This window comes from Homo sapiens, chromosome 6 (genome assembly GCF_000001405.40).
Source record: "Homo sapiens chromosome 6, GRCh38.p14 Primary Assembly".
Taxonomy (NCBI): Eukaryota; Metazoa; Chordata; class Mammalia; order Primates; family Hominidae; genus Homo; species Homo sapiens.
Window position 1 is genome coordinate 24,098,007 of NC_000006.12, and position 62,361 is coordinate 24,160,367.

General features: G+C 40.8%; 1 protein-coding gene across 1 annotated transcript, besides 1 other annotated feature; it reads left to right on the forward strand.

The window, feature by feature from the left end:
* The first annotated feature begins 28,208 nt into the window (after positions 1–28,208).
* Positions 28,209–49,524, forward strand: NRSN1 (neurensin 1). The gene is made up of 4 exons (NM_080723.5): positions 28,209–28,334; positions 30,122–30,194; positions 36,313–36,510; positions 47,542–49,524. The coding sequence occupies exons 3-4, from the start codon at positions 36,322–36,324 to the stop codon at positions 47,938–47,940; spliced, it is 588 nt and encodes a 195-aa protein (NP_542454.3). The 5' UTR covers positions 28,209–28,334; positions 30,122–30,194; positions 36,313–36,321; the 3' UTR covers positions 47,941–49,524.
* Positions 28,842–29,042: a silencer, noted in NCBI's record as "peak5732 fragment used in MPRA reporter construct". NCBI's record gives its function as "represses an SCP1 promoter by STARR-seq MPRAs in K562 erythroleukemia cells {active_cell/tissue: K562}" and the evidence as "EXISTENCE:reporter gene assay evidence [ECO:0000049][PMID:32103011]".
* Positions 49,525–62,361: the final 12,837 nt, after the last annotated feature.

The window sequence follows — 62,361 nt, forward strand, 5'->3', positions numbered from 1 at the left end:
ACTTCTTTGTATAAGACCATATTAAGCACTGATATAGATAAAAGAAAATCCCAAAATAGATTCCACCTCCAAGGATCTTCCTGAAGGAAGGAGCTGACTAGGTTAGCTCCTCTCTTAGTCCTCAGTTCTTGCAATTTGTGTGTAGTTCTCCTTTCAGCCTGGCATGGAGAGCAGGTATAAAATAGAGCATTGCAATGGGCTGAATGTTTGTGTACTTCTAAACTGCTTATGTTTCAATCCCAACACCCAGGGACTTGTATTAGAAAGTAAGACCTTTGGGAGGTAATTAGATTGTAAAGGTAGAGCCTTCACCAATGGGATTAGTGCTCTTGTAAGAAGACTTATAAGCTCCTATAAGAGAACTTGCTTCCTTTTTCTCTCTTTCCACCATACGAGGAAACAAGGACAAATCTACAACTTAGAAGAAGTTCTTCACCAGAACCCAACCATGCTAGCACCCTGATCTCTGACTTCCAGACTCCAAAACTGTAAGAAATAAATGTTCGTTTTAAGTCACCCAGTCTATGGTAATTTGTTATAGCCGCTAGAACACACTAAAACAAACATAGTGCCTGTTACTCTAGGAGTGACTATCTGATATTCCATAATAAAGGTGACAAAAGATAGTATTATTTCCAGAAGAAGCAAAAATGTATTCAGTGCCCAAGAATGACAAATTTCAAAAAGAATTAGGACTCTAGTTTAATCTAGACAAGAAATATGAAATGTTGTCCAAAAATAAGTTGGAAGAGAGCAGGATATTTCCATAGATAGCATTTATCTCGAGAAAATTCTGAGCTGGAAATACGAAGAGGTAAGCTCATGGCATATGCAGGGTAGCAGAGTCAGAACTTGAATCCAGTTGAATTCAACAAGGCAAATGTCAGTAAGCCCTCTCCTTTGAACCTGGCAAACATGGTGAGAACCTCTCATTGGTTCTGGGAGAGAAGGAAAGTGACTGAAAACTCTAAGTTGTTATTAATGCTTCTTAAAACCTATTACATTTTTTATGATTTTGTGGAACAGCATAATTAAACCACATGCAGCATGCTTTACTTGCCTCAGGGAAAGCTCACTGGATAAACAAGGTATGGTTCCTCCCTTGCAGCTTCCACTGTCAAGGTTAATAGGAAAAAAATCTAAATAAGTATTACTGTTCCTAGCAACAACAATAATAATAACAGTGGCAAACAATGAAGGACTGCCTTTTATGTGCCAGGTGCTTTATCCTTGTTTTCCCTGATCCTTTCACATATTCTCTGAAGTAAGTATTACTATCCCCATTTTGCATGTAAGCTGACCAATACTCAGGGAAATTTAGAAACTTTCCCAAAATGACACAGCCAGGAAGTGGCACAGCTGGGACTCAAACCTAGATTAACCCCAACTCTACAGTAAAATAATGCTCAGTGTACATGAGAAGGAAGTAATATCAGACCTTGTAACGCTGGGCAAAATAGCAATACAGGAGACCTGAATTCAGATCTTGGTTGTACCACTTGCTAACTCTGTGAGCCTACAGCTAGTTGCTAAACACATGACCGTTAGGTACAAGATTACAGTTAATGAGAGAATTGTATAAGATTAGATGTTGTAAATGTGCCAAAACCAATACCTAGCACATAAGATTCTGATTTAAAGCTAGTCAAACCTAAATAACCAAGTATATTTCATTTTAAGGAAACCGAGAATAATATGCCAAAATCAGAATTTACCAAACATGCTTCCATTTCCATTTCCAAACAAAAGAATTCCTGTATTATACCATCAACAGAAAAATATTCCCGATGTGTGTAAAAGATCATTTGATTTACAAACATTAACTTTATACAGGTTCCCAGGCACATTGATTTCATCAAGCAAGGTACACCTGAGGTCTAGTGACTAAGACATTACATTCCTCCTGCATCTTCGATTCTTAAAAACTGCTTCCAAAACAAATTATTAGAAACTACCTACAATTTAATCACTCTATTCTTTACTCTTCAAGTCAATGGCGACTTACAAATGGTGAAGGGAACTAAAATGTACTGTGTGCCTATCATGTGCCAGTTTTCTTATGTGAATCTCACCAGGTAGGTTTACTTACAGGGTTCACAAACACTATACTCTTGATAATTTCAGACCCTGGAATGGAATTATCAAGATCTCATCAGTCATTCTAACTCCCAGAGGAGTGATTAATCTATCTGCAAGGCTTTCTCTCATCTGTAATTACAGTGGCCATATATCCTGGGCTTCTCAGTTCATTTTAAACATTCTCTCTTGTCGCCAGACCATGTCTCCCAATTTTGAGGTTGGTTGATAGACTCTTGGTATCTTTAATTTAGAGTGAATTTAAAGCATATATTTCTCAGAAAGAAAGAGGGAGGGAGGAAGGGAGGGAGGAAGGAAGAAAGTAATAGGAAGGAAGGAAAGAAGGAAGGTAGGAAGGGAGGGAGGGAGGGAGGGAGGGAGGAAAGGGGTAAGGGGGGGGCCAGAGAGAGAGAGACAGAGAGAGAGCAAGCCCTTCCTCCTCACCCACACATGGGCCACATGAAGCAGGGGCACATTTATCCAGGAAATTGATGTAGTAGCCACAAGGGATTCATTTACAAGGGGAAACTATAGCCCTCAAAGAGGCAAACAGTATGAATACATCAAGCTTAGCAGTAAAGCCTCATCCATTTGCAGGTCTATCTGCCCTACCCCCTCTCCTTTTATGTTATTCATGGTCATTTGTAGAACTAATCAACTGCCAGATGAGGTGTGAATTTGGTGGGCTTAAAAAAAAAATTTTTTTTTTTTTGCTGGTATTTGGCAAGACTGCCTCTCCTCTCCTGACAAATTAATTACCTGTGAATACCTCCCAGCAGCCCCAGACTTTCTTAGATGAAAGAACAGTGGGTATATGTGCTCACTCTTTCAAAATGTGAGCATAATAAATGAAGTGATCAAAACACAGGGCTCAGACCTGGAGCCAAGGACAGAGAGCCTGCTGTACGTTCTTCACAACACTGTTTTCATCAGCATCAACTTCCACAGATCACAGTTTCCAGGGCTGCCAGCAGAATGGATTTAATATTGCCACGTGGGAAGAAGAAAAAGCCACAGGGGTGAAGGAGCTATCAGAAAGAGAGAGGCCTTAAAAAGTTCTCCTAGAGAGCTTCTTAAAGGCAGGGGAGAAGGGACAGCATTGAAGCACTGGGGTCCTGCTGCCATGTGGAAACTCCCCTACCTTTGGAGGCAACAGGGCTGGAGGAAAATGGGTTGCTGGACCTGCACAGGGTGCTAGTGCTGGTTCTGGCTACGGCAACTTTCAGTGATCTATTAGCACTTAGGGCTACAATTTTCCTTACATTTGCAGGAGTTTGCTTCCAGGTTACCTTGCAATTTCTTCTTAATTGTTCCACCTGGATCTGAGCCTCCAGCTGGTTTTAAGTGTCTCAAGGGCAGGAACCAAGATTGCCATTTCATTTATAACTTTCTACAGTGCTGAGTAGCAAAATAACATTTGTATAATGCTCTACGGTTTGCAGATTGCTTCCTGGGCATTAGCTCATTTGTTCTTCACCATAACCCTGAGAAGTGGGAACTATTATTATCTTTATTTTGCATAATCAGAATTCGGTGCACATGTGAAGGCTGCTTTATCTCTGGATGATTAGTCCATTTCATTAAAAGGCTAACATGGTTTTCGTTATGTCCTGGGCACTTATAACACATAAAGAAGAAAGGAAAATATGCACAACTTTGTGAAAGGTGAACTCTATACAAGTTACTGGCTTGGAGAATTTTGACTATAGGTTTTAGTTTAGAAAACCTCCCAGGAATATATAAAGATGTGAGAAAAAATGGGACTACATGAGCCAAGCCTTCATCTTCAAGTCCGTCCATCTGAGAGGCTTGCAGAAAGCCCTGGGAGATGAGCTCCTTAACCGTTAGCACAAGTTTTCCAATCCTCGTAGACATCAAATAGTGCTGGGCAGGGTGTGAGAGCCCCAGCATCGGAAAGTGGTTGGCTTGCAGGTCGTAGGGTAGTAAGAATTTACTGACAACAGTATAGGTTTGAAAAGGTAAGTTTCATTGGATAGAAAGAATGCTGCAGAAGAATGCAGCAGGTGCCTCAGCAAGACAGAACTGAGTGCGCCATGGTGGATTTTTCCTTATGGGTATTCATGGACCTTAACGTGGGAGCTGAAGGGTAATTTGGACCGTATTAGCCATGTAGGTCATGATAAATGATTACATTTGAGAAATTTTGGTGCCTTGATGTTAGCAAGGGTTGCACAATGAGTTTTGCCATGCACGCATTCCAGAGATGTATAAAAAATCTAGTTACTTATAAATTTGGGAGAAAGAAGCCTGGTATCAGATGCTGTCTTTAGCTAAGAGGGAAGTCTAATTCCTTCTAAATTCCTCAGATAAGGAGTTTTTCCTCTGGATGGCCTGCTTGATGGTCGCCGGGTGATCTTTTCTCTCCTCAGTACTGTCTATAGCTGAATAAGTAACACATCTCATACATATATGCTCATGCTTTTGTGAATGATTAAATCTCATTTAAGCATGACTTTATTCACAGTAGACTTTTTTCTTCATTATATGTGTTCTCAAACAACAAGTGCCAGAAGAATAACTGCTTTCACGTGAGAACCATTACATTTGGAAGGGGTCCTCATATGGTAAGGTAGGTGGTCTTGCTGCCTGAGAGCCAGTGTGAGATCTGGAAACGAAGCCTGGGTTCCTGAGCTGGAGATGATCCTCAGGAAGTGTGTGAGTGGGTCAAATGTCACATTGAGCAGAGTAGGTACCACAGCATTGCTCTACTCCTAAGTGATGTTTAAATGCCTTACTCAAGTTTCTTCAGATCTCATCAATGCTGTGTTCTAAGGAGACTTAATCCAAGAAAAGGGGGTCACTTAAGGAGAGAAATAGTAAACAGGGAAGAGAGCTCATCACCATCACTATCATCTTCACTTGTTTCAACAGATCCAGTTTGGAACTCCAGAAAATACACTGGCAGAAATAAAAAATCTATTCTTGTCATCCTTATCAATAGCATCTTTATCATCACTTCTCCCATAATAAATCTATGCAGTCAATACAATTTCAATCAAAGTCTGATGAGTTTCTTCATGGAACATTCAAACTGATTCTAGAATGTATTTGGAAGAGCAAATGGGCAAGAATAGCTAAGAAAATTTTATGAAAGAACAGAATTGGGACCGGCCCTCCTAGGTGTCAAGATATATTAAAAGCTACAGCAATTATATGGCATCGGTGTAGGAGTAAATAGGTTATTTAAAAATAATCAAAAACTGAAACAGATCCATGTTGATGTAGGAACTTAATGTTCAATGAAGTTAACACTTTATGAGGAAAGAACAGATTAGTAAGTAAGTGATACTGGGAATAATAGACTTCCTTTTGAAACAAAAAAGAAAATTTGTTAATATAAAGATTCCATATAGATTAAACACAAAGTGTTAAAAGAAAATGTTGGAGAATGTATCTATGACTTTGGGGGTAGGAAAAGTTCTCCTTAAACGATGCAAAAACACAAAAAAAAATCTTTAAAAGAATAATAAATTTAGCTACCTCACAATTTAAAATTTCTGTTTGTCAAAAGATACCACAAGCAGAGTTAAAACACAAGCAAAAATAGAAAATATTTGCATCATATAGAACAAATAATTAGTATCCCATATCAATAAGAAAACATCAAACTGGCAGAAAAATAGGCAACATATATTTCCAGGCAATTCACAATAAAGGAAATATAAACAGCAAATAAACATGTAAACGTATACTCAACCTCACTGATCATTAGCATGTTAAAACCACAAATGATATATCTTTTCTTTTTTCACACACATGATTATTAGACATTTAAAAAGGGCTGACAAATTTGACAAGAGTATAAAGAAAATGTTACTGTCAACTGCTGTTGGTTGAAATGCAAATTGGCATTGCCACTTTGGTGGTCGTAGTGCAGAACAAGTTGAAGCTAAAAATACGTACCCCTTTTGATCCTGTGCATCTACTTCTTGATGGCTTCCCTCGAGAAATTTTTGCACAAGTGAGCTGTAAAGATGTTTGTTGCAGCATTGTTTGTGCAAGTAAAAAAGTAGGATTAACCAAAATGTCCATTGATAGAGAAATGGTTTTTAAAAATATAATGCATACACCCTAGGGGACTCTGCAGTAGTTAAAGATAGTAAGTTATCTACACCTATTAACTTGGGTTGATCTCAAAAACATAACAATTGAAGAAAAAAAGCTGTAGAATACTATATATTACCTCTAGGGCGAAAAAAATACATGTCTATGCCCAGCAAAAGATCAGGAAAGATATGCCAAAAAATGTCAAGAGTGATTACCTCTCAATAGAGGGGTAGGAAACTAAGAATGAAATTGAGGAGAATAAATGGCTGAGGGACACTTTGGCCTCATCTATCTGTAATATTTCCATTTTTAACAGGGATACTGTATTTTTGTTTAATTAAAATTTAATTTTAGCCAGGCATGGTGGCTGAGGTCTATAATCCCAGCACTTTGGGAGGCCAAGGCGGGTGGATCACCTGAGGTTGTGAGTTCAAGACCAGCCTGACCAACATGGAAAAACCCTATCTGTACTAAAAATACAAAAAATTAGCTAGGTGTGGTGGCACATGCCTGTAATCCCAGCTACTCAGGAGGCTGAGGAAGGAGAATCTCTTGAACCCGGGAGGCAGAGGTTGTAGTGAGCCGAGATCGTGCCATTGCACTCCAGCCTGGGCAACAAGAGCAAAACTCAGTCTCAAAAAAAAAAGAAAAAAAGTTAATTTTAAACCAAAACTGTTACTTGCTGTTCATTGAAAATGCATGTATCAGACACTATGCAAAGTGCTTTATAGGCATTTATTTCATCTGAAACTGAAAACAAGTCTCTATGTGTTTTTACTATTCCCATTTTATAGATAAGAAAGCTGAGCCCAAGAGATGATAAGTTATGAGTCTGCCCGGTTTCACTGTCTACAGTTTGCTGCCTTGCTTAGAGATGGCCTGTCTCCTTGACCATGTATGAATCTTTCTCTAGTGCAGATATCAGGAATCTGAATTTCCGGGGCATAACGTGTGCACAGATGCAGCTTCAACAGATTCATCATATCATCCCCTTCAGAGCTGCTGTGACAGTTTACACCAGATTAACTCTCAGTTTCCAGAAAAAGAGGAAACTCTGGCCTAGAAACTGGAAGCGCCAGAATCAGTCCCAGTTTCCCAGTTCACAGTCTCACCCACTTCCCTCCACATACTCTCCATAACGAGACTACATTCCAGTCCTACACTAAGGTTTCACAAATGCTGGAGTTGATGGGGCAATGGTTAACATTCATTAAGTGAGAGCCAAAGGCCAAGCAGTGCTAATCTTCCATTGAATGGGCCCTGCAGCTACTGGCAGTGGGTTTTAATTGGGTTTTCTATTAAAGCAATTTTCTCCTCAGTGATTTATCATAAAGAAATGACACAATTAAGTCTCATTTGGAAACACTAATGAATTATTTAGCATGGACCAGGCAAAAAGAAAACATGACCTCCATTAGCCTCATCTGAGGTGAAGGAAGAAAATCCTGAAGAAACGGACTAATAAGAATGTAGGAAATGGGAGCATGAAGAGTTACATATCAAAACAGCTTTCTACATCATCTCCCTCATTCTATTCAACCTCCCATCCCAATTTATTAAATAACAATTCACAAGACAAATCTTTGTAAAATTGTATCTTGATCTATTTTGTGCCTGTTTTTCACTAACCCAGCTAATAAGGATGGTCCCTTAGTCTGTTATTCAATCCTCATCTTCTCTGGTTCCTCCCTTTCTGGCTTTTATCTTTATTCTCCCTCAGAAACTGGATGTGGCTAAATCCCTAAGCTCACAAATATCTTCTTAAAGATCCTCTCCTCACTCATCCTGAGCACCCCATTATCTCTGCACAGATGGAGACTTAGAAGGAAAACTAGGCTTGGTTTGTCCTCACAACAACAACAGCCAAGATAATGTCCAGATCTAAAATTGCAGCACATTCTTGATAGATTTTAGCTAAGCTCAGCAGTAGCTTCCATCATAAACAAATTTTACTTCTGCCTGTGTGATGAAGATAAAAATGTCACAATTCACAGCAGCCATTTCTGACTCTAATAGTATGAAGGGATGTTTCTCCATACACTCAGCTTTCTGAAGTCTGCTGCTAAACTGGCTCTCCAAATAATGTGTGTGTGTGCATGCACACATGTGTATCTGCACAAACACACACACACATCAACTAATTTGCAGCATTTGCCAATTTCTGTGGTGTAAATACTCCCACTACGACTAACCTCAAACTCCAGTGGGCCGAAGATTCCTGAATATCTAACAACCAATTCTTCAGAGCCAGCACCAGCAGATTCCAGTCTTATAGAAGACTCCAGACTCTTATTGAAGACCCTGATTGGATTCTTTGCATATGGACTGCATATGGAAAGTAAGCCCCAAAGGCAGAAAAACAAACAGCAACAGAACTGTCTACGTGTTAACTGAAATTGGCTGTGAGCTCGAGGAACTAAAGCAGCCAATAGAAGAGTTTGGGGAGGGGAGAACAGCAATGAGAAATTCCTGTAACAGTCTCCTCTAAGGACTTTTAAAATCGGGGTATTTTAATTTGATTTAAATGATTTGCAATGTTGTAATATAAATTCCCCCTGTAAATTGGAGCCTTCAGGGAAAGTCAGGCCCCTCTCAACCCTGTGCAGATAAGTATTCTTGAGAGTAAGAACATATCAGGTGGTTTCTAGCATGGAATAATGTAATAAGGAAAAGAGCAACACACACCCAGTGCTGAGGCTGAGATAATCCCACTACACTGAACTTACTCAGTAGAAGCAGAGAAACAGAGCTAATGAAGGAAAACAGCACATCTCACCACCACATTTACCTAAAAGAGTTGCACAGAGACTTTTAGGTAAATGTCCCTCACTGCCAGAGGAATAAAGGTTCAAGTGAATTCCATTTGACTCTCTCAAGCCAGGGTGATCTCAGCAGAATCTGCATTACAGAGTCAAAGTATATTACTTTCTTCCATGTTCTATCTCTATGGTGACATGTCTTACACACCAAAAATAACGAGGCAGACTGGAAGAGTCAAAACTCCCATTGTCAGCCAGACATAAACCTAGCAGAGAATAAATTTGGATGTGAGCAAAGCATTTAGTTAACAGGTCAGCGGGCATAGTCACGCTAGATCTGGAATCTAGGAGGCAGGCACTAGTGAGCGAGGAATAGGGGATAAACACTTTCCAAATGGCCACGTTAAGGTGCTTTGTCCAGAAAGTCATTACAGTCAAGTTGGACAAAAGTTCAGTGAGCCAAAGACAGATAAGCTGCACTTCCATAACCAGGGGTTCAGCAGAAGCAGGAGAAAGAAAGAGAGAGGCAGTAAATCCAACAGATAATCCAACAGCCAGAAGGGCAGCTTTCTCCAGATGGCACTTGGGACCTTGATTGCTGATGATAAAGACAGCAGTGGAATGCTCTCTGCCCTGGTGTGGAGCCCCCACCCATGTGGGTGAGCAAATGTCAGCCTGTGGCTGCCAGCTGCTAGGAAGAGGAGACCCACTGCCCATGGCTGCAGCTGACAGCCTCCTCAGGTCTCTCATCTCTAGTCAGGTAGGTTTCAACACTGTAGGCTACCAACTTTCTTGATTAAACTATAGGTGGATAACAAGTAGTCATCTTTTGTCATTTTTTTCCATTCTGTGGGACACCAGCTCTCCAGGAGAAGCCCCTGCCAGTTGAATGGGTTGAATTCATCCCCATGTAATGAGTTCTAACTGTGTGACTACCTTTCAGCTTTGGAAACCATAGAGGAAAACACAGTACAACAACTCTGATTGAAGGCACAGTAATATTTTAATAGACAATTTGATGATCAGCAAAATAAAAATTAGGCAGCATTAGCAGACACAAATGTCCAAGGAGCCCAGTAACAGCAGCCATATTATAGACCAGGAATATCAAAGAATACCACCTATGACTCTATAGAGTCTTATTTGCCCCCTTTGCACAGAGAAGAATGAACTCATGGGCAAAAGACTTACGAGAGAACTGATGATCTTTAAACACTTGCACATTTTTTCATAGGAATAAATCCTTTTGGTTTTAAGCATCACGCTGCTCAGAAAAGAAGGAGCTTGGCAATTAGCATGCTGCCTGCACACTAAGAAAATCTCACACAGTCAGATACACCCTGGAATTCATCCTAGTGATTTTATTAAGTCTCACCCAGCTCTAAATTACTGATTCAGAGCTCAGAAACGGCACCACAGGAGGCTGAAAGAAGTCATTTAGATGCCCAACGTTTCTGCATCCTTCTGAGTCGTCTGGCCAACATGCCATTGCCGAGGAAGTTAGGCAAGAATCTAAAGTACCTCACCATCTCTCAAAGCCACCACTTTTCTCCATCCGGCTGGTGGTCCCTAGCTCTAGGCCCCCATTTCTTTCAGGGGGTCTTTCTAAATCCAGTCTCACCCCTTCCCAACTTCTACATAGCATCCCAGCGTGATCTTTCTAAAGAACAGGTCTGATTATGTTGTTGCTCTGTTTAAAACCACACAATAGTTACCCATTGCTCTTAAAATGAAGGATAAACTCGGTAATATAATTTAGAAGGCCCAGCATCGTTTGCCCCTCCCTTCCTTGTTGGCTTCCTCCCTCCCCACCATCCTCACCACAACTCCTTATGCCCTCCTGCTCCAGAAATACTGAACTCCAGAGTCTGGAGCGATGAACTCTCTCCCATTCCTGGACCTTCACATCTGCTGGTCCCTCTGGCTAGAACAGTGATCCCCTTGTGCCTTTGACTAATTAAGTCTGATTCACTCCTCCAGGTTGGATGAGGTTTATTCTGGAAAGTTTGTCTTGACTCCAAGCCCTGAGTGCAGGACTTACAGCTCTGGCCAACATCTGCCACCACCCTTATCACACCCTCATCTGTCACCACTACTGGTTCATCTAGCAGCCCCGCCACACTGCTCTGTGAGTTCTGTGAGGTCAGGCACCGTGCTTGTCTGGTTCACAGATCTATCTCCAGCCCCTAGCATAAAGCCTGCTAGATGGAAAAAGCATTAAGGGTTCATGCAAGTGTTATTGTCTGTATTTACCATAGTTGGGATAAAACACCATGAAGCATGTTCTACTTTCTCAATGACTCTTGCTTTGTTTTATACGTTTAGCAATATTGAGTGCATACTTTCTGACAATTCAATGAAGAAAAATATTAACAATCCATAGATAAATGGCTGAAAGATATGAAACAGTAATTTACGAAAGAAATTAAGAAGCCAAAAAACACACTGTCTTACCAACAATTAAAAAAAATACAAATTAAATAATAAAATATGAACTTTGTCTATAAGTTTGTCAAATGCTTTTAAAGATTATTAATAGCTGTGTTGGCAAGAATGTATGGTACTCACACAGTAAAGTAGTGTAAACTGTAACAATTTTTTAGAAGACAGTTTGACAGCATCTATCAAAATATAAAACATAAATGCCCTTTGTATTAGTCAGGGTTCCCTAGAGGGACAGAACTAATAGGATAGATGTATATAAATGAAAGGGAGTTTATTAAGGAGAATTGACTCACAGGATCACAAGGTGAAGAATCCCATGATAGGCCATCTACAAGCTGAGGAGCAAGGAAGCCAGTGGTGGACCAGTCCGAGTCCCAAAACCTCAAAAGTAGGGAAGCCAACAGTGCAGCCTTCAATCTGTGACCAAAGGCCAGAGAGCCCCTGGCAAACCACTGATGTAAGTCCAACAGTCCAAAAGCTGAAGAACTTGGAGTCTGATGTTCGAGGGCAGGAAGCATCCAGCACAGGAGAAAAATGAAGGCCGGAAGACTCAGCAGGTCTAGCCTTTCCACGTTTTTCTGCCTGCTTTATTCTAGCCATGCTGGCAGCTGATTAGATGGTGCCCACCTAGACTGGGGGTGGGTCGGCCTCTTCCAGTCCACTGACTTAAATGTTAATCTCCTTTGGCAACACCCTCACAGACACACCCAGGAACAACACTTTGCATCCTTGAATCCAATCAAATTGACACTCAATACTAACCATGATACCCTTCAACTTACAACTCCACTTTCAAGAGTCTCATCCTCTACCAACTGAACTAGCCAGGCACCTACAACCCCACTTTTATACCAAGGACAAACTAACACAAATTGACATGGATACATATGCAAGAATTTCCATTAAAGCATTGTTTACAGTAGTGAACAATTAGAAGCCATATAAATGCCCATGAATAGGAGACTGATTAAATATATGATGCTAAATCATATAATAAAATACAATGCAATTGTTAACAAGAACAATGTGGTCTTAAAGCGGCAAAGAAAGGGCTATATGTGGAAAGTTGTCCATGATTAGTAACTAAATGAAAAAAAAACAAGACAGAAAGAATATATATTAAATATTGCCATTTTTAGTTTAGAGCAAAGCAAGCAGGAGCAAATCTGTGCCCTGAGTAACAGTCCCTGATTCCCTAGACTTTCAGAGAGTAAATAGATGATGCATTGGAGCACAGTAAGAACTCCAATGCTGTTTGAATGTTAATTTCAGAAGGGCTAATGTAAACACCCAGCAAGGAGGACAGATTCTTAGCAGGAATCCTGGGTATTGAGGCAAGGCGCTATGCCAGTAACCCATTAAGATATAAATGACAGCAACAGTTATTTGCTTAGCACTTCAGAGTTTATAAAGTACTTTCATAGATATTCTCTCATTTAATTTAATACTCTCAACAATGTCTTGAGATTAGTATCCTTATATTGTGATCAGGAAATCTTCAGATAATTTAAAGGAATAAACTCTGCCACCTCTGCAAAGGCAGAGACCAAGTCTGATCAATTTCCCCATAATATTCCAGGCTCCAGTGCATTATCAAAGAAAAAAAAAAGTGCTCAAAATGTATTTGGTGAGTGAGTGAATGTAAGCAAATTTGCCCCAGCTCTTCCATTTCTAGATGGGGCCTGATTCCACTCAACACGACCACTGCCAGGAGATAGGCAGGCAGCAGGTGACCATATGAAACAAGGTGTCAAGAATAAAAACCACTATGTGCAGTGGCCTCAACCCCATCTCTTAGAGTAGTGAAAGCCAGACTCTTCAGGGCAGAAACAATGGCAGCTCTAACAGGTGCCTCTGCAGTGCAGACTAACCAGGGGCGACAGATGCCAGCAGTGCAGTCCGGGAGAGTACCTGGGGCACTGGGATTTCTGTGAGTTCCAGCTCCCCCACACTCCTGAGATGTCTCTTGCACCAGCATGTGGTGGAATGGTGCACAGACCTGACCTAATGTCTTTGTTCTGCCCCTTACTACTTTCATGGACTAGGGCAAATCCTATAACTTCTCTGAGCCTCTAGTTCCTTTCCTATAAAGTAGGGATGATCATAGTTGCTACCTAGCAGGGATATAAAGGATTAAATAAGATAATGTAGGTAAAGGACTTAGCAGAGCATCTGATACCTGGTGAGCACTCAATAATTTGCTATTCATTTCTAATTATGACATGGTAGGCTAATCATAAAAAGTATGGCTACAGAAAATCTTCAGAGAACATATTAAGCAAAGATGTATGTTTGTAAATGCATGCATATTCATATATGCATATCTGCATGTGTGTTTAAGAAGAGCAAGGAGTCTGGGTCCTGAGCAGGTGTGATTTAATATTTTGATAACAGAAAAGAGGTTGTTTTGAGAAGCTCTCTGGAGAGTGGAATTCTCCAACTGTGTTACTGTCCATTTGGAAAATCATTAAGACAATTAATCCTCAGGCCCAAACCAAAGGCTGAAGTCACCCTAGATATTTCTCCCCTGTCTGGGCAGCCTTTGTAACATCACTTCACACACCTGGGCACAATTGAGATCCTGTAAGAGGAAGGCATTCTAATTGGAAGCATGCTGTTTCAACATTCAGCCCCCCAAGTAGTGGTGTTTTGCTGCTTGATTATTGTTAAAACTGAAAGAGATGCCATAACTTGCTGTGCATTTGTGTCCCAATCACATTTATGTATCAAGAGTCTCTATTCCAACATGGTACCAAGGTGTTATTCCTGCAAATTGGAGATGCCTCCTTTAGCAATTTTGCTCAGAGTCTATAAACATTGAAGAAATAAAAAGAAATCGCTTTTCTATTAGCACTGATCTCCTACCTGAAATTGTTCACATCCCTGTTGTTAATAGAGCAGCACCAATCACTAGAACTCATCACTAGAACTCAGCTATGCTTTTCCCACTGACAATGTTGCCAAAATCCTCTGAACAGGCTACGCAGAGGGTCAGAGCCTGGGCTGGGCCATCTTTCTCACTAGAACCACCTGACACAGATCTTAAGAAATGTGATTGAGGGGCCCAGGAGACAAAGAGGAAGGCCCAACTCCACACCAGCCCCCACCCAAAAGAATAGGAAAATCGAGTATTTCCCCAAGCAAAATTGCTTGTGTACTTTGTGTCTTTCCAGAAGAGAGAAAAGAGCAGTGTGGTATACTCCGCACCCATGTGCCAAAATCCTGGTGAGCTGGCATAGGGGTGGCCTGCACTGCTCAGTGGAGGCTTATTCTCCCTTTCCAGGGATAGCACACCTTGGATGTGGGGTCAGGTGCTCATTGGCCTATTTTAAGGGCACCAGAGACCCAGAGTCAGAATGCACAGCAGGAATACAGAAAGCCTGATGGGTAGGATGCGAGAAGGGAGGGAAAATTGGCTTTGAGTATTACCTAGGTAAAAGGAAACGTGGGTAGTCCCTTCCAGTGGTCCCTAAATGAACTGTCTACTAAACAGGAGTGTCCCAGCAATATTTCTGAAGGCTCAACATGAACGTTTCTGTTCAGTTCCACCAATATATGTAGATCGTGGTCCTACATACTGAGTATATGAACATGACTATGAAAATGAATACAGCACAGTTCTGGCCCTTGAGGAGCTCACAAGCTAACATCAGAAGTAGAAAAATTAACACCTCCTCTTAATATGCTGTAGTAAATTCAAGATCAGTCAAGGCTCAAGTGTCACGAAAGCTCAGAAGGGCTCTTTAACCCATCCTGCGGTCCAGGGGGGGCATAGAGAAAGATAACCCTGCAGTTTCTTGTCCATCATTCCCAAAAGTTTAAACTCTGTGAAGGTCCACCTGCATACCTGCTGCTCACCTGATTCATGCTGGGTTCCAGAAGCTGTGTAAAAAGCAGCTGCCAATCTGGACTCTTAGGAACATGGAATGGGAGAGAAGGGGACACACAAGAGACTCTCCAGCAGCCCAGGGTGGCCAGTACCTACAAGAGGGATCCTGTTCTCAAGCCTGGGTTCTCTGAGGCTGGAGATGGAATGGACAGAGGAGAAGTTTACTCTCCTTATTACTTGGATGCCTTTAACTCTATTTTCTGTCCCAAAGACTGTAAAACTCCTATATAGATGTCAGAAGCCCAGAGCTTGAGTGGTTTGCAAAATGAACTTTCACTCACCTCTACGGAGAGGATATCAGCTTCCAGCCTAGTTCTTAAGCTACATCCCTTACTGGAAGTAAGAGAATTGAATCAATTAATGTGCACACCAACAGTATAAAACAAAAAATGTGTACATTTCTACAAACCATCATCAGAACAACCTAATCATTTAGTTTTTTCATTTTGATGGATATTTTAATTATGCTGCATCCATAAAATGGAATCATATATAGCCATCAAAAATCAGATTTTCAAAAAATGATGACAAACTATGATGTTTGCTTTTATGACTTGAACGGTGTCCCCGAAAAAAGATATGTTGACATCCTAACCCCCAAAATGTATGAATGTGACCTTCTTTGGAAATAGGGTCATGGCCAATGTGATTGAGTGAAACTGACATAAATTAGGGTGTGCCCTGGTCCAATATGATGAACATCCTTATAAGAAGAGAAAAACCTTGTGAAAACAGAGACACACACAGGGAGGTGCCATGTGACAACAGAGGCAGAGACTGGGGGAAGGCAGTTGCAAGCCTACTGTTAAGGGGGAAAAAAGGAGTACATAAAACTCTTTTTTGCTGACAAGGGAATTAATGTTTTCACTGTATGTTTACTGGCCCTCTCAATTTCTTTTGTGTGAATTATTTGTTCACCTACTTGCAGGAAAGATAATTCTTGAGACTGAGGATTACTCCACACTCCAGCCCAGGGATCTGGATGCTCCAAGATGACTCTTGGCCACCCTGAGTCTCCTTTGCTCTTCTGAGAATAGGAGCCCAGTGCTCTGAGACTTAAATTTTGAGCCCCTTTATTGTCCCTTACTTCCTTTTCAAAGTTTTGCCTAGCCTCTCACCTGAGCTTTCTTTTTCACTTAGAAGAGATATAATGCAAAATTATTTTTGCTGAAATTATTTCCAATGTTTAGGACACATTTCCTGTTCCAAGAGTGTAGAATTAGTAGAAGTACAATAGCTTAGCAACATCAAACATTGCATACATTTCCTGATTTGGCTGTTACTGTGATCAAGTTCTTGGCAGAGCATCTTCAGAACTGAAAATGGGCCCAGCTCACCCGAGCCCTCCACCCTCAAAACCCCAACCCTGTGAAGTGAGAATACACAGGTATGAGAATCCCAACCACACTGGCTTCCCATTCTCTCCTCCTGCAGCCCTCATCTCCATCTACAGCAAGCCACAGTCTCTTCCTTCCTTCACAGGGAGCTGGTCACAGGGCTGTTGATGAGAGAGTAGGGTAGAACACTCAGACGTCAGTTGCTTACTGAGTAACGTCAAACTATAGACCTTTCTGATATGTAGGGATTCTTAAATAAAATCTTCACTCACTTTAATTTTTCACAAGTATCCTATTATCTGCTTTAATTTCAAACTAATTATTCTCACATTGGGAATACTCAAATTAGTTATCAAGCATATACCCTGATTCTATTTTAGCCCTTCTCACTTTGAGCTGTTTATGTACTTGCATGAATTTCCACACTAGATAATGAGCTCTTAAATTCAAGGTCATGACTTACTTATTTTTGTATTATCACAGCTTGTATATTACATAGCATATGCTCAATATAGTCAATGTTTTTTTTAAAAAAATAGATAATTGGAAGTTTAATCTGAACCTTCCTGACCCAAGAGTGGTACAGGATAGAGGAACGTGTAGAGAAGGATATGGGAATTACCAGCATACCCTGTAGGGTTTGGTAGTTGGGGCAGTTTAGGGACTATCTGCCAAATGAGATGACCTTTGAATTGGGACTTGGAAGATGACTATAATTTCACCAAACAGGCAAGAAGAAATAACATAGAAACCAACCTCAGATTGTGTGGCTGGAACATATAGAAGGGAGAGGACACAATGGAAACGTGCAAAAAGTTGTAAAAAGTTTTTCCAGATTGTCCCTTTACCAATAATGATCACAATCATTTTATTGTGAGTTGACCTTTACTTTATATTCAATAAGTCTTATTTCTGTCATTCAGCAAACATATATTGAGGATCTACATAATTTAAGCCACCTTGTTAGAATTCAGTGTCTGCCTCAGTCACATCCCTACAATGGGATGTGCTTTGGAAATGTTACTTAGATGTTTTATGTCATTTGTCTTAGTTCTAATCTCATAGGACAAACTAGAAATTGCACCTTTAATTCCTTAATATCTTCCCACAAAATCTGCATAAATGTTTTCTAGCTACCGTTGTTTAATAAATGCTTTTGGAATTAAACTGATCTAAAGTGCAAGGATAGTGGAAGAAAGAAAGCTAAAAGGGAAAAAGGGGTAAAAGAAGGAAACCTAGAGGGGAAAACGTCAGTGCAAGAAAAGAAATAATTAGAATTAAGAAGAAAGGGGCCGGGCGCGGTGGCTCACGCCTGTAATCCCAGGATTTTGGGAGGCCGAGGCAGGCGGATCACCTGAAGTCGGAGCTCGAGACCAGCCTGGCCAACGTGGTGAAACCCTGTCTCTACTAAAAATACAAAAATTAGCTGGGCATGGTGGCAGGTGACTGTAATCCCAGCTGCTTGGGGGAGGCTGAGGCATGAGAATTGCTTGAACCCAGAAGGCGGAGGTTACAGTGAGCCGAGATTGCACCACGGCACTCCAGCCTGAGTGACAGAGCTAAATTCTGTCTCAAAAAAAAAAAAAAAAGAAAGGGGAATTGATTTGATGATGTTAAAGAACAGAATCTTAGGGCTAGAAGAAATGAATCTTAAGTTTAGATGGATCTCTAGAGGCCACCACTGAGGGACACCCGAATTAGGAAGAAGGATGGGTAGGATTTTAATATTTCCTCCAATGCTAAGATTCCAGGTTACATACAGCAATACTACTTTGACTCATATTTGATGGTAGAACTCTTTAAATACTCCCAGAGATGTGGCCCTTATGCCCATGTTCTGAGCCATCTGGCAAAAGGTGTGATAGTAGCTATAGCAGCTGAACTAACTCTACAGTATTGGGCATATGGATACTTGATGAACTTCTGGCGAATTAGATTGATAAATTTCAAAGCATAAAAAATCATGACACTCTTTTCTCTTATTTCTACAATGTAGTGTCTTGGATATATGAAACCAGAGGACCCTGCCTAGTTAGCATAATCTTTGTTTGTTTGTTTGTTTGTTTGTTTGTTTGTTTGTTTTGAGACAAAGTCTCGCTCTGTCACCCAGGCTGGAGTGCAATGGTGCAATCTTGGCTCACTGCAACCTCCGCTTCCCAGGTTCAAGTGATTCTTCTGCCTGAGCCTCCCGAGTAGCTGAGACTATAGGCGTGTGCCACCACACCTGGCTAACTTATTTTTATTTTTATTTTTAGTAGAGTTGGGGGTTTCACCATATTGGCCAGGCTGGTCTCAAACTCCTGACCTCGTGATCCACCCACCTTGGCCTCCCAAAGTGCTGGGATTACAGGCATGAGCCACCGCACCCAGCCCTAGCTAGCATTATCTAGCCACGTTCATTATACCTGATGAGCCAAATTAACAGCACTGCTCCTAACTTGTGTCAATCAAACTGCTCTTCAAATTTCTTCTGGTAGAAGAAACATTCATTCAAAGTTCCACTTCTCCACTATGGTCTTGGTGGTCATATGGGCATCATAACAGTGACACATTCCTCTCCTGTACTGTTTTTATTATATCAAGCTTGAGTGGACCTTGGGCAAAAGATGACTAATGACACCCCCTTTCCTCTCAATGTGGCACAAATGAATCAGACACCACACCAGGAAGCAGTGAAAATAGAATTAGACTATGAATCAGGAGACGTGGGTCTTAGTTAAGTTTTGTCTGTAACTGGTGATGGAATCTTGCAAAGGTCTCTCTAGGCACCGATGATAACCTCCTCTTCAAAATATGTCCCCATTAAACTTTAACATTCTCTGACTCTTGACTTTTCCCCCAGAATCTACTTGAATTGCTATTTACTATGAAATAGGTTTTATATTTTCATTATCTAAATATTTTGAGGAACAAGCATTTCGATGCTTGGTTTAAAAGAAAGAAAGAAAGTCACCCAGCTTATGCATAAGATTTGTCTCCACGGCAGCAGTTTAGAATAGCAGAAGCCTTTGGCATTGATTCCTCTAGAAATTAGAGGAGTTACTTTATACAAGGTCTACCATTTAGTTAGCTGGACTTTTTTAGGGCTTCTATATGCAATTGACAAAATTGGAGCCAAAAGAAGCTGAAAAAAAGACAAGCTGAGAAAAGCACATTAAGTTGTTTTAAGTTGTAAAAATATTTCTCCTCCAAGAAATCAAAGAATTCATTCATTAAACTATCAGGTTTTACTACAAGATAGAACTCAAAATGAAAGAAATCCTTAGTCATTTGCCCCTCAAGATGTAGGGACATGATCAAACTTTTAGAGCTACCCATTAATCTTGTAAAGTAGAATAATTTGGCTAATATTTGTACTGGTGGTATTTATATTTGCCACAAATAAATAAAGAGAGAGTGAGAAGTTGGCTATCTTTAACCCAGAAGTTCTTCTCTGGTGCCGTCACCTCTGTTGTCATTCTTCTCAATTTTTCTCAATGCTCTTAGGCACTTTATTAACCAACAAATATAAAGAATTATTGGGGTGGGCACAGTGGCTCACGCCTGTAATCCCAGCACTTTGGGAGGCTGAGGCGGGTGGATCATCTGAGGTCAGGAGTTCAAGACCAGCCTGGCCACCATGGCAAAACCCCGTCTCTACTAAAAATACAAAAAAAAAATTAGCCGGGTGTGGTGGCGGGCACCTGTAGTCCCAGCTACTCGGGAGACTGAGGTAGGAGAATGGCGTGAACCCAGGAGGTGGAGCTTGTAGTAAGCCGAGATCATGCCACTGCACTCCAGACTGGGCGACAGAGCGAGGCTCTGTCAAAATTAAAAAAATTAAAAAAAAAGAACTATCAATCCCCTCATGAAGAATTCAACAGGGCTAAAAGCTACCCGCTTGAGGGAGGATACTCTGGAGTATTTCAGAAATTAAACAGAAGCTGGGGAAGGGTTTTTCTTGAGCAATGGGCTTCCCTAGAGCTCCTGAAATCACAGTATTCCAACAAGTAAGCCAGTTTTGTCTCCTGCCACACAAAATTCCATCCAATCGGTGTGATACCAACCAGACATTATGTGATGACTCACCAGGAACTTTTGACATGAACAAATTCTCTATAACTAAGTTCAGGCCCTGCCAACCTTTCTTATAGTTCAAAATTGAACACCTAAGTCTGCAATAGTTTTAGGAGCTACATAAGTCTGTAAGAGTGAGCCTGAGAACTATATGCCTTGCCCAGGTTATCCTTCATGATAAATCAAAAATTACCTAAGGAGCAAAAGATTAGAACAAAGGGAATCAACGCTTACCCACCATTCTACCAAGCAATGGTGTTGAATAAAATCACAAGAGCACCTCTTCTAAGAGCGGAACTGGAGATTAACACATTCTAAATCTTTGATTCTGTCTACATTTCTGCTACTCACCCCTGATAAAATCCCAGAGCTGGGACTTCAGTAATGGTGGAAGTGAGGTAGGCCAGTGTTCAAAGGCTAATCCAGATTCAAGAATGAGCAAAGGATGCAGAATCAGTTCAGCTGTTGCAACTTCATTAACCTTGAATCAGTAAATGGATCATGCAGCAGATTTGCATGAGATCAAACACTCATAGTGGTAATGTATATGTTGATTTTCATCCTTATTGATCCAGAGGCCTACCCAAAGTCTGATGGCCTCAGCAGCCAGTGTGAAGCAAGGAATTCACCAAGGCAGAGGACCTGAAAACTGCAGGCATGCTGCCATGTATACCACGGTGAGCTTGGCAAGGGTAGAGAGGCCAGGTCAGTATTCAAGCCCTTATCATCATAAGATGAAATCCTTGCCTCACCACAGTGACATTCTTCTACTTTTTACCTATTCCTCCATCATTGAGACTTCAGTGCAACAGACCTGGCTACAACCTAGCCCAGAAGGTAAATGAATGGGTTTTAGCTTTTTGAGAAACAACCAAAAATTGAGAGATATTCTGGCCCTGCTTTTATTGAATAATATCCACATACTTCTATGCCTAATCAACATATGTGTATATTTTTTGTCTTAAACAATAATATTATTATTGATACTTAAGACCTGTTATGATGACTTCTCGGTTGGGACCACAAAGCACACCTAAAGCCAAGGCCTGTGTTTAAAACCCACAATCTTAGTGTTCAATAAGATCACACACACACATACACACACACAAACACACACTCCAGTCCATTCTCACATGATTCTAACTGGTTATAAAAGATTCACCCTCCAGACATTAGCCATGATCCAAGATGATAATCTTGACACACCGTGTCTCCATTTTCATGAGGAACATAAAGCTTTAGAAGGCAGTTGTCATTGTAATCATCAAGCATTTACGAGCATGTGCCAGGAACAAAAACTAGAGACACTTGAGAAGCTTCAAACCTGATTGACGTACATAGGACACACACAGAAAGGAAAAAACAAAGCCCGGAGGTAAAGATGCACAGGATTCTAGAGCTATGGGGGTCCACAGTGGGCATTCCTTTGGTCCTTTCAGACTTTCCTTTCTACAGTCATGAGTTTTAAAATATCACTTTTATTTCAAAATCCAGATTATTTATTCAAAATCCTTTTCTCAAGGCTTTCCCAGATCAATGTCATTTCCACCAAATCAGAGTAATTTCTCAGCTCTTTCAACCCCATCAGCAGTTTACCTGTTTCTTTCTCAGGATACTTTCTACCTCATATCAATCATTTATGTATGTCTTATTTCCAAGATTTGATTAGAAACCTCTGGTGTACAGAATCTATGTATCTGTGAATCTCAACATTACCTAGCACAGAGTCTTGACCATCACAGGTAATCAATAGTTGAGGGTTTGATTTCTTATTATAACCTACTCATTTGACACTTTGAAGGAACTAAGAACTGGAGACACCATTGAGAATCTTGTCAGTGAGTCAAACCAATAGGGCTGACGTTCAACCAGGATGCTACAGTATGACCTTCCAGGGTGCCAAACTACACATCCATGTCAGTTGGTAAGTAGCTGCTGATTTCAAATGTTGCCGTGCTGTCCCAGCTGTGCCAGGCCTTCCCTTGGAACCCCCTAGGTCCCCATCTAGCAACTATGAAAGTGATGACCAGCACAGCAGGGGACTTATAAGACCCTGCATCAGTTCTGCAGCCAACATCAATTTTGATTGTTCTATGCTCCTGCTGAACCAGGTATCCAGTATTTTGAATATCAACCCCCATCCCCACCTTCACCCCTGCTGCATACAATAGTTAATTACAAGGTTCTGGGAGAAAATAATTGTCTCATTACTCTTCCCAATATAGTGATGCTAATTTGTCATGTGATAAAGTGAATTCTATAAAAAAGAGTTCATCATAATGAGTTATCAGTGACCAAACTTCTTAAGAGAAATGGAACTAGAACTCAGCATTAAAGAGTAAGCAGGAGTTGAATACACAGAATTATGGGAGGGGATTCCAAGTGGGAAAATGTAGTCACATAAATGCTTGGAAGCAGATATTCATTTGATACATTGAGGGTTGGCTACATAATTTACAGAGCCTGGTGCAAAAGAAATGTGCAGAGCCACTTGCCCTAAAAGAAGGAAAAAGTCATTGTCCTTTCCTCTGTAATCTCTCTCCCAACCCAACAAAGTGGGTTTCTTTGTTTTTTTGTTTTTTTCTGTTTAATGTTGTGCTCCCATTACAAAGGCAGCAGGAGGTGGAGCACATGTAAACTGAGGCTCCAATCCAATAGAACTGAGGATCTAATTCCATCAGACTTCATTTACAAAATGCAAATTCAATGAGAAAATTATTAAGAATTTCAAGACGGTAACCACAGAGCATTAAGCCCCAACTGTGGGCCAGCCTCTCAGCACAGAGCTCTGTACAACTGGGCTAATTGCATGTCTCTGAAGCCGGATGTATCTGGAAGGCAAAAAGCAACAGACTTAGATGAAAGTCGGGGAGGGGGTAATGCAGGGAGGTAAGATGAGGTAAGAGAAAAGAGGTGTAATCTGTGTAGATAGCCACAAGCCATACCATGCAGCACTCAGAATAATTTCTATGTTTCACCAATTAGTTATTTGGGGACTCCAAACAGAAATAAGCAATAGATGAAGTTTATCTACCTCTTCAGGATCCTCCCCTCAACTTGCTTCTCAAAAACATTATGGAAATGAGATCCTAGGCAGCTTTTCAGACTCTGGACCTGTTTTTCTTCTCTAGCCCAATCCTGTTTCCTCTGTCATCCTCAGAATCACTCTGCTGCAAGAAAGAATCTTGTCGACTAATTCACTAATAGCAAGTACAACCAATACATTTTACCTTCCAAAGAGAAACTTGTAAAGAGGAACTATTTCACATGCCAAATATTCTCTTGTAGCAGTGTATTTACAAGATCAGCAAAAGGTCCCATTGATAGTAGTGGAGAAGGGAATACAGAAGAGCATGTACATTTGCGTGGAGACCATGCCCGGTACTCCCTCCAATCAGCTACTCCACCTTGACAAGTCTAAGAGCTGCCACCACTCCAGCCAGCTGCACCCTCTGTACACACTAATCTGCAGAGCAAATATTCCCTGCAAAGGGGAAGTCTGGGCCTCAGAACTGGCCAAGCAGAATTTCTCAGCCACGGTATTTCAAAAAATTTGAAATTGGATCTTGATCACTGAGAACCTGTCTTCATAATTAAGCAGAAAAAAGCAGACAGACATCTGTTCCATCCGGGAACACAGAAAGCATACTAATTACAAGCTTCTGCCTGGTGTGGAACACTGCGGCCTTGGCTTGGACAGGCTTCACGGCCAGACGGGCAGAGGCTGACCAGGCTGCAGTCATCAGAGGAGCAATAAAGGTCACTACGATATGGCTGGAGCCTCTGCCTTTCATCAGCTGAATGAAGGAACTGAATGGAGTTCCTTCTTGACCACTGTCCCATCTTCCTCTTACACACCCTGGATTCCAGGAACGAACCTGGGACCTGAGCTTGCAAGCTGAATCTTGTACTTTTCATGCCCTAAAGCTGTCATAATATGCTTTTTCCCGCCTCCTTCTATCCAAATCTTACCCACCTATCAAGGACTGTCTCTAGATCCACATTATTCATTTGCTAATTTATTCATTTGCCAAAAATAAGTACTTAATTTGTACAAAGCAATGTGCTAGTCATTGCGTGGAATACTAGGTAAATTGTGGGCAAGTCTTTTCTTTGTGATGCTTATAAGCCTAACATCGGAGAGCAAACAGATACCAAAATAATTCCAATATAAAATAAAAGAAAAAGAAAACCTGTTAGTACCCTAACACAGGTGAAACTAGATGCTTAGGAGTACAAAACAAAGAACAAAGAGTTGTACTGAAGCACATCAAAGGTTTTATTGAAAAGGTGACAATTGTGCCAGGACTTGAAGAACAGGTAGCACATGAGGACACAGATATGCAGAAAGAAACGAAAAGAACCACTGAAGTAAATAGAAGGGGGGAAAAAAGCTGCAAAGTGTGCGTGAAGAACACCAGATATGTTCAGTGTGATGAGAAATAGAGATTCATGAGATATGAGGTTAGAAAAGCAGCCTGCCAGCCAGGCGCGGTGGCTCACGTTTGTAATCCCAGCACTTTGGGAGGCAGAGGCAGGCAAATCACCTGAGGTCGGGAGTTTGAGACCAGCCTGACCAACATGGAGAAACCTCATCTGTACTGAAAATACAAAATTAGCCAGGCATGGTAGCACATGCCTGTAATCCCAGCTATTTGGGAGGCTGAGGCAGGAGAATCACTTGAACCCGGGAGGAGGAGGTTGCAGTGAGCTGAGATCGCACCATTGCACTCCAGCCTGGGCAACAAGAGCACAAGAGCAAAACTCTGTCTAAAAAAAAAAAAAGAAGAAAAGAAAAAGAAAGAAAGAAAGAAAAGCAGTCTGACTAATCACAGTGTCCCTTCTGGAAAACAACCCAGGGGGAAACCACAGCCTCTCCTGACCCCTCTTCTCTGGGACTTTCATATGCTTCTGTCTGTCCCTCGCCCTTTGTGCTCTAAATGGCAGACATTCAACAAATGTGTGTTGAATAATAAATTAATAAGCTATTCACTGCTAAGTGTTGCCATATAATATAACCCAAGGAAATTGTATGGTGTGTTCTAAGTCAAAACAGTTGCTTCAAAGTAATCATCTTTGTTCCTTAATGTTTGCAAAACTAATAAATAGAAACTATGATTTGTGAAAAGCAAAATAATGGTGATAATTCACATGTTAAAGGCATCTTGAGGTATGTGAACCATGTTTTATTTTATCTCACCAGTTACTTCGTTGAGAGTGAGCCAAAAGCAGATGTACTGGTGGAATTTAGAAGACCTGTGCTACTCCCAGTTTCCTCAACAGGCATTTCCACATTATTGGAAACTTCAGCAGAGGGGCCAGAGATGGCACAAGTTGGAACCGAATCTGGCAAAAGAAGAGATAAAGCAAATGATAAGTGCCTGGGAAACTTAGAATTCTTGAGACTCCAAACTGGAAATACTCAGCGGCTTTTAAAATGTTTAGCTAAATCATAGTAAAATTAAAATAGCAATAATAATATAACAATAATAGCTAGAATTTATTGAGTACTTACTATGTACCAGATACTGTGATGTCTTATCAATATAATTTCATTTAATTCTAATAACTAGCCTATGAATTAAGTATTATTAGAAACATTTAATAGATGAGGAAAGTGGGGCATAGAGTGGTGAGGCAACTCCAACTGTAAGTCTTAATTAGACTACCCCTCTGAATGAACAGATGCATTACCAATAGAGATCAGGACACTTAGCAGACACCAACGAGGCAGACATTTCCCTTCCTGGAGCCTAATCTCTGATACAAGAGCAGCTCAGAGCCCCTGGAATTTTATATATGTGCTGATTCTTACAGACTTTCAAGGATGCAAAAACATACACGGCCACATTTAAGTGTTCAATGGATCCACACACTGCAAGCTAACAAGCAATATGTTAAAATTCATGAAAGGTGTACTTTTATGCAGGCTGGGAAGGGAGAAAGAAATAAGTGGCACCTATATATTTAAGCTGTGTTGAAGAGGGCTGGGCTAGAGTTGTGGACGCGAGGAAGAAACAAGACAAAGCCATCCCTGTCCTTGGTGGCCCCCTAAACATTGGTTCAACAATTTTCTTTGGTCTGCCCACTGTTTAACAAGACAGAGGTGTTTCTTAGTGTTTTTTAGGCTTTTTCCTGAAACCTATGTGGAAGTGAGGAAATAATGGGCAAAATATCACTTATATCCTTAACCCTTTCCAGGAGATCATCTTGCAGATTGCAGATTTAGTAGCTATATGACCTTCGACAAGTAATTGTGAGTCTGTATCACCGTTGAGTGCGTGTCACTTTTCTGTACCTCAGCTTCTTCTGTAAAATCTGGATCAGAGAATGCCCACCACATTGGGTTGCTGTGAGGATTAAATGATATAATATACATATAATTAATATATATGTAATGTACTTAACACAATGCCTGGCATATAGTCAGCACTATGTAAATGTTAGGTATTATTATTATTATGTGTAGTATAGCCATGCAAATATTAACTATTTTAGTAATTATTCTCATTAAATGCCACTTACAAGAGGTCTGCAGAAAGTCTCCTGAAGCAGAGGTTATTGTATTTATACACTAACTTGCCCACAACTGTGCACATTTTCTAAGGCATTCGCGGGTAATTTTCTAATGTGTTCTTGCCTTTATGCATTTGTGCTTTTTTCTTGAACGTCATAATTTAATTTATTTTCTTCATCTTTCTTTCATCAAACCCATTTGGACTTCCTGACGGTAGGGTAAGGGAAAGAGTGAGGATTAAAACTACCCAATATTCAAAGAGGTGAGAAGGTTCTTCATTTGGGCAGTGCTCTACCAGCAAAGAGAAGCTCCTCACCTTGTGTCCCATCAGGGACAGAAAACATCTCTAATAGGGTGGCAGTGGAAGAAACACACATCATGACCATCTGCCTCTTCACTCATTTTAAAAATATGTACAGTCATGCACTGCCCAGTGATGTTGGAGTCAACGACAGATTCTATGTATGACGGTGGTTCCATAAGGTATTTTCACTGTACCTTTTCTATGTTTAGACACACAAATTCTTACTATTGTGTTCCAACTGCCAACAGTATTCAGGAGGGTAACATGCTGTACAGGTCTGTAGCCTAGAAGCAATAGGCTCTACCATATAGCTAGGTGTGTAGTAGGCTGAACCACCTTGGTTTGGGAAAGTACACGCTATGATGTTAGCAGGACGAAATCGCCTAACCACATATTTCTCAGAGTATCACATCCCCATCATAATGCGACGCCTAACTGTATATTGAACCAGCCTTCTACGACCAAAATATGGTCTGGGCAGAAAAAAGCTTTGAAGAAGCACTAAGGCAGAGAAGGTGCCCATCCTGGGGAGCCTCGGCAGGGCCCAGTGACCAGCCTTCCATGGCCCTGACAGCTGCCCTAACAGAAGCTCCAGCCTCACGGTGCAGGCAGGAACAAGCCTGGCGCGCCAGACAGCTCGGCCCCGCCCACTCGCCGCTCTCGGAAAGCTGGAACCCTGCCCCTTTGGAGGGGGAGGCGGCGGCGGCGGCGGCGGCTGCGCGGGCCTCGGGTGCGCGGGCACGCGGGACTCCCAGCTGTCAATCAGGCGCGGGCTGAGCTCTACGAGGCGGAGCGGCGGCGGTGGCGACGGCGATGGGACCCCAGCGAGAGATCTGCAGCTAGGCTGGCTGCACTTGCTCCACGGGTCAGGGGATCGGAGGGGGTAGGTAAAGCCACGCAGAGTCCAGGGGTGGCGGCTTTCTATTCTCCAAATGTCTTTCTCCAGTTCTCCCTCTCCTCCCTTTCTCTCTTTCCTTCCTCCTTCTTCATGCATAAATGTTCTTTCTCTCTCTCCCTCCCTCCTTCATTCACGTTTATTATATGTGCACCAATCTCCACAAAAAACATGCGTATTAAAATCGGTGAAAACATACAAATTAGGAAGAGCTAGCTCCATGCTTTGGTGGTTTGTGGTTTGTGTTATGTAAGAATTTGGGGGGTGGGGCACGAGGGGCGTACAGCTAAAAACTTTAGAGTTTCCTTTCCATAAGATAAGAAAAGTTGTGTATTAGGAAAGAGTCAAATATATGTATCTAGAGTTTGCAAAGTTGGTTTATTTATCAGGCTGAATTGAGCCCCCACTGGCCCTCCCCACTCCTGTGCCACGTCTGAAGATGTTTCAGTGTTTTGGCGTGATCTCAGGACCTACTTCTTTGTGTTGTTAGACAGGAACATTAGGGTGGGGGTCAGACAGAGTCTGGAGGCCTCAAAGAAAACAGAGCTGGAATTTAACAGCTAATGTTTGTTTGATTGGTTCCTGGCACTGTAACAGAAATGTTTTCAGAACCTTGGAGAGCTCCTTGGGCGCCACATCAGGCCAGCCTTTGGTGAAGGGCATGTGGGGAATCTTCAGCGAAAATGGAGAAGCTGACAGAAAAAAGAAGAGAAATGTAATTCAGAGAGGCAGAGAGAGACAGGAAAGAAAGAGATACAGATGGGGGTGGAGGGCAGGTGTTGGGGGAGGGAAGAAGAGGAGAATGTAGTGAATTTAGTGACCTATGATTGGCTTGTTTTCGTTTGCTTATCCAGATCCAGGAGGCTAATATAATTTGCTTCTTTCCCCCAAATCTGCCCACACACCACTCACAAAATTTGGGGGAAAGTAAATGGGTCTTGACGATTTGGCTTTGGTCCATATAGGCTGACCCTAGAAATGCTGAAAACAGTTTATCAGGCCTCAGCTAGGCTTACTCACCTCAAGTCTTCAGGTTCTCCTGCAAACAAATGGGGACCTGTTCATTAGAAAGAATTCTTAATGATCCCATAAAAAATATGGTCCCAGTTATTATCTTATTTCACATAACTAGAGTAATGTAGGAAACCAACAGCCTTATAGTTGGCAATGGCTTTTTAATCAAATTTTGCATGGGCACCTGCTTTTCTTAGGCAGCTGGAAAGCAAAATGATCATGATAGGAAGAAAACGGATATAGGAGTAAAACTCAGCCTAATAAGTAAATCATCCAAAGAGCCTTACGAAGTGTAAAATGTATGTAAACATATCAGAAAATATAGTGATTATAGGACTCATATATTTTACATTATAAGACCAAGCACCAAAAAAGATCCATTCTGAAGTATCTAGGAAGCAAGGAACTTTTTTAAATTTAGAATTTGTAAAATAGAAATGGACCAGCCTATTTGGAATTACTAACAACATGGAATATGGTTATGTAAAAATGAGAATAGCACATATATAGTGTGTTATAATTTACAAAGCCCTTTTATGTCATCTCATTCACTTTATAAATTATTATGAGAACCCATTGAAAAGTTCTAAAATACAGTTTAGACTTTTGTTTTTTAGAAAGCTATCTCAATTCTTAAACACGAATTTCTTTGTCAATGCTTTTGTGAACATTAAAATGATTCTTTATAAGTTATATGAATGACTTATGAAATTTAGATTTTGATCTGGATTACATTCTGCAGAGACTTTTTTCTTAAATAGGATTGAAGAATGCGCCATTAAAAGGAAAGATCAAGGAGTAAACCAGAAGAAGAAGAAAAAGAGGACTTCAAAGGTAGGACTCAAACCTTATCACATGTAGATTCATAAGCACCCTGTGTATGCATGTAGATAAAGAAGAGATTAAAAGAGAATATGGGTTCTTTTCTCATTTTAGCTTTGGATTTTATGTACCTTTCTAAAAAATGAATCTTGAAGAATTAAAGTAAATGATAACAAGTAAGATAATCTTACATTGTTACTCCTTTTTAAAAATTATAAAAGTGGTTGCATGTCCACTGACTTTGAAGGTATTTTAATAACTCAATATAAAGCCACAATCTCTACCACTGTTTCAGAAAAATAAAATATCTCTGAAATAATCCATTGGTAGGAACACGGTTCAGGATTTAAGAACATGCTTATATAATTTCAGAATGCCTGATTTAAAAGTGAAAAAGCTGTTAGCAGGCTTTCATGCCTTCCTGTATCCCCTATGAGTCTGACTGAATCTTTTAAGGAACTGACCTTTCGGCTTGGTGTTGAATAAGTGGTCTAAATTGTCTATGTGCCTGTACTTTGTCTTTTGCAGCACTGGCCCTGTGGAAAAGTGGCTATAATGGGAACCTCAGTCTCATTATCTCAGAATCATTTTATGGGAGAGAAAAGCAGCATGAAAAATTGAATGATATTTCAAAGAAAATAAATAGAACAGGGCCTGTGCCTGGCCTCACAACTGACTCACACATAGTGTCACAGGAAAACACTCATATTTGTTGCCTCTCTTCTCTCAAGGAGACCTTGAAGACAAAGAATATAATGTCTGTAATGTTCTTAGAGTTTCATGAGGCATAAAGATTTATTTCTGCTTCAAGGCTATGAACATTTATAAAGGAAAATAAAAAGTAACTGCATATATTACACAGAAATTTAAATTTCCAACACATTGATACTACAGTCTATTGGCACACATAGTGATATCACAATAGCACATTCATGAGCTTGTTTCCCTAATACAGGAATTATTCAAGGAATTCTCAGCATTTGTACTCCCTTTACCTCTTGATGATGCCCATTTTGTTATGTTTATTGCTTCATGAGTGTGTCTCCTTGTAACCCAAGAGTCCATTGAGGGCAGACCTGGCTCCACTCATCTTCACAACTATTATTTATCTCACAGGTGCCTGGCACGTAGTGCTTTAAAAACACTGAAGGAAGGGGAGGATGAAAAATGGAGGACTACTCAGGCCTTCATCCACACCAACCCACGTAGAACTCTGCAGGAAGTTTCAAAGTACTGGAGATTAAAGTGGTCAACAGTACAGAAAATGTCCCTGCCCACATGTAGCTTACACTCTATCATGTATATGGTCTATCAGACCATAAGTAAATAAACCACACATAGAATATCAGATAGTAACAAGTGCTAGGAAGAGAAACAAACCTAGACAAGGGGATAGAAAGTAATGGAACGCTGATATTTAGATATATTGATTATAGAAAGCCTCTCAGAAGAATTTGATAGGGAGTGGCAGCATAATTTTTTTCCCTCCTCATGTCTCTGGGTTATGATAGGTGTGCTGAGTTGGTAAGAACTGAATATTCATTTAATGTATAACAGTGCATGCAATTGAGACAGTTGCTATGGACAGGTTATAAAAAGAAGAAATCCATGGATGGATCCTCATTTATCAGCAAGTAGAGCATCCTTCAGAGAGAATAAAAACAACTCTCTCTTCATAGATAACCAAACAATGACACACAAAAGTTGCTTGTGCCCAATCATCATGGCCATGCTGGCAGGGAGGATGCAACAGGCTCCATCAGAGTGTTTACAGAATGAAGACTAATGTGGATTGAATTAAATATAATACTAAAGAGTGTGTTTACTCTGGATTGAATTAAATATAATACTAAAGAGTGTGTTTACTCATCCCCTCTATCCATGTACCTCCTGTGATATTAAAGCTTTCTGTAAATAAAAAAGGCTCTCTAAAATATGTTCATTAACAACAATCATAGATTTAACCTTTTTGTTGTTGCTACTACAGCTATTGAAATATAGACATCAGAAATCTTATGAAACCTTGATCTTTAAGTAAATAATAAGCCAAAGTAAAAAGCCTTTGCACATAGCTTCTGTTTCTGTCTCAATTCTAGTTTGTTATATATAGTTTAATAACTGCCCAGTCTTTAAAGTGACTTTATGATGTGACCTCACATACCTTTTTTATGATACCAGAAGTGTCCATCAATCAAATAAGATTCCAAATAACTGTAACATGGGGACAAAAAGTTACTGACTTCCCTAGGAGATGTATAACTCTCTGTTGAGATTTTGTAGGTCCAAATCTATCACTCTAACATGTTATATTTTAAAATTCATGTTCTTCCAAGTCATTCTTCTCTAGGAGTGAATTCCAGGTAGTTATATGTTTGGGAAGATGTGTGATACCTGTCAGACCCTCGGGGATCCTATTTTAGGCAACATACGTGATACTGAAGTAACTTGTTAAACAACATACGAACATTTAGTCTACCTAGTAGCAAGTAACTAACCTAACTAGTTATATGCCCTTTTTAAAGGGAAGCTGCATACATACTAGTATAAAGTAAGAATTTGAGCTGTCAGTAAGGATATGGAAGGAGGTAGGAAATCAGTAAACCTAGTTGTTCGTTCAATAAAAAAATGATAGAGTCATTCCGTACAGACAAAAAAAATCCTGAAAAGCTACAACTGGAAGGAATTAGAGATTAATCTGGTCCAACCCTCTTACTTTAAGGATGATGAAACCATAGCCCAGAGAGACTAATGAGCTTGTCTGGAATCTCCTGACCAGTAAGTTGCAAATCAAAAAATGGCAGTAAAGTCCATTCTCTGCCCCGTTTAGGTAGCACAAAACAGACCATGTTCTTGTTCATGTTTTGTGCCCCTGGAGGAGAAAGTAAGGCGCTTTGGAATTCCTTTTCTGGAATGTAGCTGACATAGCTAAAAATCCATGGCTTCAAGTAGAGCCTTCAATCACTCAGGCTCAAAAACATGTGTTTTATGACACTTTCTATCTCTTTTATGATTTGACCTATATTGTTTTTAACAAAGTTGGACAACTGGGTCTCATAAAGCAGAAACATTTAACCTACTGTTCTGGTAGCAAACTGTTCAGGGAATGGCTGTAATATATCACACGGTCCTTCTCTGCATCAAAGCTCAATCCTGGGAAAGAACAACTTCAGCATCTAAGGAAACATAACTCTTACTGTTGCTATGAGGGATTTTTTTTTATTCCTATCATATCTATTTTTGTCCCTTTTTCATGTTAAAGTCTCTGATGCTTTATAGAAAATCTGAAAATATATATTTAGAGGAGGTGGTTCTGACTATGCAAGTATATGATTCAGTCCATACTCCTGCTTCTTGTGTTAATTGTCATCTTTCATCTGTTCCCTGACTCATGGTGTAACCTTTAGTAGATGATTTTTCTATGCCTCAGTTTCCTAGTTGACAAAGCAGTTAGTAATACCAACCCCATCTCACCTGGACTGAAATTTGCATTAGAATGCCTTAAAGGAAAATGCCTTTAAAATTATGCCACTTATATACCAATGGTAATAGGCTCTTGTTAATCATCTTCATTGTATAAGCATTAAATAGAAGGTACTGAAGAGATCGTCCTAGTGCTTAAAATATTAAAACTAGGTTAATATTCTTTTGATCTGCCAGATTTTGCTGCTCTACTCAGGCAAAGAACATTCTAAAAACCTTGACTTTTTATGAAATCATATCTTTCTAAATGTTTTAAAGCAAATGTGTTCGTGTGTGGGGGAGTGCAGGTGTGGGTGTGTATGTGTAGACTCTTGCCTCCCTGCACTCTTTCCCTGGGTGATTTCTTTAGATGGTAGCTATACCTGAAACAGAAAAAAGCACAGGAGCTAACAGTTAGTTGGTTTTAATTGACCAACAGCTAAAAAGATGAGGTTATTGGTCATCATTAATAGCACCATTTTTCTAAGACCAGGGCCATGTTTTCCTCAATTTGACTACATTCTTAACCAAAACTCATGTGTAGCTAAGGGCACATATTTAAAGATGTGCTAATGGGTTTACTTTGTGCCCACTGCACAAGGAATTGCTGACTATCCCTGGTTCCAACTTTGATTTTAGCCCCATAATTCTATCCAATCAAACTAACTGGCCACATATAGGCATTTGATGGGACTGTAGATCGATATTTTTCTTTTGTAGATAAACATTACTAGCTGGTTGCTTGATAAGTAATTGGAAACATTTAATATGCCTCTGTTGGCCTGGATTACAGCACAAGCTCTGAGAAAACCTGGCTTAATAGAAAAATAACCTTCTATGTTGTTCCCCACTTTGTCACGTATAGACTATGTCCACATAACTAAAACTATCTACAGGATAATTTTTTTTGGAAGAAGTCTGATTTATTTGAAAACACAAAAATAACCACCTTCATTTATATTCAAACAGTGTGGCAGCTATATTGTGGACTAAAGAGTTCTTTCAGAATTTTATATTTCTTTTATTATTTCCACTTTTTAATATTATACTTTAAGTTCTGGGATACATGTGCAGAACGTACAGGCTTGTTACATAGGTATACATGTGCCATGGTGATGTGTTGCACCCATCAACCCATCACCTAGGTTTTAAGGCCCACATGCATTAGGTATTTGTCCTAATGCTCTCCATCCCCTTGCTCCCCACCCCCTGACAGGTGTGTGATGTTCCCCTCCCTGTGTCACTGTGTTACCATCTGTGTACAGGATAATTTAAAAATCCAAACACGTATTTCACATTTCCAGCTATACATTTATTTGCTTATATGGAGATCAGAAATTAAGACGATAACTGACAATTCCCTTATTCAACAAAATTACTGTCACTCAGTAATTCTTTCTTTTTTTTAACCATGATTAGTAACAAAATCCATATAAATGCCTCTCTCTAAGGGTATCAATTAGGTCAAATAAAGTAGAAATTTCCATCTTAAAAAGGCAGAACCCAAAACAACCTGCCTAGGACATAGTTTTATTTAACAGTTCTCTGAGTTCTTACTTACAGTAGACACTTCATGGAAAATAATAAAAGGTTGTGTCCACTCTCCACATTATACTCTAGCCACCCACATGGACAGATGTATCCACAAACAATGGGTAAAATATATGGTGTTAGAGTTAGTGAGGTGTAAATTATTGGCCAAGCCATTTGTGATTAATAAAGCATGAGGCATAAATTGCTCAGCAGCTTTTTAATAAAGCTTCATACAACTTGACAATTAGTTAAAATGTCAGAGGAAGATACATGAGATCGGAAGGCAAAATTTCAAACTAGTAAGAGTAATGCGGTGTAGATTCCACAAGGAAACATAGTTAAAAATCTGAGAGGACAGTCTAAGACAAACTCCATCTTCAGCAAATGAGAATGCCTGCCCAATTCTTTAACATGTAAGTGCAAAGACAACTAGATTCTAAGAGATTAAAGATTTCTTGTCAAGGCAATAAAAAATCTCAGCTTCTTTGTTGCCATTTCTTGTGTGCTTCATGCTTAAATGTGTACCTAATTTATGTGAGTTGTGCTGTTGTATCTCATTTCATTTATGGAGATGCAGTTCTAGTCATTGAGTGTTTAGGTAATCTTGCATTAAGCAAAAAAGAAGAACAGCTTATAAGAAAGACAGGTTTGTTGTTGTTGTTGTTTGTTTTATTGAGACGGAGTCTCACTCTGTCACCCAGGCTGGAGTGCAGTGGTGCGATCTTGGCTCACTGCAAGCCCCACCTCCCGGGTTCACGCCATTCTCCTGCCTCAGCCTCCCAAGTAGCTGGGACTACAGGTGCCCACCACCACACCCAGCTAATTGTGTGTGTGTGTGTGTGTGTGTGTGTGTGTGTGTGTTTTTAGTAGAGACAGGGTTTCACCGTGTTAGCCAGGATGGTCTCCATCTCCTCACCTCGTGATCCTCCCTCCTCAGCCTCCCAAAGTGCTGGGATTACAGGCGTGAGCCACTGCGCCCCGCCAAGAGAGAGGGGTCTTTAAAAGTACCTTTTCTGTAATGAAAAGAGCATTGTTCAACTAGGCATACATTACTCAGTCTGGTTCTTACCTTTCATATGTCTTTTGATCCTGTGGCCAAAGCCTGTGGCATTAATCCATGTGGATGTTGTCATTCCAGCTGGGAAGGATGAGTTCTTGCAGCAACGTCTGTGGGTCCAGGCAGGCACAGGCTGCAGCTGAGGGTGGTTACCAGCGCTATGGAGTCCGGTCCTACCTGCACCAGTTTTATGAGGACTGTACAGCCTCAATTTGGGAGTATGAGGATGATTTCCAGATCCAAAGATCACCTAACAGGTGGAGCTCAGTATTCTGGAAGGTAAGGAAGGAGCATGTGTTTAACTTAGGGAATGGAAAAATTATTGGACATGGTTAATACTGCAGCTGTGGAGGATGGAGAGGTTTAGTACTCGCTGTGTGTGCATCACTCTTGGTGATACTAAATGCATTTTTCTTACCTTAGGAAAGAAGAATCTAAACCTTGGGCCAAAGAAAGCCTCTAAACACAGCACAACTATTGATGAGCAGATTAAACATAAATAGGTGCAATTGCCATATGAATTATTATTATTGCTACCATTAAAAATGTGCCATTAAATTCACTAATTGAAGCCATCCATAGGCAAAACATTATATTCTTTCAGCCTTCCTTACAGGCGTGGTAAGTATCATCTGACAAGTTGCAACAATTATTAAAAAGAAATCATTAGGTATTTAGAGAGAGTTAATGATGAAATGTAGTACAGTGGTCAGTATACCAGCTCCGTCTCTACCGAGTGTGTGATCATGAGGCTTTCTGACCCCAGCTTCCTCAAATGAAGGAATCTCATTAGACAATGTATTTAGTCCCTCAACAGATAATTAGTGAGCATCTACTCTGTGCCAAGAGGGTTCAAAGTTCTGGAAGTTAAAGTGGTAAACAGGGAAAGAAAAAGTGACTTCCCTCATGGAGCTTACAATCTATCATGGGAAACAGGCTGTAAACAAAGAAACCACATGATAGAATGTTAGGTAGTGATAGTGCTATGGATGACAGGGGGTGATGGAGACTGGTATTTGGATATGCTGATGGTAGAAGGCTTTCAGAAGAGATGCCATCTCAAGGAATACCAGGATGAGTTGAGGGAACAGACCTGACTGAAGGTCATCCTAGACTGGGAAAATAGTAAGTCCAAAAACTCTGAAATGGGAACAAGTTTGGTGTGTTTGAAAATGATCCAGAGGTCTCCAATCTGGTTGGAGTGGGGTGAGAAAAGGGACAGGCAATGAATTAAGAAAAATAACAAGGCACAGATGATTTATGTAGAGCCTTGTACACCACAGTGAAGTCTTGGGTTTTTACTTCGAGAGACATGGGAAGCTACTGGAAGAGGTTGATAAATTTAGAGGGTGTTAAAGTACCCAGGCAAAAGATGCTGGTGGCGTTAGTGGAGATGGTGAAAAGTAGTCAGATTTAGGTAAAGGTTATGCCTATTAGACATCGGAGTAGTGATCTCTAGTGACAATTTAAATATATCAATCTACGGCTCATAAATTGGGAGTTATTGACACATAGAATCTATACAAGGCACTAGACTTCTGAGATCATCCAGGAGAAGAGTGTGGACATAGAAGAGAAGAGGGCATTGGGACATTCCAACATTTAGAAACTAAGAAGGGGAAGAGGCTTCAGGGATACTGAGAAGATGAACCTTAGATAATGCCTAAGGTCTTCCTTAATCTTTGTTTCTCCCAAAAGATCCCAGAATTTTTTGACATGGATATTGACATAAACTTGCAATTTATTGGCCATATAGTGTAACAAGAGGCTGTATAGCCTAATAATTATAAACATAGATTCTAACCTCAGACTACATGAGCTCAAACCCCAGCTCTTTTGTTTAATCATTCTGTAACCCTGGGCAAATTAATTGGCCTTATGGGGCCTCTAATGGTGATACTTATAGCACCAACCACATAAAAGATATGAGAATTAAATGAGATAGTATTTACAAAGAGCTTAACACTGTCTTGGTATGTGCTTAATAAGCATTAGCTATATTAGCTACTATTACTGGTTGCTGTATGAAGCACTGAGTTCTTAAATGGGAAAAAAAGTTGAAATATAGTTAATAAATCAAGTATTAAGTAACACAGTTGTTAACATGGATAACCCAAGACCTGTGTTAATTCAGTGTCATATTGTTGTCACATACTCTGCATCAGAACTGGTCAAGTCAGCATCCTTGCCCTGTAGAAATCTCACCTCTGATGAATCCTTACTGGCTTTAGCCAATGAAATGCACAGCCAAGCTTGGCACATCTTGTATTTACCCAGATATGTGGGTGGTTGTTTCCCTATTTGTCAAAAAAAAAAAAGCATTTGCCTGACAGATCTGTTGTGCCAAGAGCTCAAAATGCCACTGACACACAGAATATTGTAAGTGTTCATGGAACTTCAAAGCACTGGTTGTTATGTGATTTGTGAAGCTGTAAACCCATCAAATAAAACATAGTTATGGGTTTACAACAAATAACTCACAGTGAATTACCAACCCCAGAATTCATATTTCATTATTTTCTCCCTTCTATTTTGCACAAACAAGATCCAAAAATATTTATTTACTGCTGTGCTGGAGTCCTAGATGTATACCTTAGCCACAAAACACAAGAAGCCTAGTGTCAACCTGACTGACCTAGGAATTCACTGTCTTAGAGACCTCATCTCTATCAAGGGATAAACCAACTGTTCCTGGGTTTCCTCCTAAGGAATATGAGTGAATTCATGCCAGTGGATTTATGAAGTGCTTTGTACCAACACAGGAAAAAGCACTAGCTATGCTCATGTTTCTATTATGATTCTTTTTCATGTTTTTTTCTTTCAATCAAATTGCATCTGTAGGTGGTTCAAATTGCTGGCTTCTCCTTTCCCTGCTTCCACTGTAGTGTTGCAAGAGTCATGTTGGCCTCTCACTGGGGGCTGTGCTCACAGTGCTTTGATAGGACTCTGCTCTTGAGGCATCTTTACAGCAGTGGGCAGCATGGCAAGACTTAATGAGAAAGGAGATTGAAATCAAATGGGTCTGAGTTAGAATCTTTATTGCATGCATCTGCATAACATCTATTTCACAGTATCATTCTTCCTCTCTTTCTTCAAATGTGTAGCTGTCCAACATTCACCAGGCTCTGGGATTCTGATGTAAATAAGATCTTCTTTTTCAGAGGTGAACAAATATTCTTCAAATATGAAGAAGATCTTTTCTTCACCTCTGAATAAGATATAGCCCTTGACCTGAAGGAGTTCACAATCAAATAGGGGAGGTGGCCATGTACACAGATTGTTGTTGTTTTTTTTTAATTTTATTATTATTACACTTTAAGTTTTAGGGTACATGTGCACAATGTGCAGGTTTGTTACACATGTATACATGTGCCATGTTGGTGTGCTGCACCCATTAACTCGTCATTTAACATTAGGTATATCTCCTAATGCTATCCCTCCCCACTCCCCCAACCCCGCAGCAGTCCCCGGAGTATGATGTTCCCCTTCCTGGTACACAGATTGTTATAATGCAATATACTAAATGCTCCCCTTAAAGCAGGCACAATACTTACTGGGAGCACAGAGGGGCAGGGTGGAGTGGGTATCTGATGCAGACTAGGGAAGAAATGGCTCCAAGAGGAGGTCACATGTGAGAAAGCAGGAACGGGGCATCCCAGTAGAGAGAAAAGTATTGCAAAAGCTAAGAGTCATGGGAGAGTACAGCATGTTCAGGAGACTGCAAAGAGTTCCCTGTGGCTGGGGTAAATGTTCAAAAGTTGAAGAAGAGGAGTCAGGAGTTGAACCTGGGAATGCATACAAAAGCCAGTTCACAGAAGACTCTGAAAGGCCATGTAATAGAAATTTCTCCGTAACATTTCAGCTTGAATACAGTGAGGGGGCAAGATAATGAATCTAGGCTTTCATAGTTGGGATGTCATAATCAGGTATAAACACACACACACGCACAAACACACACATACACAGAGTGCCGCACACTTTCTCTGTGCTTCAGAGGTCCTAGGTTGCTGCATGACTACCTCAGCCACTTCTAATTTATCCCACTGCCTGCAGCTGATGCCATCTATAAAAATCGATGTAACACAGTCCCATCACCCATTGCTGCTGCCCCAAAATCAATCAGGCTATGGTGGAATTTTTTTTCATATCTTTGCCTTTGACCTTGACTAAGGCTGTTGCCACTTGATTGTCCACGCAGCAAACAGCGTCATATGTAGGTGTCAAACCAATGGGAGCAGTCTTCTCACCCCCAGTCATTCCCTCCTCACCTCAGGGTTATCTTCTTGCCTTCTCCTCGACCTCTCTCAGAAACCTGTACCAGCCTATGTCAGAGGTTAATATGTCATGGAGGCATTTAATGGCGATGTGCAGGTGCAAGGTGTGACCGCCTCCTCCACAGCCTTACAAACTGTGAAAGTGACTCCGGTCCCTCTCTTTCCTCTCAAGACCCAGGTTAAGTTCCTCCTATCTGCCCTGACCTCTCCAGTTCCCCCTCTTGAGCTAAGTCAGAGTTTAAACTTAAGTCCTTGTTTTTTCCTTCAAAGTTTTGCTAGATACTGAGAAGTTAGTTTTATACTAGAGATGAGAGGAGCTGTGGAAGACTCTGCTTTTTAAATCGCAAATAAATATTGTATATATTTGTCATGTACAACATGTTGTTTTGAAATACATATATATTGTGGCACGACTACCTCAAACTAACATGTACATTACCTCACATCCTTTTTTGTGGTAAGAACACTTAAAATCTATTCTTTCAGCAATTTTCAAGAACACAATACAGTCTTATGGACTATAGTCACCATGTTGTACAATAGGTCTCTTGAATTGATTCCTCTTAGTTGAAATTTTGTATCTTTTAAACAAAATCTTCCCAATCCCCTCTCCCACTCCCTCCCAGTTCCTCTCTACCTCTATGATTTCAACTTTATTAGATTCCACATATAAGGAAGATCATGAGATATTTGTCTTTCTGTGCCTGGTTTATTTCACTTGACATAATGTCCTGTGGAAGACTACTAAGAAGAGAAGCCATGTGGTATAATTTCTGTTTATAAAAGATTTCTCAGATTGCCTTTGAAGGATGGAGCAATGGAGATCATCAGGACACTGTTGCAATGATCCAGGCAAGATATAATAATGGCCCGCACCATTAGAGTGGCTGCAGTGGACGAGACAGAAAAGATTCAAGAGATTTTTATGAGATAGAGTGACTAAGATTTAATATCCACCACTATGACTGTGAGGAACAATTTCACGAATGGGTGGATGGGAAGAACGCAAATAGAGAAAATGGGAAGGAAGTGGCAGAGCACCATTTTTACTCTTTTGGGTTTGAGGAGTGTTTGGGACATTTTTCTGTAGATTTTCCTGTTGGTTGTCAGAAATATGGTCTAGAGCTCAAAACAGAGATCCAGGCTGGAGTTGGAGGTTTGGAAGTCACTGGTAACAGGTGGGAGTTGAAACTGTAGCTTCCAATTAAACGCTAAAGAGAACATAGTGAATAAGAATAGGTGGAGGTCAAGGATAGACTCCTGAACCAGACGTGGTGGTGTGTGCCTATAATCCCAGAGGACTCAGGAGCCTGAGGAGGGAGGATTGCTTCAGGCCAAGAGTTCAAGGCTGCAATGAACCATGATTGCACCATTGCACTCCAGCCTGAATGACAGAGAGTGACCCTGTCTCTAAAAAAGGTGGGAAGGGTAGAATCCTGGGGAATACTAATAATTTACAAAGAACATCCAGCAAAGCAGGTTGACAGTGAGTTGTTTGGAGCAGAGATACACAGAGGAAACAGTGTGTCAGAGATAACCACGGGGAAGGGTTTCAAGAAAGTATAAGTGTTTAATATCAATGAACGTAGAATATTTAAGTGAGCCTAAAAAATAAATTAGATTTGACATTAGATTTGACAATTAAGAGGTCCTTTGTAACCTCGGAGAAGCAGGTTTAAGGAAATCGTGGAAGACTAAGCGTGGCTGTCAAGGGTAGAACGGACATTGAGGAGTAGGAAGAAAGGGACGCAGAGCTGGAGAATTGCTTTCGAAGATGGAGGCAGTTGAATGTGTTTATGCGCTGGAAGAAGGAATCTCTGTTAGGTGGAAGAGCTGATGTGATTTCACTGCCCAGGTGAAAGGGTCTAAGAAGATTGTGAGGTCAGTCTATGGAAGGACCTCGATTATCGCCAGGCATCGGTTCTTGCTTCATAAAGCTCAGTGTCAAGCTGAGGCAAGCAGGGACAGATGAGCTACAGTCTGCCACTGCTGCTGGCAGACATCACCGCTCAGAGCTCAGGAGAGGTCAGCACAGCCCTCAAGGGCTGATGCAGAAGAAAAAGCCCATCTTCGCTCTTGATGCGCTTCCCCTAAATAACCTCTAACCCAGATGGCGCCTTGCACATGCAGCTCCATCCAGCATTCCCCGCACGCCAGGCCGTTCTTCCCAGCCACGCAGGTTCGCGCTTCCAACAGTCATTCCTGCCTCGTCTCTGCCAGAACAGCTGCGCCGCGACTGCTGCCAGCTCTGTCTATTGGAGTAAACTGCATTTTCAGGCCTCATCAGCTCACTGGGAAACAATGAAAGGATGTTGGTCAAAATAACAGCAGTCTCTGGCCTGTAGCCCCCACCAGCAGAATTTCTGGCATATAAATAAGTTCTCTTTCCTTTCCAATTTTCCTTTCCAGCAGCAGGAACTGGGTTTTCACACATCCTCCCACAGCCAAGAGTGGAATCGGAAGTTACAGCACAAAAACTGTCCTCGCTGCTGTTTCGGGAGTTTGTCACCACCTGGAGAGGCCCTTCTCTGTCGCCATTGGGATTGGCCTTACCACCCTAAGGCCCCAGGTTGCTCTGCTGAGCCTGGAGGAGGACCCTTCCAAAGCATTCCAACTCTTCTGTGTGGCCCTAAACGAGGCTGCTTTGCTTCCTCAGAACTTTAAACAACCTCTGCATTGCAATTTTTTGACTCTTTCCATTTGGGAGTCCTCTTTCTGTTAGACCTGGGACCAATTCGACTTTGAACTGTGTCCAGAGATAATTTTTATGATACTGTATGGAATTGCTCCCTCAATTTTTATCCTTTCCAGTACTCAGCATGGTACCAAGACTAAGCTGATGAGTCCCAACTGCTCTCCTCACCTCCCATATGCTACTCATGAGACTCCTTCGTACCTATCATCCCACGCTCTCCCTCCCATGTTTTAACATGTCTGGAATTCCCCAATGGGTGCATCTCTCAGAGATTCTCATTAAAGACTGGCATTAACAGCCCCTTCAGAAGCCTTGAAGTCAGCTGTTCACTGTGCTGTCTTCCCCACTACAGAGGGCGAGCCTCTCTCTGATTCTCTGATGTCAATAGAAAAGAGGAGAATGCTCAGAAAGCCTAGCCACGTTCCAGTTCTTCAAGTGAACAGGAATTCTGCCATCTGAAAGCCATGGTTTGCATTTTAGCTTCTGAATGATAGTCCAGGAGTGGATTTTCATCGAAAGCACTGCTCAGCTGAGGAGCAGACTGCTCTGAGAATCAATCACCTGGCTCTGTGTTCAGCAGTCTGATGGTTTAAGTTAGGCAGGCAGGACGGTTTATTGAGTGTCAGGCTGGAATAAGAGCTGTGGGGAGGCAAGACAGACACACACTGGTCTCACTTGCTCTTCAGAATCTCAGAAACTAAGATAACTTTCGGCTACCCTCAATTTTTGATAATTAATGCCAATTCTTCAGCAGGGAGTTAGTTTAGTGACATAGGAAGCATGTCACCATGGATAGTTAAATCAATTTTGCTTGTACATTCAGAATTTTCTGATATGAGTCATTTTCTAAAAGTTATAAATAATGGTTAGTCTTGGAAGGTAAATGTACTTGCCACCATTTTTAGAAAAATGTAGAAAGCAATCCAAAATGTTATATTTTACAGCCCAATTTTTCCCGTAGCACTTATGTCTTATACAGAACAGCTTTTTTTTTTTTTTTTTTTTTTTCAGAAGACATCCTATTGACTCTTTTTCAGTTTCCTTACAATATGAGATACTGGAAATTTGTTCACATATGGTGGCTAAAACTCCTTTGAGGTTCAAATAAAAATAATAGAAAGAAATATACAAAATAGTAATGGCGAAGTATTATGGGCAGAAGAAAAGTCATGGGTAGCAGGAATCACACAGATCTGGGTTAGAACTAGTCACACCACCTGCTATTTTTGGGATCCTCAACTATGCTTTTTTTCTCTCTCTTTTTTTCCCGAGACAGAGTCTCACTCTTGTTGCCCAGGCTGGAGTACAACAATGTGATCTCGGCTCACTGCAACCTCCACCCACCCAGGTTCAAGTGATTCTCCTGCCTCAGACTCCCAAGTAGCTGGGATTACTGGCATGCCCCACCATGCCTGGCTAATTTTGTATTTTTAGTAGAGATGGGGTTTGACCATGTTGGTCAGGCTTGTCTTGTGTCCAGAAGTGGTTCCTCCCGGTGGATTTCTGGTCTCTCTGACTTCAAGAATGAGGCCGCAGACCCTGGCAGTGAGTGTTACAACTCATAAAGGTAGTGCGGACCCAGAGTCAGCAGCAGCAAAATATACTGTGAAGAGCGAAAGAACAAAGCTTCCACAGGGTGGAAAGAGACCAGAGCAGGTTGCGGCTACTGGCGCGGGTGGCCAGCTTTTATATCCTTATTTGGCCCCGCCCACATCCTGCTGATTGGTCCATTTTACAGAATGCTGATTGGTCCATTTTTACAGAGTGTGGATTGGTGCATTTACAAACCCTTAGCTAGACACAGAGCGCTGATTGGTGTGTTTTTTACAGAGTGCTGATTGGTGAGTTTACAAACCTTTAGCTAGCCACAGAGTGCTGATTGGTGAGTTTACAAACCTTTAGCTAGACACAGAGCACTGATTGGTGTGTTTACAATCCTTTAGCTAGACAGAAAAGTTCTCCAAGTCCCCACCCGACCCAGAAGCCCAGCCGGCTTCACCTCTCAGTCTCAAACTCCTGACCTCAGATGATCCACCCACCTTGGCCTCCCAAAGTGCTAAGATTACAGGCATGAGCCACCATGCCCGGCTAAAGTATGCTTCTTTAACCTTATAATCCTCAGTTTCTTATAGGTGAAATTGGAATAAAAATACCTACTTCTCATAAGATGCTTGTGAAGATTAAACAAAAAACACATCTAGCATTAGTGCAGGTCATAATAGATGTTCAATAATACCAGTTATACTTTTCCCATTTTTGCTAGGGTGATAGATTTGTGGATACGTTTTCCTTCTATTAGCCAAGCCTCCTTTATTAGTATATTATCTCAAAAATTTAAATATTAAAGATTAATTTATGTTATGTATCTGGTTATTTTCCTAACCTTGTTATTCTAACTAAAAGCAATTAAGAACAGAAGGAAAGGAAAAATTACTTTAAAAAGTAATGGTGTTAGCTATTCCTTATTCCAAGTGCTGAGCAATCGTAATACTGTTACCAATGTAGCATAACAATTTTTCAAGGGGTGTCTTTCCAAATAAGAAGAATAGCTACTTATTACAATTTATAATTTTGCCAGATACAATGTATAACTTTGCCAGATACAAGGCTAAGTGCTTTTATGGATAGTCTCATTTAGTCCTCACAAGTCCTCTATGAGGTAGGTATTATGAGCATTTGTCATTTTATAGATGGGGAAATTAATGACAAGAGCTTTTAAGTAACTTTCCTTCTATGATTCAAGTGCTAGGTGGTGGTGGTAGAATCGAAGCATGCGTCCATTTATTTCAAACCTATGGGCATTGACCACCAAATGGTACATCATTTCCATCTTTAGTATGTTACATTTCATTAGAACTTGAGCTAATGCAGTTTAACCTCCATCTGCTATTCTGAACACTTCCTAGCACCTGCACAAGTATACCCCAAATAGCTACATGTGAGAGGAGAAAGAACACTGGCCTGGGGATCAGCTCTGTGGGTTCTAACCCTGCCTCTGCAGCTTGCTAGCTGTCCATCTTTGGTCCATGACTTACCCTCTCTGACGCTACATTTCTTTACCTTAACTGGCCATTAAGGTTCCTTCTCTGCTTACTTTGAAAAGAGGTGAGTAGTTACAAAGACTGTCCATGTCCTCCAGCCAAAACCACCAGGAACACACCTATATGTTGAACAAGTTGGATGTATTACTCATTACAGTAAGAAAGAATGTCACCATAGGGGACTGTGGGGCATTGCAATATGAGAGTGTGAAAAGGATGTATAATATTATAGGATGTGGGCTCTGGTTGGGTGATTTTGGGGAGGGTCTAATGAAGCAAGAGTTCACTCTGGATTGTTAGGGACAATTCTATGATTGGATATCTTAATATATCTTATGTATAGAGAGGACAGACTAGAGTGAGACTAAAGCCATCATGAGAAAGAAGTAGGTGTCATTCATATTAGCCAGGAGCGGGGGTCATGTCGTATTTTGTGGTTTTTACAAGGACCTTGTTTTTGTCTGTGCTTAGACAAAGTTATGAAGGGCTACTGTTTTGTCTCACTTCATCATGGTCACAGAATGAGCATGTGTTAATGTTCTGTGAGATGGTGCCTGGCAGAACAGCATGGCCTTGCTGTGAGCTCCTAGCCAGCTTCTAACAATGTCGAGGCCTAGGGGACAGAGTAAGGCCAGCTCCTGGATATCAGGGCTACTCTTCTTTTCCTCAAGACCAAATGAGACAATGTAAGCAAAAGAAGGTTTTGTCAACTGCAAAGCATTGTACAAATTTAAAAAAAAAAGATATTTATATATATATTTACATATTACATATCTACTTTTAGATATATGATATATATTATATATAATATATATCTTTAGGTATATAATATATATTATATATTTTATATATATCTTTAGATATATATATAATATACATATCTTTAGACATATAATATATAATATATATATCTTTGGACATATATATTATATAGATCTTTAGCTATATATAATATATCTTTAGATAATATAAAGATTATATATATCTTTAGATAATATAAAGATTATATATATATCTTTAGATATACAATATATGTATATCTTTAGATATATAATATATATATATGATATATACATATATCTCAAGGCTGAGTGCTGGAGTTTTTGGTTGGCATTAAAATTAGAAAGATCATCTTTCACCTTTTTCAACAGAAAATTAAGTAAGTGTTTCCTGCAAATTTGGGGTAACTGGGAATATTCATTTCTCTCAAGAAACAAGACAAGTGCTGCCCTTGAGGGCTCAGGGGCGAGCCGAAGCACCTTCCTCACTCTATCTTGCTTCTGTCATTATCTACCTGTAGGTTGGACTCATCTCAGGTACAGTTTTTGTGATCCTCGGATTGACTGTTCTGGCAGTGGGCTTTCTTGTGCCCCCCAAAATCGAAGCATTTGGCGAAGCCGATTTTGTGGTGGTCGACACACATGCTGTCCAGTTTAACAGTGCTCTGGACATGTACAAGCTGGCAGGAGCTGTTCTCTTCTGCATTGGAGGCACGTCCATGGCAGGGTGCCTGCTGATGTCGGTGTTTGTAAAGAGCTACTCCAAAGAAGAAAAATTCCTCCAGCAGAAGTTTAAAGAACGAATCGCAGACATCAAAGCCCACACCCAGCCGGTTACAAAAGCTCCAGGGCCAGGGGAAACAAAGATTCCAGTCACTTTGTCCAGGGTTCAAAATGTCCAGCCTCTACTGGCAACCTGAAACCTTTCCCACCCCAGTTCTTCTTGTCTGATTTATGCCCGTGGTTAAAAAGAGCAGGCCAGTTTTCGAGATAAAGAAGATTTGGCGTTGACTGCCCTAGGGCTGTGTTCAGCTGTGGGCAATATAATGGGTGGACTCACACTTGCTCAGTTCAGGCAGCTCTGCTGGAGGGCGGTGCCATGCCTAAGCCTGTGCACATGCATCCAGCTGCTTAAGATGGGTGCTTCCTTGTACCCGGCCACCAGAAAACCCCTGGAACTCCTCTTTCATAGATCGTGACTTTGTGTTATTTTCCGTGTTGTTTGAAAGTGCCGAACAGTTTAGACCAGCTCACCAATGGCTAATGTGGTCCATTTTATTTTCTAATATTGGTTTATCTAATGTTTTCTGCGTGGTGCTGTCTTCCATTCCTGTCTCACTATGTGTAAGATTTTGTCATATGTGTTCATAGAAACATGGAATTCTCTGATTTTGAGCCGAACATGAGTTTTTAGACTGTATCTTGACATGAGGTTCCTGACATTGGATACAAAGTTATCAGCATTCACAAATCTTTTTGTTTTCTCCATTTTTTTTCCCTTTGAGATGAAGTGCTGTTCTTTTGCCTAGGTTGGAGTACAGCGGTGAAATCATAGCGCACTGCAGCCTTGAACTCCTGGGCTCAAGCGATCCTCCCACCTCAGCCTCCCAAGTAGCTGGGACTACAGGCACCTGCCACCACCCCCAGTTAATATTTTTTTTAATTTTTTTTAGAGGCAGGATCTTGCTGTCCAATTTTTTTTAAAAAGCTAAAATTGCCAACTTTAGAATCTTGACCAAAAAAAATTAATTTTAGGAGCATCTATTTATGCAGTGTTCAAAAGTACTGAATTAGAAACCAGGAAGTTTTAGTTCCTTCTACTACCTGTGTGATCTTGGGGAAATTATTTAACCTCTCAGTCCTAATTTTCCCCTTCTGTATAATGGGAGTTCTGGATCACAATATGTCTGGGCTCTCATTACCCAAACATCTGAGATTCCATTTTTGCCATGTGTCATCGAGTCGCTCCCCAACAGATGTTTGTGATGTTTTTGTGGCTGTCACCATGGTGGGATTCTTTCAGAATGAGACTCCTGGAAATTCACTGAGTCAGCAGCCTTCACACCATCTACCCTTAAATATCCAACCCCAGCAATTTATACAACGCTGTCATATTTTTAAAAAAACAAAAGTAAGCCATCCTCAAATAAGGAACCCCTTGGTAGATATTAACCTTAAAAAGGGTTTTCATTCTCAAACAAGATGCTTTGTTCTCCAACAAGATGTTCATCTCATCACTTGCACTTTTGTTTTAATGTATGGATTCAGATTAGACTGAGAAAAATGGATGGTATTTTCTTAAAATTGTGCCACCTTAGAGCCCCCCCCCTTTTTTTTTTCTTCCTTCACTGGATAAATAAAATATGTGAACAAGTGGAACCTGAATTGCATTGTCATTCCTTCAGTGTGGTTATTTTCTCTCCAACATGTAATTTTCCATTCTGAGACTGAATAAGCTCTGATGTTTCCCCGGCTAAATGGAAGAATAAATGAAGCAATTAGTACTCTTTGTGCACAGTGTTTATTTTGCATAGTCCAGCATAAAACACAGGGCAAATCAGTATCCTTAGCAAGGATCATTGGCCAGATTTTGGAGAAATCGTTCCAGTTTCCTCAGGTTCTCTATCTTCCTGTGGAAATACCATTTTAATTGTATTCTTTAAAGACTTATGCAAGCCCCCAAGCATCTGTTCAAGGCAACATCGTTTGAAGCTTTCCATGCTTGCTTCTGTCTTGCATACCAATGAATCTCTGAGGACGAGACCTGACTTGTAAAAGCTTCCAGAATGAAAAATGATGGCTGGTGGGAACTTCTAGGTACAGACATAACAGCAACTATTTAAAAAGCACTCTATTCCTCAGATGAAGGCCTAAAATAAGCCGAGGCGGATAAAGTAGGAGCTGGGTTTGCAAACAATTCAGCATGCCCTGTCTTTCCTGTTCAGCCCAGGCTTCGTGGAAGTGGGTACTTGTAAAGACCCTCCCAGCCCACGAGGCAAGGATTGGGAGTTATTGTGGTAGAGCAGAGAAAGGTGGCTGGATTGGATTAGGAAATACAGTTTGATCTTTGGAAAGAATGCAGGCCGTATATAATCAGAGGCTGGGAAGCAGTGGACTATGCATTTTTTAAAGATATTTTCTGGCCTGGGTTGGGCAGACATCTCAATTGTATGGCAAACAAGGATGACCTTAGAGCTTTGATCCCAGCCTCATTGCTTGCACTAAACCAGTCCTTCCCTTCAGTATTGAAACTTCTAAAACAAAGGGAAACCGCATACCTATAGTGCTGAGATAGCAGCTGGAGAAACTTAGAAATGGTTTCTGGCCCAGAGGTCAGGTACACACAGGCACTTGGATAGAAACCTTAGATAATATGGGCCCACCCAGGCACACGTTTCCCCACCCCTTTGTCAACACTCATTGGCATTTTCTTAGGCACTTCCAGTGATCCCACACCTACTGTCCCACAGGTGAGCTGCTATATCTGATAATGGCTCTGTATGGCTAGAAAACCCATCCCCATGTCTTTCCAAACTCTGCGTTGCTAAACCTTCCACACGTTGGATAAGATTCCATAATTCAAAGTTACCTTGAAGTCTAATCCTCTTACATATGACCAATGAGCTCTTGCTTTCAATCTTATCACCTCCCTGTTTGTTTTCTTCAGAGAGATATTTCTATAAGTTCTTAATGTTCCCAACTTAGTTCATGCCACCTATTAAAAGGTGTCCCCAGAGGTTTTAGAAATTATGTATGTTAGAGATTCCCTAACTCCATTAATAGTGTTACTATGTGAACAGGACCTCAAGCCAGAATACAATAACAAAGGGCTGTGTAAGCAGCTCCTTTGTGGGCTCTCAAGGCCTCCTGGGATCTGTCCAGCTCCTTTCTGGTTTTATTATGGTTTTATTCTAGTCATATGCAACCAGTCTCCCCTCTCTAAATGTGCCTGCACTTTCATGCCCCTGTGCCTTCACTCACAATGCTTATTTTCCCAAGAATAACCACCTGCCTATTCTCTGGTTATGAACTCATCATTCAAGACCACATCAAGAAATAGCAGCAATAACAATAATAACTAACATGTATTGCATGGGAGGGATCATTGAAGCCTTTTATATGTATCAATTCATTTAATTTTCAAAAACCCTATGAGGTCAGGACTAATACCATATCCCCATTTTACAGGAAATGAAATAGGCAAAGAGAGCATAACTCATCCAAGGATAATCAGTAACTGACATATGCAAGATTTAAATTCAAGCAGCCTGACTCCAGAGGCTCTATGTTCCACCAATATGACAATATGTTCTTTTGCCTCTAGAAATGCCACCTTTTCTCTGCAGCTTCTCCTTTATATATATATATCTCACACACACACACACACACAGACACACACACACTCAGACTTAATGTCTCTTCCTCAATAAATTCAGCACTTCATAAAAACACATTCTATCCCACTTATCCCTCTTTATTATACTGATTGTTTACACATCTGTTCCTTCCATTAGAAGCTGACTATTAGCTGCTTGGGTACAGAGAGCATATCTTAATAAGTGGTGAACCCTCAGAATCAAATACATAAAAGCTATGTGTTACTATTATATGGTTATTTAAAACAATTATTGCATTTTTATTCAGAGCCAAGCAATGTGCTGGCACTATAAAGGGATGATGAACAGGGGCACTAATGTTTTTGCATATCGTGTGTGTGTGTGTGTGTGTGTGTGTGTGTGTGTGTAAGGAAAAAAAAAGTATTTTCTAGGGAGGACTAAGCTTAGAGTATGAATATGGGTTCCCCAAAGCAAAACTTCCTTCAACATAACATTTGAGTGGGAGAAACCCAGTCTGATGACTAGCTCACCATTTCTATATCTAAAAGCAAAATCTTCCAGCCAACGAGTCTTGCCCACTGACACAGAGCTATCAGTCATACTTCTCATTCCAGCAAGAGACCGATGGAACAGCTAAACCCACCTAGTCAAGAACAGAGTGAATTGTTTCCAGCAGTCCTGAATAAACAACCTTGTCTTTCATCTTTACATATGAAAGTACAACCTGAGTCATCAGACATCTGTGGAAAATGAGCACGTTGAAGGAGGTGGTATATACACAGGGAATAATAGACTCAGTGGGAAACATAAGGACTTCAGAAATCACAGAACTCTAAAAAGAATCTAATCAGTCTTCAAGAAGAAATTACACCCATAAGATAAAAATAGAATACAATGAAAAAGAACATCAAGTAGTTCAAAATAACAAACAACTAAAAGAATAAGTTGAAAGCATTTCCTGGAAAGTAAAATAATCCCTCATTTTAAAAATGAAAAACATGAGACAATTGGTAAAGACATACAAGTTCAATCAAGGGGAAAAAGATAACAGAAAACAATAATTGAGACGAAATTATCAGTAAAATAACAGAAAAAAAATTTCCAAAGATATAGGATACAAAAATCTTCAGACTGAAAATGCCTGCTGAAGACTGGGTGTGGTGACTCGCACCTGTAATCCCAGCATTTTGGGAGGCTGAGGTGGGCAGATTACTTGAGGTCAGGAGTTCGAGACTAGCCTGGACAACACGGTGAAACAGTCTCCACAAAAATACAAAAATTAACCAGGCATGTGGCGTGAGTCTGTAATCCCCAGCCGCTCGGGAGGCTGAGGCAGGAGAATCGCTTGGACCCAGGAATGGAGGTTGCAGTGAGCAGAGTTTGCCCCACTGCACTCCAGGCTGGTTGCCAGAGTGAGACTCTGTCAAAAACGAACGAACGAACGAGTGAACGCAAGAAAGAAAGAAAGAAAGAAAGAAAGAAAGAAAGAAAGAAAGAAAGAAAGAAAGAAAGAAAGAAAGAGAAAGAGAGAGACAAAGAAAGAAAGAGAAAGAAAGAAAGAAAAAGAAAGAAAGAAAAGAAAGGAAGGAAGGAAGAGAGAGAGAGAAAGAGAGAGAGAAAGAAAGGAAGGAAGGGAGAGAAAAGAAAGAGAAAAGAAAGGAAGGAAGGAAGGAAAGAGAGAGAGAGAAAGGAAGGAAGGAAGGAAAGAGCCTGCTGCATATTCAGCAATATGAATGGTTGAAAAGAAAATCAGGCATGTTTTTGTGAAATTTTTGGACACAAAAGATGAAAGGATCCAAGAAGTATCCCAGAGAACAGCAGCCCACCTACAAAATGATAAAAGTCAGACTGGGGAAAGAGCAGGTATGATCTCTGCAAAAGATAGTAAGCAAGGTAACTGATTCTACAGAAAATACATGTTCCTCTTATCGACAAGAAAAGAGCAAAGCAATAGAAACTCTGGGAAGAAAATTTTTTAATAAACTGCACAAAGAAATGATGGTTGTGACATGATAGGGAATAATTGATAGAGCATAAGAAAAGTGAAGCCACTGGGGACATGGATGAAGCTGGAAACCATCATTCTCAGCAAACTACCGCAAGGACAAAAAACCAAACACCGCATGTTCTCACTCATAGGCAGGAATTGAACAATGAGAACACATGGACACAAGAAGGGGAACATCACACACGAGACTGCTGTGGGGTGGGCGGAAGGGGGAGGGACAGCATTAGGAGATATACCTAATGCTAAATGACGAGTTAATGGGAGCAGCACACCAACATGGCACATGTATATATATGTAACAAACCTGCACGTTGTGCACATGTACCATAGAACTTAACCTATAATTATAAAAAAAAAAAAAAAAAAGAAAGTGAAGCCACTGGAAACTTGACCTTCCCACTAGACACACATTCTATTTCTGTAGAACAAAACCTGGGACTATTGAACCCACAGAGAAAAAAACAGAATCTTGTCACTTCAATAGTTTTGCAGTGATGATCATTACAAAGTCAAAATAATGCAAGCTTTTCTTACTTGTTTTCAACTTTCAGAATCAAACTATAGCCAAAAGTCTAAATTATGATTGTAAAATGAACTGTATGTGTGATAAATCTGATGATATGAAAATGAAGGTAGTGCTAGCAAAATTCAGAAAACAAAATAAAAAAAAATAAGAGGAGATAAAAGTAGGGACACTAATAGCCTCATCTGGTTTAGTGGAGTCAAGAGTACTGTCTTAGTCTATTTGGGCTGCAGTAACAAAATACTATAGATTGGGTGGCTTATGAAAAACAGACATTTGTTTCTCACAGTTCTAGAGGCTGGGAAGTCCAAGATACATCAAGAGCAGATTCAGTGTCTGGTGAGGGCTGCTCTCTGCCTCATCCATGGTGCTTTCTGGCTGTGTCCTCACTTGGTGGAAGGGGGCACATCTGGTTTCTTTAGCCTCCTATAAGGGCACAAATCTCATTCATAAGGGCTCCACCCTCATGCCCCAGTCACCTCCCAAAGGCCTCGCCTCCTAATACTATCACAGTAGGGGTTAGGTCTCAACATGTGAATTTTGTGGGTATACAAACAATCAATCTGTAGCAGTAGCTGGCTGAAGCTTATAGAAATAAATAACGACTTAAGTTTATAATTTACAACTGTAAAGATAACTCAATGAACTAATTAAAAATAAAACATAACAAACAATGGAAAGAGAAGAGAGAATAAAATGAGAGGTAGGGAAAGTAAATTTAACCGCCATCTTTAATTGTAAGAAATTAGGCTGGGTGAGGTGGCTCACGCCTATAATCCCAGCACTTTGGAAGGTCGAGGCAGGTTTATCACTTGAGCTCAAGAGTTTGAGGACAGCCTGGGCAACATGGAAAAATCCTGTCTCTACTTAAAGAAAAAAAAAATACAAAAATTAGCTGGATGTGGTGGTACATGCCTGTGGTTCCAGCTACTCAGGAGGCTGAGGCAGGAGGATCACTTGAGCCAGGTCGAGGCTGCAGTGAGCCGAGGTCACACCACTGCACTCCAGCCTGGGCAACAGAGCCAGACCCTGTCTCAAAAAAAGATAAATTATTATCTCCATTAATAAATCAAGAAATAGTAAATATAGTATTTGAAATTATGGAAGAAGCCACTAGAAGAATTTCAAACAGTAAATGTTAAAAGAGGTTGCCTCTGAGGGGCTGGGGGAAGCCAGGGATAAGGCAGGATGATTTTTACTCACGTAGTGAAGACTTAAGACCGTCCTAGTCACAGCCCCGGTCCCTGGAGTTCTCAAACAGACTTTAAACTAATTTCTATTGTTTAGATGCTACAAAAAAAAAAGGACACAAGCATTAACAGATCCTTAAAACAAAATGATTGATTCTAGTTTAAGGTTCTGGGAAAGCCTCAAAGGAAGTGATATTTGTGTCTTGAAATATGAGTAGAAGTTAACCAGAATAATCTTGCCTTCATGAGGGATTTGTTCTTTTTTGTGGGAGGTTGCACGTCAGAGGTAGTAGATGATGGGAAGAAAGAGAGAAGAGCTTTCCAGGGAGAGGCAACAGCATGTGCAAACACACAGATCCAAGACTGAGTGAGGCACGTTGAAAAATTGTAAGAAGCCTGTCCTAGCTGAAGCAGCCCATGAGCCCTGGGGTGAGTGTCTAGAGATGGCAAGGCCAACAAGCCCTGTCACCAAGCCGCACACCTCCAGGAGGCACCATTTACAGTGACTACAATGTAAACAACACCTCCTAGAGCTGTGTAGCAGGACTATACTGGGGGAGCAGTCTGTGTAGTTGCAGAGGGTTAGGTTTGCTACAGAAGGCCAAGATCAGACCAGAGGTGATGGGAGACTTGAGGATCGAAGACAAGAGCTGAGAGCAGCCAGCATGGGGAGAGCAGCAGAGACTGAATCAGAAATGAATGCAAAGGGGGCAGAGGAGGGTCCTTGTTCTGTGCCCCAACCCTTAAGGTGTGTTAGCTTTCTCTCCAAGTCCCTGTCTCTACAACATCACCAACTTCAGAATCAGAGGAATCGTTTCCTTTGCCTTCTGAGAAATGGAAAATGTCAACAAGAAATGTTGGGCTTTTGTCATAATGGGACCTCTAACAAATGTTACCCTGTATCTTGCCCCTACACCAATTTTCTATCTGCTCTAGGAAAAAAGGTGAGGTGGGAGAGCCTACCGTCTGTATGTTGCTAGTCAGCCTCTTAAGAGTACTGAATGATGAAACAGAACTCAGAAATGGAACAATGCGGAGAAAATAATTGAAATAGCTAAGATGTGTTGAGAGCTTCCTCTTTGCCAAGTAATGTGACAAATATCATTATGCATTTTTGCATTTAATATAATTTATCCTTGAAAGGATTCTAAGGATGACTACAGTTACTTTCTCCATTTTACAGATAAGGAAATCTGGGCTCAGAGAGATGAAGTGAGTCACCCAAGGTGGTCATGCAGCCAGAAAGTGATTCAACTAGTGTTTAAACCCAGGTAGTCTGACTCAAAGCATTCCCTCCCTGTGAACAGATTCTGTCAGAAAGATTGAGAAAGTAGCTGCAACTCATCTCTGTTTAATATGTCCCAGATTTAACATATCTTTTAGCATAGGGCTCTGCATTTTTACATAGGATGCAAAAAAAATGGGCAAGAAATAATATATATATTATATATATATATTTATTTTACATTTATTATATATGCAATAAAACCACTACATGGGAATTCAGTCTAAACCATTGCAGGCAATAAAAGTAAGATTCCACCGAACTGGAGTGCTGAGCTAATGAAAGATTGGTCCAGAATGCTATTTTTGTCTTCCCAGAAATTTTATAAGAACAAATCTGTAATCCGCAAGCTCCTTGAAGGTTGGTACCATGACTTACTCATATTTCTCCCCAACACCTAGCACAGCATCTAATTCACAGGAGAAGCTCAATGAATGTTTGCTGAATTGAGGTGTTTGAGTTGAAGAAACTGCAATAATTGTTCTTAGTAAACAGACCTCCTTGTGACCTGCACCAATTCATATGATACTGGTAAGAATCATATATTCTCATGCAGCGTGTGAGTGTCTTACATGCTTTGACCTGTCTTAAAATGCATTCACTGGTATTCCTGGAAAGTGTAAGGTGTTAATCTCCCACAAGAGATGTGTGCATTTTTATTTATTTATTTATTTATTTATTGAGACAGAGTCTTGCTCTATTGCCCAGGCTGGAATGCAGTGCCATGATCTTGGCTCACTGCAACCTCCGCCTCCTGGGCTCAAGCAATTCTCCTGTCTCAGCCTCCTGAATAACTGGGACTACAGGCATCCGCCACCAAGCCCAGCTAATTTTTGTATTTTTAGTAGAGACAGAGTTTCACCATATTGGTAAGGCTGGTCTCAAACTCCTGATCTCAGGTGATCCTACCACCTTGGCCTCCCAAAGTGCTGGGATTATAGGCGTGAGCCACCGTGCCCGGCCGATGTGTGCATTTTTAACTATGTGAGTACAGCTCAACTCTGATTGAGGGAGGCAGGATAGCCCAGTGGTTAAGCATGCAAGCTCCGGAGTCAGACTATGCATTCAAGTTTTGGCTCTATCATTTTGCAGACTTGCAAAGGTAGAGCATTGGCCAAATCACGACAACTCTCTGGGCCTCAGTTTCCTCATCTATCAAGAATGATTAAAAATTTGTACCTACTGGGGTTGCTGTTGAGGATTAAATGAGTTAACACAGCTAAAGCAATCAGAGCAGTGACTTACACAGAGCTAGCACTTAATAAATGCTAATTGTTACTATCTGGGGCAAGGCCCATTTAAAACATACCTGTTTAAGGCTCCAATAGAGGCATAAGTCTCCCAGTTTGCCTGTGAACACATTTGCTTTCACCTCTACAGTCACCCCTACTGTCAGATCTGAAGTGATTTTGAACTCACCAGACAGGGCACTGACCTTTTCAACATCAAGTTTAATTAAGCCTAGTGAATAGCTAAAGTGTGATGTTTCATGTCTTTCCATGTAGTTCAGTGAGAAAAATTTATTAACTCATTAAAATGTCGTGCTAGTTATTTTCAGCCTTTCAGAATGACTGTGACTTCCAGCCAGCTATTTATCCCAGAAAAGACCCAGAATAGAATCTGACTTTATGAACTTCCTAGACCTGAATCTATGTTACCAGATCGTGTTGTTCCAACATTAGGGATCAAAAGCTTCAACGAATATGGTGGCTGATTTAGACTCACCTGCCTCGGGTGACATTCAAAAGGCTGCTGATGTGTCACGGTGAGGCTGCGCCAGGCTGGCACCAGAGCCTGCTTCTTCCTTCCATGGAGTGGAGCTGGCTGAAGAGGTTGGGCAATCCGGGTCCAAGGAGCTGAGTCTCTGCCGTGTATTGACTGTCTTGTTTCCTGCTTGACTTCCTTGTTTCCTGTCCCCACCTGCCTCACCCTAACTCTTCATTCAAGTTGCAAATGTATATTCTCCTCTGAGGAGGCTTGCTTTTGAGGAAGACAGTAGAAATTCCCCAAATTCCCTTTTCAGACCCATCCTGCAAAATATGCCTACCCTAGAGTGTAATAATCCGCACTTTTATTTTTGCTTACTCTTTCTAGTATTTTCTGGTTAAATTAGAAGCAGTAGAACATAGTGGCTAATAACATGAGCTGAGAAAGGGTGAATCTAGACTTTTCAATTTACTAGTTGTGTAACTTTAAACCAATTATTTACTCCATGCCTTACACACTTCATCAATAAAATGGAAGTAATGGTGTCTTCCTCACAGGGCTCTAGTGAATTTTTTTCTTAATCCATGTGAGGGCTTTAGAAGTATATCTATCAAGTAAAGAATCACATTCATACTGATATTTTTGTTCTTGCAACTATTTATTGTTCTTGCAGCTAGTTGTTGTCCTCGCCGTTTTTGTTACAATCCTCCTAGTGGGCAGGGACTCAGTCACTCACTCCTAGTGCCAAGCAGACATTCGTACTTAATAATGTTCTTTTGATAATGGCTAATAACGGGAATAAGAATGAGGGAAGAAGATGCCAAATAAGATCTAGGTTTTTAATAAATTAAGGGAGGCAAAAATGATTTCCCTAGCAGCCAAATTTCTAAATGCATTTTCACCATCATCTCCAGCTTCCTATTCGTTAATACAATTTCCTGCTTTCAAATATTGAGCACCAAACAGGAAATTAGTTTGAGGATGATGGTCTCCAGCCAAAGAAAGGAAAGCAATTTCCATGGCAAGTAACCAGACACTTTTTCTAGGATATCCTCGGAAACTGGATGTAACCACCATGGACCTCAAAGTAATCTCAGTGGACCTTAAAGTTTCACTCCTAGAAATGAAGGGCAAAATTGCACTTCCTCATCTGAATAACCCAAATGATCATCCAAATTTTATCTTCTACCCAGAGACTGCCTGTCAGAAATGCAAATGCAGAAGGACGTGACACTGCAGCTGGTGGAAAATGGGTGGCTTTCCGGTGGTGACCCCCTCTTTGTGTCAGGGTCACTTGTGCTCAGGAACAGCAAAGCCAGGATATGGAGCCTGCATTAGACCTGGTTTACTCTCTGGCAGCTGGAGGCATGATGCTCTACATGGCAGAGGGCCCAATAAACCTTTTATTGATGATGAAGACAATGTATAGATCCTCACACTAACATGATGCCCGAACAGGTATCTGGTTGCCCACTAGTATTTTACCAGAAGCCTAACACCTTGAGCACTTTATGGATGATGACAATCACAGATAGAAACTTTCCAATGTACCATTCACATCATCTGTGGCTATTCTATGTGGGCTGCATGGGATGGAATCAGCCATAGTTAAGACTCTAAGGTAGCCATGAAGACAAATTCCCCCAAATTTTACATGTAAACAGTTTTTATGTTCAGTGCTGTGAAGCTTACCAAAGCTAATGTCAAGATGATTACAGAGCACATAGAATGGGCTTGCTCCATCTTACTCTCATACACACACATACGCCATCATCAATGCCAATACCATTTCCCCTCTCTTTCTAAGGGACATCCTAAAAATTAATCAGCAGCTTTAGTTAAAAAAAAAAAAGTTATGAACCTAGAAGGTCAAGGTAATATAAGTACAGCAAGACTGAAAAGAGAGCTCTGAGCAGTATTTTTGTTAATAATGAAAAAGAACAAAGAAAGAAACTGTTCTGGCTCAAAAGTGGGTAGTAGAGAAGCAGAAAGAAGCCAGGGAAGGTTGCCAGGAGTTTCAAAAGAAGATGCCAAAAAACCAAGTAAGAAAAAAACAAGCTAATAATTATAATATCTCACAGCTGCTGAATGCTTACTTTGTGCTGAGTGCTGTACATACATTCGGCCTTAAATCCTCACAGGTGGACAAAGTAGCATATTATTATTATTTCTCTTTTACATAAGGAAGAAAACTGCAGCTCAGAGAGGTTGGAAAAGTTGCCTAAGTCACACAATAAGTGTCGAAGCCAAAACTAAAACCAAGTATCCCTGATGCTGCCTGTGTACTTAAGCACTAGAGACAAGGGAAGGGACCCGAGATTGAAGAGGAAGAGAGCCAAGGAGGTAGCAGGAGCTGGCAAGGCCAGAGTGGTCTGCGAACAAGGGATTCTGACTCAGGGAACCTCATAAAAAGTCAAGCTCGGACGGGCATGGTGGCTCATGCCTGTAATCTCAGCACTTTGGGAGGCCAAGGCGGGTGGATCACGAGGTCAGGAGTTTGAGACCAGCCTGGCCAACATGATGAAACCCCGTCTCTATTAAAAATACAAAAATTAGCCAGGCATGGTGGTGGGCACCTGTAATCCCAGCTACATGGGAGGCTGAGGCAGCAGAATTGCTTGAACCTGGGAGGTGGAGGTTGCAGCGAGCCGAGATTGTACCACTACGCTCCAATCTGAGCGGCAGAGTGAGACTCCGTCCCAAAAAAAAAAAAAAAAAAAAAAAAGTCAACCTCACCCTTGTCTGCTCATGGCATGTATACTACTTGAGTGTTCTTAGAAAGGAGCTGCCTAATGCTTAACCAGAGATGGCATGTCCAAATCCTACCCACACGCCTAGTCTCAGTTCAAATGCTACTTCTTCCACAACATCTTTGCTGATTTCTCAAATGGAAATGGAAATGATCCCTCTCCTTCCACTGAACATCTTTATTTCTTTAATGCCCTTTAGCACTTTAAGATAGTTATTTAAATCCATGTCACCCATTTCAACAAATATTGGTCATGCACCATTAGATAGGAAAATGCTGAACTTGTTAATATCCAATGGATATGAAATTCTAGTGATAGATGGCTCACTCTCCTCTAAAGATGTGAGCTCCTCCTTCATTAAGATTTGGGGGCTGGGTGCAGCAGCTCACACCTGTAATCCCAACAGTTTGAGAGGCCGAAGCAGACAGATCACACAAGGCCAGGAGTTCAAGACTGGCCTGGCCAATATGGAGAAGCTCCGTCTCTATTAAAAATACAAAAATTAACTGGGTTTGGTGATGCACATCTATAATCTCAGCTACTCAGGAGGCTGAGGCAGGAGAATCACTTGAATCTGGGAGGTGGAGGTTGCAGTGAGCCGAGATCATGCCACTATAGTCCAGCCTGGTGACAGAGTGAGACTCTGTCTCAAAAAAAAAAAAAAAAAAGTAGACTTGGGAAGGTGTCTGCCAAGCTCAGGTCTGCATTTTTCAGTCTTTCTTTCATCTAGCTGGAGCCATGTGGCTGAGGTCTGGCCAACCATATGTGGGCAGAAATAATTATACACCTCACCCAAGCCTGGCATTTAGGAAGCTCCCCTGTGATTCTGGTCTCCCTCTTTTGCCATCTTCCGGCTGGATGTCAACAGGCTGGGCAACCTGGGAGCCATGAGTAAAGTGCCATTGCCCCTGTCAGCCTGGTTCCCTAAATAATTGTGTGGCAATACAGTTCCCCATCCCTTGCCTCACACTTTATGTGAACATTTTATATTTATATACATTTATATTTTGTTAAACCACTGAAATGTTATAGTTATCTGTTAAAATAAACAAGAGGCATAAGATTCAGCCACTACTGTGGTAAATTCAGGAGGTATCAGGTCTGCACAGAAACCCTGAGGCCTAGGGCTTTGATAGTTAACACACACAGCAGGGATGGACCTCCAGCCTTATTCCCATGCAAGGCAGAGAGTTGGCAAAAAAAAGACATGACTGTACACTGGAGATGGACCTTATAAGAATGTACACGTGGCTAGGCACGGTGGCTCACACCTGTAATTCCAGCACTTGGGAGGCCAAGGGGGGGTGGATCACTTGAGGCCAGGAGTTCGAGACCAGCCTGGCCAGCATGGTGAATCCCCAACTCTACTAAAAATACAAAAATTAAATTGACATGGTGGCACAAACCTGTAATCCCAGATACTCAGGAGGCTGAGGCAGGAGAATCGCTTGAACCCGGGAGGCAAAGGTTGCAGTGAGCCAAGATCATGCCACTGCACTCCAGCCTGGGCAACAGAGTAAGACTCTGTCTCAAAAAAAAAA

Excerpts from the sequence above, each read along its gene's own strand:
- NRSN1 (NM_080723.5), top strand. The coding sequence starts at position 36,322 with ATGAGTTCTTGCAGCAACGTCTGTGGGTCCAGGCAGGCACAGGCTGCA. Across the intron at positions 36,511-47,541 it reads GGAGCTCAGTATTCTGGAAG|GTTGGACTCATCTCAGGTAC; the intron begins GTAAGGAAGGAG and ends ATCTACCTGTAG.